Genomic DNA, 72089 nt, shown 5'->3' on the forward strand with positions numbered 1-72089 from the left:
ACAGAGGTGCCCTATTGCCTCTTTCTCTCCTTCCCATGCAGTATCACCCGCTACACCAACAGTAAACCCTCAGCCTCACCGAGCAAGAAGCACCATTCTCCCTGGTGAGCCCAGAGCCATGCATGTGATGACTGACATTAGCAAGCAGCATGTAAAGAGGCTGCATCCTGCCTACCTTTCCTTCAGCAGGGGCATTCCTCTGGATCTCTGACCCAGCTGCCGATTTTCATGAATTTCATAGGCACTTAATTCTCTTTGAGCCCTGATCCCTCTGTCAGTTTGATAGAAAGCAGGTTCAGAACATACTGGCTGACAGACAGCCAGATGGCATGATCACAGAAATTTCATTCTCTGAGGGAAATGAGGCTAGAAGCTCAAGGATGGGGGATGGATTTGTGGAATAAGGTTGAAAAGTTAAGATTCAATATTTTTTTCAGTTTTGATGGAGTCTTGGGAGTGCTGTTTGCAGAATCAGATCCCTTTTCCTCAAACCGAATAGGTACTGGCACCCTTGGATAATTGGTAATGGGTTGATGTTATTTTTTATTCCAGTGTGTGCCTACAAAGGATATCTCAGATTCTTTCATATTTCATGCATTTACCCCTCAGTGTTGGTGTTTACCAGGAAGTAAAGAGTGACAGTTAAATATGCTGGGTATTCCCTTCCTCCTTAAAGAAACAGTTTAAGTCTCCTCAAGGTGCCCAGAGTGCCATGAAGCACCAGAGGTTGAGATCCAGATGTCAAAACAGCATTTATCAGTTCTGGCAAGGCACAAATTGATCTGTATAAGATTTGACAATCCATTGTTCCTCTCCATTTAGGTTCCCATTTTGAATACTTTTCATCCATGTGCCTCACCTCTGTGTAGCTACAGAAGGAGGGGGGGAATTTATTTTATTATTATTGATCTACAGGGCAGAAATAAAAAAAAAATGTCGGTATCAGTTCAACAGACAAAAACAGGAAGGCTTTGATTTTATGTTTCAGCAGACAACTGTTTATTTTAATAATGCAGTGCATGTAATGTGAGATCCTAGGCACTGTCAGTCACAGGAACAATGACAGAAGAATCCAGAGCAACAAATAAAGAACGGCAATGAACTCTCTCAACAGAGCTGCAGTCACAGCGTTTACTTTTCTGTCATCCTGGGGTCTTGACGCTCGCCATGCCAACAATTAAAAGCAACTGAGGGTTTCCAGATTGAAGTTAATGAGAGGTACATAAATTACTCATAAACTGGAGTCAGAAAGGTTTAAGGACAAAGTTCTCTTCTCTGGCCGTTTATGACAGGTGTTGATCCAGGCTTCGCTTTGCTGTTTAAAATTAGCAGTCCAACAATACTGAGAAACTAAACATTGAACCTGTGACCTGCTGTGTGTCTCAGGGCTTTGCACTGCAGGCTGTCCTCTGCTGCCAGTTGAATAAATAAGCCCAAATTAGTTATAAACAAATGGTCTGTCTTCTGAAATGTCCAGGCTTTGGAATGCACAGTTTGAGCTGTGTCAGCCTTGTTCATCAAAGAAGTGATTATGCATACTCAGGTAGAAGTTGAAATGTGCTACATAATGCAGACACAAAACTGAAATATTCAAAATCAGAAGCCTCTTCAGAAGCTATTAGCCTGAAAGCTTAGGAATTGCCTTTAACAAAATGAAAGCAAGAACTTATCTGTGTCTGTATATGGAACAAGGCTGTACTGAAGCTTCACCTAGTACAGCATCTCATCTCCAACAGCCAGCAGAGAGCTACTGCATGGTCAAGCAGGCCAAGGTGCTGCATTCAGACTGCAGTGTCCACTAGACGTGTACACTGAGATTTCTTCTTTAACAGATTCCTGGCTCTCTTTTATCATCAGTTTGCCAGATAGTCTCTGTCACCAGTTTACAAATTTTGGTGGACCTTCCACTGCTCAGCTTTCACATGGGGTCATCCTTGCTGTCTGCTCCAGGAGGTAAGGAGCAGATTATCAACTACTGTCTCTAGTGAACTTCACAAGATGTTGTGGTGCAGTCCCTCCAGGCCCTCTGTGATTTCAACCACAGCCACTGTTGCACTTTTGCCTTTGTTCAAATGCAGTGAGTTGGGATGACTAGGGACTTACCTAAAACTCCTCCATGAATCATAGCCTGATCTGAGTGGTACCAGAATTGTTGTAGGGAGAAAATTCCAGGATTGCCTCACCTGAACTGTGGCTAGAATTCAAAGTTTTCTGCTTAACACCAATTATCTTGATGTCCTATAAACAAGGGTTCTAATTGAAGAGCTCCTTGAGCTCCCAATGACCACAGCGGGCTGTGATCCTTAATCTCTCCCTGATCTCTGATACCTCTTAGATTTCTTGAGATTCATTGCTGATAGATGTCAAAGAAAAGGAGCCCTTCTGGGGCAAACCCATCCTCTGATGAGAGCTCATTAAAGGGATGTTGAGTAATTCATTGGGAGAGAAGGTCCTCAAGTGTACAATTGAATTTATAAGCCTTCCTTCCAATTTCTGTGTATAGGTTTTCAAGCAAACATTGCTGTTCTCAAAAATTTAACTAAGTCACTATATTTAATTTCAGTAAATATCATTGAATCTATGTGTTAAATTGGCTAATGATTAAGTGCTGATTAAGTGCTGATTAAGTGCTACTAAGAGTCATACCATCTAACTTTGTGATTTATCATAAAAATCTTAATAAACACTAAATTGCTGCTAAAACTACAGCTGTGTAAAAATCAGTCTATGACACAAGAGTAGTCCCCACAAAGTCCCAGCCTTGCAGAGCTCCTTCTTGGGCTCTGCTTCTCTTGGCCATGACTATTTCAGCAGAATTCTATTATTCATCTGGTTTGCCCCCAAATCGTGTTACAGAAACATTTATTCCTACTTGTTCTCCCATCTTGTTTCCTTCACATGTATGGCCCCACTTGTCACCCATGCTACTGGAGGAGAATGAAGGATCTTTGTGAGTCACTATGTACCCCTAGCCAATCTCACAGCCCAGCAGGTATATAGGCCAGGAAATGATGCTCCAGCAGGTATGTAGGTCAGGAAATTGTTCTCAGATCAGCAGTATGTGTGAACCACAGGGTGCTTTGACCATTGGGCAGCAGCCAGGAACCTGATCATGCACACAGTTTGTGTCAGGCTGCAGGCCTTCTCCTGGTGCCTCCAGAAATTTGCATGAGTTTGTTTTTTGTAATGCCTTCCCCATCTGAGGTCTCAGTATGTCATGGGATTTCCTGATAAACTTCCCCCACCATCCCCAGTAGCAGAAAGAGGAAGCCTGGTGGTGGAGATCCTGGTGACAGTAGTTCTCTATCCATTTCCTTTTCCCTTCAAGTCTCCCAATACGACATCACTGAGCAGGTTCACCGACCTCTCAGATACCCCCACAGAGTCATGCCCCACGTCCCACTCTGGTTCCTTATACATATGTTTCTGACCACTTGACCTTGATCTTCCCATCTTTTCCCTCTGTTGTCCCTGTTTGGCTTTCCCCAGGTCTTTCACAGAGATCAGTGAAAGATCAGTGGAAGCAAATACTGACATTTCAGCAGAATGCTGGCCTAGACTGAACACATATAAGGCATCTCACCCCTGCTATGTGTAATGCCTCCACCAAGTTGCCTTCCAACTGTATGGCCCCTTTTCCAGCTCATTTATGAATAAGTTTAACAGCAGGAGCCCAGGAACAAAACTCTGTGGAACATCATTGGAGACCTCCCTCAGACATGACCACTGCCCACTTATCCTCTCTTTTAATAGATTATACACATGAAAACTTTTCCTCTTATCCCATGGTGTCTTAATTTCTTTCAGTGCTGCCTGTGATGGACCTTTTGTTGCTGCAATTGTATGTGGCTGACCATGTTGTGCACGTGATCCTTTCTATTTTCCATTCTTGGATACTCGTATTTTCTGCAGAAAGTCTCTTGATTCTAATAAAATCCTTTATCTTGCTGTTAGTCATGTTAGCTTTGCTTTTGGTCTTTCCCAAATCTTCTTCCTCAGATAAAGGCTTAGAGTAAATGTTTATTTATTTTTAGTCACCATGCAAACATTCTAGTCTTCAGGTATCCATTTTAGCTTCTTTTTAACAAGCTTGCCTGTTACTATGTAATTCTGTTGCAGTTGTTTGTTTGTATGTTTGTTTGTTTTTGCTTGTTTTCCTTAGGCAATCGAAGTATGGTCACTGTTACAAGGAGTCTCTTGAGCAGAGTCATTTGGAACCAGTTTCTGTATGTTGTTCAGGGCTGATACAAATGCTTTATCTTCACGCAGCAACACTGGTTTTCAATTTTTCTTTTTTGTTTGTTTGTTTTGTTCTCTCTTTCAGCTGCATCAATCCCTGATGTGATGTTTGCCTCTTACTCACTTGGAGAAATGGTACTGTTACATTTCTTGCCCTTCCAGGAACTCTGATCTCCCTCTGCATGTAATTGGTGCAGACATTTGATCTAACTTTGATAAAACACATTTATGAGGGCTGGAATGTCAGGCTATACAGATTCTGTGCTGCCTGCAAACACAACTAGTTAGCTACTTTGACACAACGCTTTCTCTAATATGTGGTACTCTTTCTCTACTGCTGTTGTCTCCTATGTTTCACAAAACTGTTGTTATTCGCTGCAGGTTAAAGCTTTCCTGACTTCCTGCACTGAGTATCTGCAATCCTGAATCATATTTTAGCACTTGCCAGATTCTCCCTACCTTCAATTTAAAAGTTTTCTTAACACCTTTTTAAGTGTCATTTCTGGTCTCATTTTAGTTTGCCTGAATCCAACTACATATGTTTTCCCATTTTCTAACAAGTTCAGCTCCCTTGTCTTCAACCATATCCTAATCAATCATTGACAATGTCTCTCCTTCAATTGCTCTGCTCATCATACTGGTGGCATTGCAGCTGAAGCTACTGTGGAGCCTGTGTAAGCCTCCAGCTGACTATCTGGATGTATGCATTTTGCCTCCAGAAACCCTTTCTTCTCTTCCCTATGTTGTTTCTCTGTCCAAAGTTCCCTCAAGCCTTCCCCAAGAGACTGCCCAGACATTCCATACCATCCAGCAAGCAGATAGTGCATCCAGGGGTCTAAACCACTATGCAGCCTTTTCTGGTATCACAAACCCACATGGATATATGCCTTATACAGCATGTGTTCTGTTACTGTATTTTTCAGAAAATTGGGATCTGAAGAGGAATCTCAGTGCAAAAGCACATGTGGTATCAAACTGTGGGATCATTTGTGCCCTCCATTGGGCAAGAATTCTATCCACAAAGCCTTCCTCCACCTCAGCAGCAAGAGGGCTATAAGTCTGTAGGTAGGACTGCTCAGTGGTGCTCCTAAAGGGATTGTCTGTACATACGTCTGTTACCCATAAAGGTTTTAGTCCAGATGTCATGGCCCCAAAGACTAGAAATTTGGGCTTATAGCACTGGATACGCATATTCATTACCTATGTACTGCATAAATAATAATTTATGGTGCTCAGTGGAGCAAACTGAGAACTCATTTTCTGCTCACTACTTAAATACCCATCTGGTGCCTTAGTTTGCCCATCTATCTCCTCATTTTAGGTATTGATATCACACTTTTTTGATCATCTGTGCCTGGAGCTATGGATAGTGCACATGAGACTGTTCCTAATCACAGTCTACCTCTTCTCTAGCAGAACAGCATTCACATCACCCAGTTCTGACCACTTCCCAGTGCCACTTGTTTGGACCAGCTGTGACGTACAGTGATTTCTTTGATTATTTCTTACACCTTTTCACTCACAGCCAAAGAGGAAAAGGTCAGAACCAAAACCACAGTATAAGAGATGTTGAAATAAAGGGCCATTCGTAAATACATAGTGTTACATTGCTTTGCACTCCGGTATGCTTTGGATCTTCCTTTTCATAGATCGGAAGGACATTTTACTGATGCCTCAGTTTAATTGCTTTCAACAGAGACATTCCACAGGAGACAGAAATTAGGACTTGAAAACACAAGACCTGTGTTTTCTTATGTAGGACCTTATGTACCTTATGTATCCTACCTTATGTAGGAACATAAGGGATTAAAATATGTTTAGTCTTTTTGTTACAATTTTTCTCCATGCTAATAGTTGATCTTTTATTCCCCTTTAGTTTTTACATCAATAATCTGCTCCCTGAGGCCTGAGAGCTCCACACTCACGGCAGACAAGAAGATGGAGAAGACAACAGCAGAACAGCAACATCCCACAAGGATGGTGAGCCACCAGACATGCAGTTGTCAGTGGAACAGCAATTTAATTGAAGGTGTGCTAGGATGTACCAGCCTGCCTGGGACTGAGGGACCAGGAAAATGAAGCAAGGGAGCATGCTCATCTGCATTACCATGAAGTTTCTGGAAACCCCTTAGCCCAAGACAAGGATACAGGGCTCTCCCAGACCTTGAGTCACATAGCCTCTCTCATTCCTTCAGCCTAAGTCCCTGCACAAGAGCAGATTTTATAATTTTGTTGTCAGCAAAATTATAAGTAACTGTGCTGATGCGTATAAGAGATGGAAAGGGGAAGCACTGTTTTGTGAGGGGGAGGCTAAGGAAAAAGGTGACGTGTGGTAGGAGGATGAGCAGTGAGAAATGGAGAAATGAAAAATAGAAAGTTTTTGTTAGAGCTGTGACAAATATGGGCTCAGCTAAGTGTAATGGAACAAGACAGCCGAGTGGGTAGAGACAATTTTGTGGTCTTCTGGCAGAGGAAGTAGTGACAAATATGTGAAGATAGTAAAATAACCTACGTCCTGACAGCCCCAGATCTAAAGCTGTGGGGGTTTATGCTCTGGGGGTTATGCTGAGGGCATTTTATGATGCTACTGGTCCAAGCTGCCTGCCCAGTGCCACAGATTACTGCTCCAACACTGTCTCATCAGAAATGGAGATGTGCCCACGCTGTAGGCACAAGATTGATATATTGACATAAGCTGGTGGCTGTAGCTCATTCAGTTCACTAGAAAGAGGACTTGTGTGACCAAGGACTCTTGTTTTTATCCCCCTCAGACTTAGTGCAGTTGATCAATAGCTGAGGTCCTGAATCTCTTGAGACATCATACCCTAAGCAAACAAGTGCCAAGGGTTGCCAAGAGAGCACTAGAAGAGTCTGAACACTATTTTAGCCAGTTTACTTGCATTTAGGCCTCCTTTTCTTTACTTGTCACAAGCTTATCTGTCACTCTAGCTGGCAGAAGGTACTGGAGAAGAAGCTAGTGGCCAAGAAGGGCAGAGCTGCCAGGAGTCAGAGGTTGGCCCTGCTGTGATATTGCTGGCACAGGAGCTGCCAGATTCAGGGGCTAAAACTGGGCCCAGGGCCATTGGCAGGTTTGGGGGGGCCCATGGGATTATGCAGAGACATTGTGGATGGTGATGCTCTCAGGAACACGACAATCCTTGTGTGTCCCTTCCAACTAAGGTTATTCTATGGTTCTATGGTTCTGTGGCATTGATCAAGGTTGGCATTTTTCATCATCTCTGCTCGCATTAAGGAATTATAGAGAAAAACCTGCTCCAGCAAACAGGTGAGTAGCAAAACAAAGCTGAATCCATACTCAGCAAAACTCATGATTGCTTCCTTGTTGAGTACAAATTCCCACTAAGAAGACAAAAAGATGCCAACACAGCATGACGCCAGCTTTGCATCTGGGGATTTGCTTTAGCTCTGACTACATCTACCTCAGCATGTGGTAGGATGAGCTGCTACTAAATGGCAAGTGCTCCCATGAGAGTCATGACTAATGGCTCCTGCTTAGCTAGATGATCAACCATTTAATAAAGGGTGAGCTTCTACACCTTTCCTTCCATGGGGAGCATTATTGCATTATTTTTCCTCTCCTTAGCCACTTATTTCTACAAAACTGATAGAAATTTAATGTTTTAAAAACTTCTCTTCCTTTCATAATGCTACCTGGAATTGCCCAATGGATTAAAAAGTAATTAGGAACAGTTAAATGGTTGTACAGATGTTGACAGAGAGAGATAAAAAGCATTAATGTATTAGGAAAGCACTCATAGCAACATAGTTTTTTAAATTGTGTAAACAACCAACATGTAATTACTAGTTTGAGGATTATACTGCATTTCTACACAAGTTTGCCTCTAACAGCTTGAGAGATAAAGGAGCTGAGAAAGAAGTGGCCTTGTTCCATTGCTTAGACTTCATGCTTTGATGGCTTCTCTGGGAAGGAGTGATTGCAGGGCCAGGGCTCAGCATGAGAACTTCCATAAATATTTTTCAGGGAAAAAAAAAGTTTTGGCTTCACACATTTGAATGCAGATATTTCAAAGCAGCAGCAATCATCTTCCTTCCCCTCAGTGTTTTTGAATTAACCCCCACTCAGCCTCCCCGCTTTCCTTATTAGCCTTTCCCTTCTTGTACCTCGAGACCTGAAGGAACAGAGGTTGCAACTTTTACTGATGCTGAACTTTTCATTAGCTAAAAAGTAGTAGTGCTTCTATGTGGTATCTGACTCTCAGAGAAGTTCAAGTTTTAGATACAAAGTTTTGTGAATAATTACTCCTTAGGATTGCTTAAAATACAGTAACAACTACATTTGATATTGATTCAAAATTTTACTTGTTTTTGAAAAGGAACAGATGCTGCTTGTGTGTGTGCTTTTCATGAGGCAGATTAAACACACTCTAGAGAGCACACACCTGAGCCAAAGGTTAAGCTTTCTCAGCACGCCAGCCAGCTACAAGCTGCTCTGTGGTTTTCAATTTTGGTAATGAAGGCTTATAAAGAGAATTGTAAAAAAAAAATGACATTTTATTTATTTCTATGTAAAGTTTTATAAAGTACTGAAATATATGTTTGGATTTTTTTTTTCTTTTTCTCTTTGGTGGCCTGCAAAGGAGAACATCTGGTTTTCTACCTACACTACTATTTAATTTGGAAAATTCCAAGTCTTCTAATAAATTGATCTGGCAGCTTTCACTGCAGGTTTACAAGTTCAGTGGTTTCTAGTACCAGTCATGCTTGCAGTTCTGCCCTTCTGAGAATCCTATTTCTCTCAAGACTTGAGCTTCTGTCCAATTAAAGTCTGAAATGGCTTTGCCATGTCTTCGGGTCACCATACTCTTATTGAGAAACACCTCATTTGATTAGTCTCATTGCCATTGGATTTTAAAATGATGGTGTTTGTGCCTGGGACAAGCACTCCATTTATTCCATGGAAGGCTGTGTTAATCCAGAGAGTTGTGCCAGTTACGTTGGGGTAAATCATCTCTTCAAAATGTTCCATGTGCACCCAAAGCAATGTAGTAAAAACAGGTTGGTGAAATAAAAACAGTGATCTGTCACCAGGTATGTCTTGGAGTAATTAATGAAAAGCTCACTGCGTTCCTTCCTCAGCCTCTGAATCCATCTATCACAATTTAGTCTGCGTATTTCAAAAGCAGAAGAGGAATCGATGTTGCATGAGTGCTTAAAATGTCAGAGCCACCCAAACAAGCACAGGATGTGTCATTTGTTGATGATTTTTACTTAGAGATTATTAAACTGTATCTTAAGCTAAAAATCTGATTTGCTCATCTTCAGGAAGGGCCTGGGCAGTTTTTCTGAGGGATAAAAGAAGATAAGATAGCACATTTTTTTCTGGAAGAGCTTTTCATTGTCTTTCATCCAAAGACAGAGCAACTGTTACCTGGTCAAGACCAGTGATTTTTTTTTTTTAAAGAAGGTTGGGGCACAACAATTCATGAGAATCCTGGCTGCCCATGTTCTCAGGAGAGGGCATTGCATTTGTCTCCTAGTTATCTGAAGTGGCCACAAAAAATGGCAGCTTCCCTAGGCAAAAAAAAAAAAAAGAGTTAAATGAGTTTTAAAATATCACAATAATTTCAGTACCAAGCTACATGTGTCGTGCAGACTGAGATATTTCCTACTTACAGTCAAAGCAGGATGTTTGGATTATAAATTCTTCTTGATGGCGGCTCTGAATGATGAATGCCAAAAACAAGAGGTCCTGAAGGGAAATCTGTTCTACCAGAATTCTAAATCCACTCTGAAAAGCATATTCAGCCTGAAGAAACTGGTGTTTTTCAGATGCCCTTGGTTTTCTTCTTTCATGTACAGTTTCTAAACACAGACCTGTAATATATTTCTGATGCATTTGGAAGATCCAATTTTCTCCTGAGATGACTTCGTAACTTCTTCAAACACCACTTCACCCTCTCTACCTACTTGTCCAGATATATTGCCTTTCTATTGCCTTTCTTCTCACTAATCAAGTAAGTTATCTCTGCAAAATGTCTGGTTGAGCAGTTGCAGATTTCAAAAGTTCGTGTTTGGGGCTCTTTATCTGATAAAACAAGGTGAGAGAGAAGGACCAGGCAGTCAGTGAAAAGGGCCCAAGTGTCTCTAATCTCCCTTTATTCTCTTATTTTCTGCCTTTCTGCACTTTAAAATGAATGTAACTGAGATTTTTTTATTTTTCATTTCTGACTTTGTTTTCTGAAGATCTCAGCAGTTATGGAATTCCCCAGGATGATTTTTGAGTTTCTCTCAGTTTTTATTAGCAAACAAATGATGTGAAAGAACAGTGAGAACAGTGCTGGGATATCAGTCTAAATTTTGTTCAGTTATTGTTTTCCAATTACTCTGGGTAGAAAATGTGAAAAAATATAGAAGCGGCCAAACTGATTTTGTTTCAATTTATTGCCCAGTGTGGAAGTGTAGCACCTACAGAAAAGAGAAGTTGAGAATTTGCACTGTTTTTTGAGACTTCACTGGCATTTTGTCTTCCACCAGCTTTTGTTTTCACATGAGTCAACCCAGTGGCCAGCCTTCCTGGTGCTGTCTGTATCACAGAATCACCAAGGTTGGAAAAGACCTCCAAGATCATCCAATGCAGCCATCCACATACCACCAATATTTCCCAACTAAACCACGTCCCTCAGTACAACACCTAAATGTTTCTTGAATACCTCCAAGGATGGTGACCCCACCACCTCCTTGGACAGCCCATTTCAGTGTCTGACCTCTCTTTTCAGAGAAGAAACTTCCTAATATTCAGTTTGAACCTCCACTGGCACAACTTGAGACCATTCCCTCATGTCCTGTTGCTAGTTACACAGGAGAAGAGGCTGACCCTCTCCTCTCTATAACCTTCTTTCAGGTAGTTGCAGAGAGCATCAGAGTGTCTGTGTGTAGTGCACCACAATCTCTGTGGGACCAAATGCAGCAATATGTGGAGCGTGTATTTCAAAGAAGGAAAAGGGAGATGGGGTGGTGGGCTGAAGGGGTGGAATTCTGGCAGGAGCACACAGGGTCCGAGCTCCCAGTAGACCATTACAGAACAGGGCAATGCCAGACATGTTCATGTTTCAGCTGCATTTGACCACTTTTGGCATGGCTCTAGGTTCAGCTTTACCCACTAGCAAAAACACTCAGCTGTCACAAGCCAGCCTTGGCACTATGCTGCACACACATAGTGTGTGCCACTCCTAGTGAGTTGGTTACCTTGAGAAGGACAGAGGTTTTGTTTCCACCAACAAAAAATGGTCAAAACCACCGATAGGGACAAGTGGTCCACCTGCAGACCTGAAGAAACCAAGGTTTTGGGCTGCCCTTCTCACTCCAGGAATTCACTTGCAGATAATTACCCTTTTAGAAACCCATCTCTGTTTTTTCTAATGGAAAAACTGATGCTAAGGGACAGGATGAGAACTGTTCGGATTACGTGGAACATTCATTTTTCTTTTAAGTGGAGGAAGAAAAAGAAGCCCTGCAGAATTTCTATTTGAGTGAACGGACTCTAGGTGGCAACAACACTCTGCGTACCCTTCCTAGAGGTTAGTCAAAGACTGTTCATGCTGCTTACGTAGAGACAGAAAGGACAGCATTCTCAGTAATGCTTCTAGAAGATTTTCCAGCTGATTGCATCATCTGCACATTGCTAGAAACATTTCCAGATTCTGTCAGTTTTCATTGTAATAGAGGACCTGGTTTTCAAAGCACGTTATGAAAATCACACTGCATGTTTCATTTTGCAGGCGTAATACTGCAGGTGTACAGAAGAAATTTAGCGAACTACTCTCTCTTTTGGTTATCCTGCTTGGATGGGCAATCTCAGGCAGTGTGCGGATAATCCTGATTTGTAATGATGTCTGTGAAAGTGCACAGATGGGTATACGCAACCGCACTTCTGTAGCACTCACCAGCCATGCTCTTGAAATGCCACTTCATCACCTTGTCAAAACAGCCACACACATACCTACAGAAATTCTTGCCACATCCTCTGTGTAAAGCACTGCATTATCTGCCAAGAGATTCGTGATGCCCCATTTCATCCCCTCCTCGCTTCATGCCCATCTTCCTGGGCTTTCCAGTAGATAAGCAAACACACACTAAATGTGTAAGCATGATAAACTGCAGTGTTTTGTTATTTTCTTCAAAAGTCAGCTCAATTCTTAACTCCACGAACCCTTAAAATATTTAAATCTGTTACTGGTGCACTCATGGGCACAGGGAGAAAGCAGAGAAGAGAAATATTCATTTTGATTACACTTCGAAGCAAAGAATTGTGAACGTAATCACACTGTATGCTGATAATGACCACAGGAAATCTTCCGAGCATGATAATATCATGTTTGTAGTAAGGCCAAAATGTCTGGTGGGATCTACAGGATATGATAAACTTCTTTGTCACAGTGACAAAGCTGTGATTAGAAGAGCTTTGTATAATTGACCCATTCACCGGCATGTTGTCAACTAATCTCCTCTGGGGCTATTCCCAGTATTTCATACCTCTAAGCTGCTTTCAGAAGAGCAACTTTAAATTCAAAAACACATCACCTGGAGGCATTTTCTTCCTTTCTTAACAAAGCATGGAATTTCCCTTTAAATGAGGACGAATCAGCTTTCCAGATTTACAGGATTCAAAGGCAGTATGTTATTACTCTCAATAAACGTGGTAGGTCGATATTTAAAATAAATACGTATAAATGAGTTGGGATTCACTCCTACTTCGTTTAAAAATCTTCACTTTAATGGAGATTCGTTTTGTTAAATCCATCCAGTGACTTCATAGTCTTTGGAAAATCAATCATCTGCATAAATACTTAGCAGGTGTAATGCATTTTGCATTTATAACAAATAAACACATAGCAGGGAGGTTGAAACTAGATGATCATTATGGTCCCTCACAACCCAGGCTGTTCTATAGTTCTATGATCCTATGATAAATGCTGCTTTCCTTGTAATAAGCAATAATAGAGATGTAATATAATTTTCTATTTCCTTTATTTTATTTTATTTTATTTTATTTTTTTGTCATTTGGGCAAATATCACACTGCTAATCTCATAGTACTTAGTATGAGAGCAATAGCTAGGAATATTTAAACCTATCTGAAATTAGAGTTCTTTAAAAAGGAGAAATAGAATTCCCTGACTCTTCAAATGCTGACCTGCTCTGTGTAATGCTTATTGGTATTAGCTTTTCTTTCTTTCAATCAGGCAGTAATTTTATTATACTTTTTCAGAAAGTGGGAATGTGATGGCAAAGGTGATGAAAACACAGGGAAAATCTGCTCATATCTGGGCACACTGTCCAAATGCATATCATAATACAGAGGTTTGTGGTTGGTTATTTTTTTATGAGTTTTCTTGTGTTAAAAATATCTATTTGTGTAAAAACAACCCTGCAAATTATCATGGGTATTTTCAGCTGTGATCTGAGGAATCCATACCTTGTAACAAGGACATGGGACAATTATTTGAAGGTACAGATACCACCCCAAGAGCTGAGACTTGTTAAGTGCTGAAGCATTGAGTCCAACAGCACTGAAGAGTTATTTTGGACAGGCCCTGAGATGCGTCTCATCTTGCTTGAGAAGGCTCTTGATGAGTTATCATTAGGTACAGCTATCACAGCACCCATCTCGCACTAATCTGCACTAAATGCAAAATGTGGCACTGCAGAACTTCATACTAGATGTAAATGTTATTTCCATGACAGAAGCTTTGTAACCCTTCTAATGCTGTCCCTCTTCCTAAATATTACTCTTATCTCTTAATTCTCTTTCAAGTATTGAGACTTATGTGTTTTTTTGCCATCAACTTGTCCTCTGATCCACAAGGATTTAACAAAAGTTAAATAAAACAAAAGCTGTCCCTGCTGCAAATATGGGGAAATGTGTTGTCTGCTGAGAGCCAAAAGGTTTCCAGATACTGCTGGGTAAGACGTGTGCTAGCAGCTTACCATGATTCTATCAAGTATTGACACAGGCAAAATCAATGTGATTTCATGCAGTGAGAATTGAAGTCCTGGGGACTGATAGCTGCTAAATCATGTATTCTTTAACTCTTCAATATAAAACTCTGTGGGGTCTGTATCACCACCATTTACCCTCCAGAAATCCCTTCATCCTAGCTTTCATCTATATCAATGAGCTTTTCCTACTGATAATTACAACATTCCCTTGAAGCTTTTGAATAGGTCAAGTAAGCGAAAGCCACCTCATCACACCTAAGCCAAAGGTGCCATAAAGTTGTAAAAAATAGCCTTGTTTTTGAACCAGACATTGAAACATGGAGACCATAAGTTATATGTTGAATGCCAAGTTATGTTCTAAGATGAGACATCGTGTTATAAACATAGTTTCTACCACATTGTTATCAGTATTTTTTTATTCTCAAATAGTCGGAAATCACTCAGTACAGATTAAGGCACATTATTTTCTAGATGAAGCTGACTCCTGTTTGCCACAGAACAGTTTGCCTCTGTTTTGGTACAGTATGAAATGTCCTTCTCTACAGTTCCAGGAGCTCCTGATAATCAACAAGTGAAACAATACGACATTCAAAACAAAACCAAGTATCTATGTGTCCCTCAAATGTAGAGTTTAGTTTTTTAACACACCGAAAGGAAGCCACTCCATTCTCTATTTATATTCAAGAGCTGTATCCCTTTCAAAAGGTGTTTTGTTCAGCAAAGCAATTTTCACATTTCCACGAGCCCTTGTTCTTCTACCAGTTACCAAAATTTTATTTGGTAGAGCACCTCTGTCATGGAAAACAGTAGCCCTTGGGAGGAATGGCACAAGCTCCAGAAAGAAATGTTGGTCTGTTTGTACAGCACTTGCTTTCAAATAGGTACTCAATATTTCTTTTGACTTTGCAAGTTTCCAGTGTGATTTACAACTCTAAATACCACCCTAGTTATCAGTAAAAGAAGAAATCCTCTTTCAGCCTAGTAGTGAATCTACAGGATATTGTCTTCACAAGCTGTAGAAAAGGAAGAACAGGAGAGTAAATACCAAAAAAACCTTTAGTAGACGTATATTGATTATGCAATTTAAAAAAAAAAAAAAGAAAAAAAAAGAAAAAAATAAAATCACTGGTTTTGCTTATCAAGTAAGTCTTGAAATGAAAAAGTGAAGCAAAAGAAGGCTCCAAAATAAATTCAGAGTGCTCTTTCATAGTGTTGCAAAAATGTATGCTTTCCTAACCAAAACCTAACTTTCTGAAGCTCTTCCACTGTCCTAAAATTCACTTCAAATAATGGAATTGCAGCCTGTCTTCAAAAATTTTGTCTTCACTTTCCACTTTTTCTCTCCAATTACCAGAAGGATTCTTTTTCACAAGGCAAGCAATATTTAACATGAGTTAAATGCATTATATTGCAAAACCAGCTAAAGAAAAGTAGTAATTAATGACAAATCACTGAGGCTTAGAGATCTTAGTTATGCAGGAATATTTACTCAAGATTATTCTGCCTGCAGCAGCTTTCTTACTGTAGGTATATATCACTACCTCCTTGATCTGCAGTCAACAAATGAACAAGAAAAGAATGAGTTCAAACTAAAACAGAAGTTGACAGGAAAAGCGAAAACGCCTTTGTTTGGTTTCTTGAATTTAATCTTTTAAACCCAAAAGGTGCAGTGTTTGGTTTTCTTCATTTTCCTTTTTCAAACCTTAAAATGCTGCAAAACAGGCTTAAGGCAGGTTGTAGGCACTGGGGTTCTTGTTACTCTTTCATAATGCAATTAACACTACCTTGCCAACTCCTCTGTATAACAAAATATGTTCTTCCTGTCCTAGCTACTATAACTAAAGAAAACTGAGATGCTAGCTCATAATGTGAAATCTGCAAATTTCCTGCCACTGGTATGGAATCACAACCCAGGGAAAACTGAGCTCCCATTAGACAGGTATTTTTTCCACTCTTTTATTGGGGGGTGGGAGGGCATAATGTCTCATAATGAACATTTTTATGGAAACTCATTCTAGTTGAGTAAAAATCTGAACAAAACTTTCCTTAGAGTTGATGGCAAATGACTACTGAAATGTGATTGCCAGAGTTTTCTGCAGTTGTTTTAGTAAGACATCATCTTTCATGATGTGGATGGGAAATGCAAAGGGAAACAGCCATTGCTGGTACCAAATTACCACACAGGCTCCAGATGTGAGCCACTAATTGGTTTTTAGTCTGTTGTTTTGTTGTTTTTTAGGGTTTTGGTGTTTTTTTTTTAATGTGAGTCAAGAAAAGATGGGCACATTTTGAACCTATAGTGCAGTATAGGTTGCTCAATGTACTTGAACAATTTCAGACTGGTTTATTACACAAACAGCATGGAAAAAAATGTAACTCCTGTGTACTGAGAAGGTGGGCTCAGTGTGAGGACTTATTTGGGTGATGTAGCTTATAAATACAAGGGCAGTAGTAATGCTCTGCAGCACTGACATCATTAATTCACCATCAAATTTAAGCATCATTCAAGTTAATCTATGTCTGCATGAAGTGTAAGTAGTTTTCAGCTGTCTGAAACTCTTGGGATATGTGTGGATTTCTCACACCATCATCTTTCCCTGCTTTGTTTTGCTAGAAAGTTGGTGTGTTTTTATACTGAACTCTCGTATGAAAAATGTCTGTCTAACATGGGTTCGTCTAATTTATTCTGGTAAAAAGAATCTCCTAACCTAGCCTCCAGTAAGGCTTAGGGGTTCTGTTGGATTAGTGACTGCAAAATCTAAGATGAAGATTTTTGAAGGTGACTCATTGACTGGGGATAGTAACAAAGTAAAATAATAGGAAAACACTCTGTTTTCAACTTAGCTTCTGTTGGTTTTCAGCTATTAAGTTTGCATCTATTTGAGGGAACATTAATGATCAGATATTCAATCCACTCCAGCTCTGGTGGAGTTAAGTAAGAACTGGTCACAAGTTCTGGCACACTACCATACTTGAATGATTCTCAGACTGGAATCAGCTGGTGCTTGGCAGCACTGCTTAGAGCCTGGACCAAATACAGGGCCATATCTGTCAGCTGGATGGGTCTTTAGATATCTGAGTTCCCAGAAGCCAGATGTGCAAATGAGTTCAAAATGCAGGCTTTGCCTTTTCCCAGTAGGGCAGCCCTTTGGTGATCTGTGGGAAGATAAACTTCCAGTGCTGTTCAACTGGAGAGGGAGGATACACACGTAGATACATATGTGTGCCTGTGGCTGAGGGCAATGCTAATCCTTCCTGGATGAGAAAGTGAATCTACATATCAGCCGAAAGCCAATATCTCATATTGCTGCATATCCCCCCACAAAAGATCACAAGTCAGAAGAACTCTCAGGAAATTCAGTAATTTGCCCAAGAGGAGTTTCTCTTAATGTTCTTTTCCCCGACCCTCCTTCACTGCCTGCTTAACTCCAGGCTTCTGCATTGAAATGGGAAGGTTTCTATCACTTTGCGCATTTTATGTAATCAAATTCTTTCTTTAAATTCTATCTCAAGTAAGTAAATACTTCCACTTCAATATCTAATATTTCCTTTCACCACTTTAAAGTTTGTATCATTTTAATGATACGGTGGGTGAATACTTGTGCTTAAATTATATATATATTTTAAAAGAGCGACTAGTAATGCAGGTTTTATCTTCTCCCTGCCATTCATTATTTTTTATAAAGCTCTATCATGTCTTCTTTTATTCATGCCATCCATAAACAGGTTTAATCTTTTCAGTTTCTCCATTTAGAAAATTCTCAGCCTCTAATAATTCCTCTCTCAGATAGTTTCAGTTTGCTGTATCTGTTTTGAAATCCAGTTCCCAGAACTGAACAAAGTACTCAAGATAACTTGAAGCAGTTGTCTGAACTGTGGGAATTATAACATTTCCAGTCTGATCTTTCTTTACATTTTGCTCACTTTCTAAACACTGCTTCCATTGAGCTTTCCACAGTAACACCAGGATTTTCCGAGCAGTTGCACTCAATTCAGATCCCAGTAGGTTGTGAGAATATTCCATCCAGATTTAAGTTTTCCTAGCATGAATCTCTGTTGTGTTTATTGATCTCCTTAGGACAAGTCTCTAATTGCTATCTCTGAGGCTCTTTTACAGCAAGCAAAAACAAATAACGGTGTGCGTTCTGTACGCTGTCACATCCTTTTACCCCTTTCCAGATCAGTGAGATTTTTAACATACTCTGCTAACTCACATGTTTCCTAGAGATGCCAGGTTGTCACAGGAGGCCTGCGTGTGCATACCCTTGGGATATATCTGTGCCGTCCCCCACAGCGAGTGCAAACACTGCCAAGCATGTCTGTAACTTACAGCACTGCATTTCAACTCATCTATTGCCTCTCTCTCAGCAGGTGACTTGGCTGCCTTGTTTACAGTAGCTGGGGTCTCTCAGCATGGCAATACACAGTGAAGGGCAGACATGAGCCCAGTCACGTTGAAAGTCAACCAGATAGTAGCAATATTTGCTTTCCAGCAGTTTTGAATGCTCAGCAGTACCTTCTCTCCCACCACAAGTTGACTTTATAAACATCTGATAATTATTGTGTTAAGGAATCAGCTGCAAGTGTGAACACATTTACACATACTGTTTCCTCAAGGCAGAGTTTCCTCAATACAATCAAAAACCGTACGGTAGCTCCATGAAAGGGAAATTTTTCCTTAACAAGCTGAAGCCCAGGGGCTCATCTCCTATCTTAGCATACTCACATTTTATTACTTCCTTCAGTTACCACCCCAACTCATTTTCCAGGTACATAAGTCCCTAGTTTCCAGAAGGACAGCTAGCCCCTAGACACAAGATACAGGATTTACACTGCCTCCTGACAGAAATACTATTGCAATTACTACATTGATTAAAATGTATATTATACACAACTAAAAGGCTGCAATTAAACTAGGCCCCACTCTGCTAGCCACCACACAAATGCGTAACAAATTTCAGGCCCTCAGGAAAAATATTTAATTCTAATGTAAACTCCTTGGGGCAGAAATTATCTTCATTTTTGTTCTGTGGGAATGCAGTGCCTGGCTCTGGTGGACCCCCCAGGCTGCACCACAGTGCTAATAATAATACTGGTAATGATAATTAATATTAGTATCAAATGCTGTTCTTCCAATTTTATCACCTTACCTCTCCCCTTCTATTTATTTATTTGTTCGTTTTTGAGAGTGTCCTAAGTATGTATTTCATTTTGACTGAAGAATCCTTTCTTTAATGGTCTAGAGGTGTGCTAAGGATACTCCGCTCTGCTTACAGGGAACAAACAGAGCCATGGAATAAAATGTTTGGTGGGATGAGTGGCGTTCTGAGTAAGGACAAGTGGCAAGAGAGAAGGGACACCATCAAAAGCTGTTCTTCTGCTCCATGTGAATGTTAATACTTGTTCAGTGCTCCATGATGAACTCCCTCGGTACACTGTGTTACTGGAAAAAATCCTCCTCAGTGAGAAAGAGGCGCATGTCACTGCTGACTCAGAAGCTGGCAATGGTCATATCAGCACGCTCTTTAATTTTTTCAAATGTCCTTTTTTTTTTTTTCTTTTTTTTTTTCTCACCCTCTCCCAAGGAAGTGCACATTCCCTAACTAGTTTTGCTAGAAGGCATTCCAGTTGTTGATTTGAAAGTATCGTTCTTAACCCAGACTGGGAGAAATGGGGATAAAATGTCACAACAGAAGCAGGATAGCTTAGTGTTAACGTGTTACAAAATGTGATGCTGATTACTTTGTGGGAATATAATAGTGATTAATTACTGAAATGCAAGAATTTACTAATTTTTATGCTTCATTACCCCCACGATGTCTATAGAAATACCATTAATCAGTTTCAATATCAAACTGGACTATTTGCAGTTAGTGTCCTACTTTTAAATGTATTTGAACAGTTAGGTTTTAAATGACATTAAGCCAAGTAAAACTAGATATATTTCAAGTAGAGTTTAAAAAAAAGAAAAAAACAAACAACAAAACAAGAACTAGAATGGCAAACTGGCAAAGGATCTGTCCTCAAGATACAGATTATATCCATCTATAAAAACATCTGATCTGTTTCAGCAAAATATCATCATGACCTAGATAAGAAAAGTAATCTATATCTGCACAATACTAAGACACAGCTGATTGTGCCTGTCTGCAAACCTTTTAAATATCACCCAGCTGTCTCAATTGCACCTTCTGGAAATATTATTATTTACCTTCAGCCTAGAGTGGGAAATACATTTAGAAGTGTGCATGTAAAGTTGCATCGATGATTAAAAGCCCCCAAAACATGCAAAATAATAACAATACTCGAGTGCTTTATTTCAGTGAGACTAGAGATCAAATAAGTCTATTGATAATTTTTCAGGGCTTACACCTGGGAGAAAGTGCTATCAAAATCTTTTGTAAGAAAAATGAGGCGTCCTACGAATGACATTGTTTCTTGCTGTTGAAACAATGATCATTTCCTGCAGCAACATTAGTGTCTCTAAACACTTCTCAAAACACGTTAACTAACACGCTTACTTTTCCAAAAGGTTTTAGAACTCCATTTGCTTTCCAGCTTCCAGACTTTTTGAAGAACAAAATCAAATAACAACACTGTTCCTCCATGTGATTGAAAAGATGAAAATATGATTTTATATATAGGAAATAGGAGAAGAATGTCTCTGCTGCTACAGAAGCTGGCACATGGCAGATCATTCACTTCCCTAATACTACTCCTTCCACCTCAGAACAAGTGAATTTGCTAAGGTAAAATATTCCATTTAACTGTGCTAGGCTCTGGCTGGATGCACACTTTTTTAACTCTACAATTACTATTTAGCATGCAAATAAGACAGATAAATATGCGGTGACCCTCTTTCATATCCAACCTTCCATCTCCCTCCCTTGTGCCATCATTGTGTTTGGCTGTGATAGGATCTGCCAGCAGTTCTGCTGTGAGCTGCACTGCTTTGTGATGAGTTCCTGGGGGGCAGCCTTTCTTGTCTTTGGCAAACTCTTCCTAAAGAGTATTTTCTGCAGAGTGCCAGCAGCTCTTGGCACAGATTCATCAGCTCACAGTGACTTGCAGTGCTGATACTTAATAGTCATCCCCTGTAGCTTAGCAGAAGCAGGAGCTGAGATGGATAACGCAGCATCTAAGCTGCGTCTTGCTTGTTGGGTTTCTTCTGTTTGGCAAACTCTAAAGACCAATTTTATATAAACCAGGGAAAAGAAGACACTTGTCTCGCACTTTGCGTGGTGTTGTATCTACTATTGTTGAGGGAATAAGAATGTTTAAGGGAGTTTCAACAAACTGATACCACCAAGCCCTTCGTGGATGAAGAAAGAAAGAAGACTGGAAGAGGAACTGACTCAGCTTTTGCCTGCCATGCAAAGCAGGAAAAAGGACGAGCAGGTGAGTGTCTGTGACATGCAGTTGGCCGTTGCTGTGGGAAAGCATTCCATCCTCAGGGTAACTCAAGGGAGACTCTGCTACTCAAAGCGTCATGGCCTGATGGCACTTCCCATCCACTTGGCTGTGGGAGAAACGTAAGATCTCTGCCAGAAGGGCAGCCACAGATTCTGCCAAGCTTGTCTTTTCCAAGCACTGATGGCCAGGTAGGTGAACATTATCCACTTTAACCTGCTTCACTGTTGTCCTCTCCCTCCATTCTTTGATCCATCATCACCCTTTTTACCACCTGCATATCCCTTCCTGCCAGCTGCCTGCACAGCACTCAGAATAACAGACTCTGTTCTTCCTTTGTTGCTGAACAGGGGGAAATGGTTTCAAACCAAAAGAGGGGAGATATGGACCTGATATAAGAAAAAGTTTTTGCAGTAAAGGTGGTGAGGCACTGGAATAGGTTGCCCAGAGATGCGATGGATGCTCGGTCCCCGGAGATATTCAAGGTCAAGCTGAAGCAGGCTCTGAGCAACCTGATCTAGCTGTAGGTGTCCCTGTTCATCACGGAGGAGTTGAACTAGATGGCCTTTAAATGTCCCTTCCAACTCAAACGGTTTTATGACTCCTTGCCCCTTAGGCCCCGCTGCCATCAGATGAAACGAGTGAACAAAACCCTCTCTGCACTTCAGAGAGCTCATTTTAAGGGTCCCAGCAGCAAGTTCCAGCCCGAGAGCAGCTCCTCACCGACGGCCTCGAAGCTAATTCACATTTACAAGATGAAACGTAAAGAAGTTCGAGAGGCTCCAGACCGAACGGGGCAGGAGCCCAGGTTAACCGCCGCCATTTCGCCGAGCGGGCACCCGCCACCCGGTGTCCTCGCCGCCCTGGGGCGGCCGAAAGGCTGTGGAAAGCATCCAGCTTTCGGGCGGCAGGGGAGCGGAGCACGCTGAGGTGAGGGCGGCGCCGGGGGCCGGCTGCAGCGCGGCGGGGGAGGCCGGGATCCTCCTGAATGAACGGCTCCTTCCCCGCCTCGCCTCGCCTCGCCTCGCCTCGCCTCGCCTCGCCTCGCCCCGCACCCCCGCCCGCCACTCGCCGCCGCCGCTCCGAGGCGCAGCCAGTTTCTATAGCGACGGCACCGATCCTCCGAGTAGTAACAAAGCCGGCTGCCCGCGGCCGCGCCGGGCCGGCGGGAGAAGCTGCTCCCTCTCCCCAGGGCACCGGCCGGTTGCGCCCTGTCAGGTACGGGGCGGCCGGGAGCCGCCGCGCGGCGGGGCTGGGCTGGGCGGCGGGGAGAAGGGATCCGGGGAGCGCGAGGCTGGCAGAGCCGAGCGAGGTGCCGCTCCTGCTTGCCGGCTCGCTGTGCGGGCTCGCAGGGAAGCGGTATGGCGGACCGGGCTCTGCAACCGGTGGGCTACCGCTACCCGCCCGCCCGCCTGCCGGGGCCGCCCGGCGCTGCTGTACGCTCCTATTGAAATACGCCGTGCCCCGTCTGGGAGTCGTGGGGTTACAAAGTTTAATTCGCTCAGCTCGGTAAAGTAACGCTGAGCGGGGTGATAGTTGTTGTTTGAAGGGGAGTCGACGCTAGAGCATTGGTACTGAGGAATAATCGGGAAATTGCTGCTTGTTTTTAGGAGTAAGTGTGCCGAAGGGCTGTAGGTGAGATGGGTTCGTCGCTTTCAGATCCGGATCCAGACTGAGGCGAGATGCTAGGGGTGATAAAACGCCTTCCCTTGGGAAAGCAGGGGTAGAGAGAGTTCCTCGCCTCAACGCGAGGCCCTCCGCCAGCAGGCAGGCGGCGAGCAGTGCTGGCGGTGCCCAGACGGGTGCCGTGGCCACGGACACCTCAGCAAAGTTGCAAGTCCAGAGCAACTTCCAGTGATACCAGCATGGCTGACCTTGTGTGGGAAGGTCCTGAGGAGCAGTCCTTGGTCGTGGCGGAGTGAGCGAGGAGATGAGGTTCTGGGTGTACCAAGGGAATAGCCTGCAGAGCCCTGCAACGGGGATCCTGTGAGGTGTGAACGAGCGAAAATGAGGAGCGGTGTGTGAGCGTGGCTGTTGGGTTACTGGCGGGCGGACAGGAGCGGAGATGATTAGTAGCATGTAACTTAAATGGCAGAGACGCTGGGATTTAAAACGCGGCACATAGAGTGATATCGGGCAATTGGAACCCCAGAGCTCAGTATTGACCTGAGGAGGTTGGAGAGAAGCCTGAAGAAAGCGGGTGTTCCATGAGAGTTACCCATAGCGTTTCAGTGAACGAGGTGCAAATATGTCATTGGCTGGAAAGGGGAGACGTGCAGCTCTTAAGCAATTGTGAGCGCAGGTAGCATGCAAAATTGAGGTGTTTTCTTCTTGCAAGAAATGTGTCACCGAATTTAAGTTTTAAATGAGGGTTACTCAAGGTTAGATGTTTCAACTCCATCTGTTTGCTGTGGGATCTCCTGATTACATTTCATATTGAGAATTCAGATCTCTTTGGAAAAGGAAAATTACTTATTTAGAATTTCTTATTTACATGGGTTGCAACGATTTGCCTAGTGTGTATTGGTTTTTGTCCTTTGTTCCTTGCAGAGAAGTGTCACAAGAGTTATTTTGTTCCAAAAAAGTTATAACCTTCTGAACGACCTCTGTTTTTCATGCAACACTGAAAAGCTAGCACTCAAGCTTATTAAATGTGTAAAAATGGAGACCTCCTATTAATTTAGCATGATGGAAAACAACATCTCAAGACCTTACCTATGGCCATCTGAAATTGAATGCACGTAGCAGAAAATAAAAGGTCAGCTGTGTGTGTGAACCTAGGGACCTATATTCTCTTAGCTGCATGGCAGAGAATGAGAGAAACACCAGAACTCAATACAATTCTGCCTTGAAAGCTAAAGGAATAGGCAGAATGTTTATGGTTATGCAGCTGGTGACATTTCAGTCCTGAAATTGTTTCATGTAGAACAACTGCAAGCTGTACTTGATGAAGTTTATCAGTGGAAGGAAAAAAAATAGTTGGAGCTGAGGCAATGCCAGGCAGGTAGAAGGCAGCTCGCTGTGGATAATATGTCTTGTAGCATAAAGTGACATGTATAAGGGCTTCTAGTGGGCCGAGCAATTCAAGTACTTAGATCACTGTCTCTCACACTCTGTTATTTCACACCTTCCTGATGCCCCTACATCCAAAGCAGGCTTACATGAAGCCTATTATCAAACTGTCATGAAAACATCCTCTAAAGCTGTGTGCTCTCTGCAGTGATACAAGGCAACTGCAGGAGTCAGCACTCATGACTATTTCTCCTGCCTCCATCAGTCCCAGCTGAACATGTCTTTGTCTATATGCTAGGTTTGATGTCTCTGTGCTGAATGATTTGCTGGAGATGTCTGTGTGCTTGCTGCAGCCAGCAGCTATTTCAGGTATACAGAGACACCACCTGCTACCTCGAGGCTGCAGTTTCAGTCCGTTAGCAAGGTTGCTAAGGAGTTCCAGACATCCTCAGAGAGCAAAGCTCAGGAAATTCTCCTGTGGCCTTTGCAAGCATCGTGTGCTGAAACGCTTATATCCAGTATAAACTACTGTTCTGACAGTAATGTAATACAGGCAGATGTGTACTTTAGGATAGTGTAACGTATGATAGTTGTGACTTTCCAGTAGAAAGAAAACGCTTGCAAGTTTCGTAGTGCTGTAGTAAGCTACAAAGAGATCAGGCCTCCTGGAAATGTACCCGAGGTTTCAAATTCATTTGAAAGAAACAAAGAAGTACAAGATTTTTTTTCCTGGTCAAAGATCTGCAACTTTTAACCTACTACAACTCTGCAATTTTTTACACCCCAATTTTTTGTGGTTTCACTCAGCTTGGTTTTCTTGCAGATATGACACATCACAGCAGTCTCAGCACAATAAATGCTGCAATTAAGCTTAACTTTCCTTTTTCTATTTGATCTTTTTTCACTACGGACAGATGAAGCCAATTTTTCAGGTTGGGTGGGGCTTAAAGCTGGATTAATTTGCTATGAATGAGTAGATTTTCATGTGAGGGTTTAACTTTGGTGAATTACCAGAGGGAAGTAAATCTTGATTAACTCCCTGGCCAAGACCCACGTCAGTGCTCAGTGAAAGTTTCAATTGAACAGCAGCAGTGTAAGTCTTGTCCAGGTAGCGTGAAACCTGTGATATTCCAACAACTGCAAAATGCTGAGCAGAGCATTATAGGTTTTTCTAATGTCTTTTGCAATTTCTGGGAAATTAAGCTGGAGTGTGGCAAAGTCATGGCTCTCTGAAAGTCTCAGGTTCATAACTGTACTGTAGGTATGTGTTGTTAAGATCACAGGGTCTATAAAGATTGCTGTCGCCGGTGCTGCTATGTTCAGAAGCAGGAACTGGAAGGGGAACGCTTGGATCTCCCAGCTTCCTGCCTTTATTGGCAGCTCCTTGGGTTGTTAGGAGAAATGGCAGAAAGAAAGGGGTGAGGCAATCTGGGCTTAAGGACAGCTGTGGGGAGATGTGAAACAAAGGCTGTTGTGAGGAGCAAGGTAAGGTTTGATGTGCAGCTGGCGATGAAGGCATAGCTGTGGACTCGAGGAATACGGTGGGAGAAAGTTCACTGGAACTGCTCTGAGTCAGGCTGAGATGGAACTGGATCTAGGACATGCTAATGGAGCTCTGGCCAGGAATATCCATGGGTATGAGGATGTGTGCTCCATTTCCTCCCTGTACATGGCCAAATTAGGGGGTAAAGGCTTATGGTTTCTGTCTTTTTTGTTTATGTCACTATTTGTAAGGCTTCAAGGAACATCTGTAGCAAAATGTTGGTCAGGAAACCCCAAACATTCTATGTTAGCACAAGGACAGTGATGCTCCAGACAGAGGAACTCATCTTGGCAGGCAGTTCACAGCAGAGACAAAAGTCCCATTGCAGATGATAAATGGATAGCCAATCTGTAAATCACAGCAGCAGATGTGCTACTGTGAACAGAAAGGAAACATTCCATCCTTGCTGACTCACAAGCAGTGACCTGATCAGAGTCTGCTTGAAAAAGCATCTGACCTTGGAGCTTCTGTTGTGTAGAACAGTTGCACATAGAAGTACGGATAAATGCTGCAGCAACTACATTGCAGGTATTTATATATACAATATGTGTATTTATATGTACATTATGTATATTTATATATACATTGCAGGATAAAGGAAAGGTTTACCAGGAACCTGCAGAAGCCATTTGGTTTCTGACATGTTATGGCAGATCTGGAATATCTGCACAAGGTTTTTCTGTAGCAGAGATAAACCCACTCAAACCTAGAGCTGATTCTGGCCATTCATTCTTACAGCAGTTTCTAAAGTAACTCTGAAAGCAGCACGAAAAGGCTTGTCAGTGCTTCTACCAGTGGTGAAAATACTTAGCTTGGTTAATTAGAAGTTTATGAACAACTTAAGAAATTTTGGGTAATGTTTGAAACACCCTTTGTCCAGGTGAAATGTTGTGTAACACACGTTATGAGGGCTTTTATCTTCCTGTATCTCTTTCAGTTCACTGAATTACATTCATACGCTGTTAAAGTGACAGCCAAATGAAAGTCAATGCTGAAAGAAGCAAAGCTGTGTTTGGTGCTACGTCTAAATGGCGTACAATGAGTCATGGGGCCATGGATTAAGCTAGGAATAAAAACATTCGCCAAATAACCACCAGGTATCCTGCACACTCAGTGAGGCTTCTTGTAGAAGAAAGTACTTCATGATTGTATGACTGTAATGTACTGCGTGTACTCAATAGAAAGCTGATGTTTTGTAACTCACTAGGACTTGCTTTCAGTACATTACAGCTATTTTACTGTGTCCTCTAAATCAAAGAATGCTTTTGTACCTGATGCTATATTCCTTTAATCAAGTTTCTCTCATTGGCTCATAAGCTAAACAGATTGAGCTCTTTAACACCTCCACGGGAAGGAATTCTTTTCATCTCCTGAATAATTTTGAGCGATCTCACTGTTTCTGTCCAAATCATTCTGCGTCCTTTTAAGTGTGTGAACATCAGAACTGCACAAAATACCGTAGGGTGACCCTCACAGAACTATGAATGGTACTGTATCTAGGGGAAAATAGCAATTTTTTCCCTCCTCGATCATCCCACGTTGCTAAGTCCATGTTGCTAAGCTCTCATATCCAGTCGTTTGTCCTCTGTGATTTCTGTATACTTGCGGATTATTTGATAATTCCAGACTTTGTATCAGGTTGTACTCGGGTGCAGCAGTGAGCAAAGTTATTATAAAGTTAGATGGAAACTCTCTGTGTTGCTCAATATTCCGATGTAACTCTCTTTCCATTTCCTTTCATGGCAGACACGAAGTTGTCCCATCCTTCCTGTAGGTGTCTAAGTCCTTGACATTTGTGCTGTTAATGGTGACGTCTTGAACAGTATTTTTAAGTAAATGGAAAGGAAATAGGTCTGACTAGTAAGAACATATCTGAAAAGACATAAAGAGAAAGCACCTTCCAGCTGCACAGCTTAAGTTCTTCATTGGCCATCAGACACTATTTCACACTTGAGAAGATAAGCAAAGGTGCCTGCTCACTTAAAGATCAGCTAATGATGAAAAATTTGATTTTTGGCCATCTCTGCCTTTTAAAAATGAGGAACAAACATCTATCCAGTAAGACAAAAACTGCTCCCGTGGGTTTCTCTTAGCCTGAAATATTAACACCTTCATCATGAGCTACCGTGTCTCCCAAAGGACAGAGAGAACAGAGAATATGAATCATCTGTTTTCATTATCAGTCATTCAGGCAACGTGGTGATGGATGGATAAACAGATAGAGGCCAGGTCTGTGAGCCAGCAGCTGGCAGGTAAGTCCTGGGAAGCTCACTAAAACGTGTCCTCAAGAATCTCTATCTAATATGCTATATTTTGCCAATACATTTCTGTCCTAGAATACAGAGCACATTCTTCAGACAGTAAGATCATACTTAAGCATACGTAATTCCATCATTTCAGTGAAACTTGAGCACGTGCATATTTGTACGTGTGCTCAAGAATCTGAAGAAGAATGTTTTCCTGGGTGAGGAGACAGGGAAGGAGCTCTTCCAAGACTTAGAAAAAATGAAACAAGGTGGGAAATTAAAGGCATAGAGGTGATGTAAAAGCAAAACAGTGATATTGGTTATCGATGGATCCCACAAAATTCCCAGATGAATGGGTTTCCAATGAATCTTTTTGTCGTCTGTCTTTTAAAAATAAATGAAACTCTTGTGTGACTGCTTTGCGTGTCTCTGCCACCCTGACAGGCAAGTTAAAGCATTTCAATAATGTGAAACTATTCATAAAAAGAATTGTCAGCAGTGCAAGCCTGGAAATTTGTTCTTCAGCTTTAATAATGTTAATATGATTATGCTTGACTCACTGTGTGTGTATGTGAAATTCTGTAGGGCTCTTGAGAGGGCAGTGTAACCTGTCTGTAGTTCTAGTCTAAACATGTACATACCTTTATACATGCTACCCTCTTAAGAGAGCTTTAGTATTTTAAATTGTTCAAGTACACATACGTTTATATTTGTCAGATAGAGCAATGGTGTCAGTTGAGATCACAGACAGACTTGTTGAAGTTGCATATGTACAGTGCTGTAAATTTCTGTACAAATGGCTCATCCCTGTCATCTGTTGTTTCTCTGCCTTTAGCAACAGGCAAACAACCTTATGCAATATGATCAGTGATGAGCAGCTTTGGACATGGTGCTGTGCAGAGCTTTGAAACAGAACAGTCTACCTGCTTACCGTAAAATAGTGCCTTGTAACAGGCAGTAATCCAATCATGCTGTGTATTTCCCACCTCCTCCTTCACTGCTTTGCTGAACCTGTCTTTCAGTGGCAGTTTCGTGTATTTAAGCTTATTTTTTATCACACCTCCTTTCATTTATGGTTATCCAAATACTAACCAAAACACTGACAAAAAGCAAAAAGACACCAAAGAATGCTAGGACAAATAGTGACTCCCCAGAAACAAAAAAGGATATAGTGATCATTCTGTGATTGCCTGTATTGTTAAGTAAGGTGAACATCACCCCATTGCTTGTGCCCCAGAGCTCTTTTGATTGCCTTTGAACAGTTTGCCCAGGGGACCTGGAGGATTAGAGCTGGGAGGAAAGCTTCAATGAACCATTGCTTTGATGTTTGTATATGCATAAAATTAAAAATGGAATGTGTGTGTACAGCCCTTGCTGTGCAGAATTTAGTCTAAAACAGAACAAATAGGTCAAAAATTCCAGAGAATAACATTACATTGGGCATCACTGTTTGGTTGAAAATGATTTGAATGGTTTTCTCTATTTTGTGTTCTTGATGTTCTTGATAGTGTTTTTGTTTTGTTTGCTTGCTTGTTTGTGGTTGTTTGTTTTGTAGGAAAGATGGAAGAAATGGGTCTGTGAGGAAAGGGATTGCTGGACCTGTGCATGAATGAGAATGAATTGCCCTCCTGTGTCTATTAAAATATCTGGCTTTGGACTACACACTGCAATCTTTGTAACAAATTTAGTAGAAAATACACTGAAGGAGTGTGGAGCTCTCACATAATAGGCGAAGCCTGGAAGGCTGAAGGAAAAATTCAAAGTGAATCCACAGATTGCAAGATCATACTGTTCTGAGAGAAGAAACGTGTCTTAGGAGAGCAATGTCATCAGCATTCATAGCACTGAGTGGTGGCACTGTTCCTGTAAAGCCTGCTCCAGAAATGACATCATTTGCCCACAGTGACATACAAGGCCACTGAGACAGGTCTGCAAATACCGAGCAGCTGCCCTGCACAAACCCAGTGGTGTCTCTTGCAAAAGAAAGGCTCCAGTCAGACATGTGAATGGTTATTCACCCATCTAGGGACTCCGTAGGGAACTGTGTTGGTAGGAAATGGGCGGAAACTTGGGGCCTGTTCAACTGAACCCTTTGGTTTCTGCACTGGCAGAGCTCGCTTCCTGCCTGCTGCCCCAGATTTCTGCAGAGCTGCCTGTTTTGGCCCAGCTTTTCTTTCACAGGGATGAAGAATAGTACCAGAGATGGTCTGTAGGGTGCTGGAAGTTTGAGGGGAAGGGAACTGCAGTGACGTAGTGCTGCTCTGCAGTGCCAGGTGCCCTAGGAAGACTGGGTTGAAAGTTGTGACCGTTGCATTCCTGCGGCTGGTGTTTAGGCTCTGGGATGTGACTGGCAGATTTGAGCCACTCAGGCCAGCGTTAGAGTTTCTTTTAGTTAATCTTTCAGCCTAAAAGGGCAGTTGCTGAGGGATAGAGCACAGAGGAATCTTTGATCCCCTGCCTAGACCGTGTGAGTTAGCTTAGTGGTGGCTGTCTCCTTGTGCAATCTTTATTGTTCACGTTGTTCATCACTCTGACAGGCCAGAAAGAGCAAACATCATAATTAACATGAGACACTGTGATAATGGCGTTGTGTTCCAGCTTTAAATTGTTTACACCAAGCTTCTCTTTTAAGTAATTCCCTGATAATTCAGTTAAAACTTTTCTTTCCTTCAGTCTTGAATCAGCATTTAAGTAGAGGCATCTGTTTAAATGTCCTCTGCCTGAAGTGTGTGTGTGGGGGGGTGTCTGTGTTTGTGTGTGTGTTGAGCTTTCAGTCAGTGCTCCTTTAAAGCACTGGTTGTAGCGCACAGCTATGATTGAGTATTTTCCACAAAATGTCAGATCAAATCCTCTAGCTAAATATTGTTGTGTGTGTATACTTCTTGAAGATGGAAGCACTTATTTGTCAAGGTAATGTTTAAAGAAATATATTGAGCTACTTTTCTTTGGCATTTTCGAAAATGCTGTGTACTATACCACTTGAACAACAGTCATTAGCAACAGTGTTCTACCGGATGTGATTTTTCTTTAGGAGGGGATGGTGCTCATTTTTAATGAGAAAATAGCCATCTCAGCTTTTATCCTGAAGTTTTATATACCTCTGTTTTCCTCAATATACAATAATGTATTCAGAAGCATGGAAGTGTAGTTTGTGAGACAGCATGTTCCCTCCATAAGCCTTCCTGGGAAATGCACTGTATGTTAGACCTGCTTTTGGAATATCAGAACCATCACAGGCGCCACATATTACAAAGAAAATGCTCTGCAAATGTGAACATTCATGTAAGAAATACACTTATCTTCATTTGATAGTGCAGTTCATACATGATTCAAACAACAGTAATCAATGGTCAGTCCTGTTTGTATGCTTCTTTTAATATTCTCTCATAGTGCTGTGAATACGTAACAAATAAAGCCAACAGATGAAGACAGGCATACGAAAATTTCATTGAGGTGCCTTTGCTAAAAGTGAGGATGCTCCCTTAATGACCAGCCTCATCTTAGAGGTAGAAAGGAGACATCCCTACTCAGGGATGATGAGACCCCAAGCAGTGACCCAGCTGGCAACTCCATAGAGGCATGGGATAAAATGTCATCTGCTGAATGGACTCAGCATGTGTTTGACAAATCTAATAGCAGCAGCCAATGGTTTCAAGCAGGTACACTTGGTTAGGGATTTGGAAGATGGAGGAGTAATAAAACAGCTTTATTTCTGCAGAGCAGTGCTGTGATCGGTACCAGCCGTAGGATCTCGATGCCTAACTTCTCGTATGCTCTGTTCACCATACTGTCTTGCAGCTTGCGTGGCTGTTAAGACTTTTCTCATCATCTTGTTTGCTTTGTGTGAGGAAGACCAGCCGTGTAGGTGTGAGTGGTTGCCTTGTATCTGCCCTGAGATCACTGAAAGAGCCAAGGAGGATAGGAGTTCCTCTCTGTGAGTCAGGCTTTGAAATGCGTCCAGCGGGGTTGTGGATGAGGTTGTGGACTTTATCACCAGAGTCTTTCCAAATTAAAGTGGGCAGGTACACCTTCAGAACTGATTCCTGTAAAGAACTGCCGTGGGAACCTTGATTGTTATGAATGGAGTGTGGAAGTACTGGAGGAACAGCAGAAGCTGTGAGAATAGCTGTTGATGGCTCCCAGATTAGCAGGTCATCAGGATACACATCGAGTGGGTGCGGTTTTTCCAGACACCCACATCAAAGGGAGGTCAGTGGGTGAATCCTGATGAATGCAGAGATGTGTCTGCACATGGTTGCAAGGAGTTAGGAGGAGGCCTGGACAGCTGGCATGCCTGCTTCGACATGTAATTGCAAGGATTGCATCTCCATTGCTGAAAGCTGGGCAGACTGTCTATAGTTATGAACGTCTTGGTGCTTGTGGATTAGTGGGCTGGAGTGAGACAGATGAGCATTTTCCTGTTGTGCACCATCTCCCATGGAGCTCTGCTAAAATGTCCCTACACAGTGTTGCAATCCTGTTTTCTAGATTTTCCAGGAAGATAGGTTTTCCAAGAAGAGATGACCTCCAGAGCTTTATTCCAGCATAACTCGTTCTGTTATTTTGTGACTAAACTGCAGGAATTAGTGGAGTGTGTTGCATGGCCTTCACTGCACAGGAGATAACATTAGTGTAGCTTTATGGCCCTTTTTAAAATTTCTTTTCTACTACCTGCATCCACTGGTAACTCTTAAACGTTTTTGGTTTTCTTTTTTAAATATGGATTTATGTCACCCAGATGTAAGAAAATTCCAGAAGCATTTTCAGAGCATAGCGTGTACAATTTCATATCCCCACAAGGGTTTGCTCTAACTAGCTGTTAAATGCACAGGTTTCCCAGGGAAGCAGTCACAGCACAGGGCTTGCCAAAGTTCAAGGCAGTGCTCTCAGTCATGGTCTGATTGTTGGGTGGTTCTATGTGAAGCCAGGAGTTGGACTAGATGGCCCTTATGGATCCAGTCCAACTTGGGACATTCTATAATTCTATGATAATAATCGGAGACTTGAAAGAATTCTCTTCAGTGAGTCTTTTTGATCAGAGATCTGTAAACCTCTGAAGGTTAGGGAGCTGGGTCTGAAAAGTCATCTGTCATCGCCCATCACAAACAACAAAGATGATGTAGCATCTTCAACAAATACGTATTAGTGCCCAGACTGAACTACCCCCAGTTTGCAGGCTTTATCTCATCGTGCTTTCTTGTTGTGAGCAGCTGACTATGAGGCCGGGGCTCCTGTTGATCTCTGCAGTAATGCTGCCGTCTGCAGAGTAAAGGCATAAAGGTTACCCTGAATCATGGGTGTTTCTGTCAGCACTGTTGCAGACCAGGTGTTGCGCTTGTTAGTTTGCATGTTGGTTGAGAAAATACAGTTTCACTACCAGCACTAAAAGACCTGCTGTGAAACCCATCATCCCCTCCTTGCCCTGTCTTTATCCTTAATAGAATTTCCTGAAGGGAAGCAAGCAGTTTGTCATGTTGGTCTGACAACTCAGGGAGTAGATGCTGTAAGTGCATCTCTCCCCTGCATCACTACTCCCTTTCCTCCTCTATCTCTCTTGGTTTGTTCTTTTTTATTTTTTATAGCTACCATTATGTGATTGATCTTGGTAGTGAGAGAATTGGGTTCATAACAAAGTATAAACAGCTTTCTCCTAAATTTTATTCTGGTTGCTTTTGTAATATGTCATTAGCTTTTTTTTTTTTTCTTTCTTTCTTGCTTTTTTTTTTTCTTTAAGAGATATTTCCTGTATTACAATGAGTGCTAAGTTTTATTCCTACATCCTTTCCTGCTCTTTCATTCTGTTGATGTTTAATGACATTCATTCTCATCAGCATGGCAGGCAACAGAAACCACATCATTTCTCCATTTGTTTTCACCTTCAGGTTAGTACCAAATTTTTCTGTTACTTATTTCTATATAACACACTTACTTTTGTATGTTTGTTTAACACGACATTTTCATCATCTCCCACCTCTGCTGCCTATAACTTCATATCTTCTTTCTTACAGTTCTTTAACTGGTGGCACAGAACCTATAACCTTCTCTCTACTAGCTGGCTTGGCACATTTGCTGCTTCCACATATCTAAACCAGTCTTTCTATCTTGTTTGGCCATCTTCCTACTAACCCCTGTCATTCTGCATCTTTAAAACTCCCCACAAATTCACCTTGAGCATCAACTCAAACTTTATTACGTTCAAGCCTCCTTTCTATGTGTGGGCTTCCTTCTCCTCAGTGTGTCAATTTAGAAACTTCTTGTGGTACATTTTCAATTACATTACCTCCCTCTGTCCACTGTATGCATAAAACTTTCAGATTCATCATGCCACTACTGTCTCCTTTCTCCGATTTAACATTCCCTTCTCTAAAGAGTCTAAGAATCTGAGATACTGATCTTGCAAACTGTTTTGTGCAGTGTTACACTAGCACCATGTCAGTAATTCAATGGAAATGAGTTTTCTTTTATGAGTTAAAACTTAACAAGGGGAAATGGCTGAGGACTGCTATTGCTGTGAGTAGGATCTCTCAACAGTGTAATGCTCCAGTGTTCCTGTTACTGTAGTAGCCTCTAGCTAGAATACCAAATACATCTGAGACTGTAATGTTTCATTTGGACATGATACCATGTCTGCTGTGAGCGTATCAAATACTGACATAATGTTTGATCAGTAAGTCCTTCAGACTTGATATCCTGCCAGTGGGCAGCCACAATTTGTGTATTCATAAACACCGGCACTGAGATCTTGTCTGCTCCTTTTTTTGCACACCCCAGTGTATTAAATGAGGTTTATCTAGGGAACAGTGGCCCGTGGTTTTTATGAATTACTAGATGACATCACAGTTCTTTACTGATGATGTTCCCTGCTGGGATTTAGATATGACAAACCACAGTTGATTACAAGATTTAATAATGCAACAATTTAAAAAAGATATATTTGCATGCAGAGAACTCTCAGAATACATGAGCCTCATTTAGAGCAAGAAAGCAGCTCTCTCCTCAGCAATCAATCTGTTAAGATGCGTATGTGGAAGATTTTTGTTGTTTAGAGATGAAACTGTGTTTGCATTCTCAACTAACATATGATCTAGAAACTTCTGTTTGAATTGGAAGGGACCCTTTAAAGCTCTTTTAGTTCCAGCTCCCCTGCAATGAGCAGGTACACCTACAGCTAGATCAGGCTGCTCAGAGCCCAGTCCACCCTTCCAGTGGAGAGCTCCTCTAGAGGTAACCTCGTCAAAGGAAAGTTAGTCCTGTGAAGCTCTGACTACAACAGATTGGTTATTTGCCTTGATCTGATCTATAAAGCTGTGCTCATTGCTGTGTGATGTGTGACTGACTTCTTACAGCAGACTTTTGGTCTGGTGAATCCACTCAGCATAACGTTCCCTCTCTGAGCAACTGCTTTTCCTTCAGTCCTCCTTAGTGTTTTCATCCATCTGGATAACAGCATTCTGAGAAGAAATAGGTGCCTATTTGGAGAAAAAAAAACCATGATAGTTAAAATTTCTCAAACCTCCAACTGCAAGCCTTGTTGCTTCAAATTTTCAAGACATTAATTATCGTGACAAAGCTTTAGAAGGCCTTTGAATAAAGGAACACACCCCGACACAATGTGAGCAGCAGCATTTGTATAAAGTTTTGAGAAATTGCAGATGAAAGTTTCTGTTTTCTGTGGTTATGGATCCTGTGAGTTGCCCAGTTCAGACTGAGACATGTCTAAATTTGGATGTTTGGAGACTGGAAAGTAAAACTGTTTTTTTAGGACGTTGCCTCTTACTTTTCAAAACACTGTCTTCAGTCCCTTAATGTCCAGGGGAGTAGTGATGCAGGGGAGAGATGCACTTACAGCATCTACTCCCTGAGTTGTCAGACCAACATGACAAACAGCTTGCTTCCCTTCAGGAAATTCTATTAAGGATAAAGACAGGGCAAGGAGGGGATGATGGGTTTCACAGCAGCTTTTAGTGCTGGTAGTGAAACTGTATTTTCTCAGCCAACATGCAAACTAACAAGCGCAACACCTGGTCTGCAACTGTGCTGACAGAAACACCCATGATTCAGGGTAACCTTTATGCCTTTACTCTGCAGACAGCAGCATTACTGCAGAGATCAACAGGAGCCCCGGCCTCATAGTCGGCTGCTCACAACAAGAAAGCACAATGAGATAAAGCCTGCAAACTGGGGGTAGTTCAGTCTGGGCACTAAATACGTATTTGTTGAAGATGCTACGTCATCTTTGTTGTTTGTGATGGGCGATGACAGATGACTTTTCAGACCCAGCTCCCTAACCTTCAGAGGTTTACAGGTTTCTTAATCTCCCAGTGATTGTAGATAGGCAAGATACACAAGCATTAGCATATTAACATCTTCCAGTGACCTGGGTAATGGTACCTATGTTAACGCACCAAGTTAACTTGGTTTGTCCAGAATTGTGTTGTTACACCTCGGTTGCTTCTGGTACCAGATCTGGCTCAGTTATGTCAACTCTGTGCTGCTTTTTGAAGTGTTGGTGTACATGCTGCTGCAAAATACATCCACCAGGGTTAATGAGAAGCATCTTTGAGAGTATCGAGAGTATTGAAAGCATCTTTTGCTTTCTGAGTGTACGCTTTGTTTCTGCTCTCCAGAAACAAAGAACAAATAGGAGCTCAGAAGTTCTTTTGGAGTAATCATTTGACTCTGGGGAAGAGACCAGAAGTGGATTTCACTCAATTTCACTGTGCTCTGTCAAGAAGCCTAGGTGAAAGAAAAAGGTATTTTAACTTACTGCAGACTGTGGTCCGTGTTTGCAGAGATTTGAGAAAGTCATAGGGTCCCAGTGAGTGTTGTACAGCTTCCTGCAGTGATTATTAGTGCAGTGCTTGCAACCTTAGTGAACCATGGTCTAGAGGTAAAACCAACAGCAGTATGCTATGTTGGTGCTTTGAATATGAAGCTTTCCATGGAAAAAATAATAGCATAAATAAAAAACAATGCTTCTTACCTTCTAAATAGACACTATACTTTGTTATTGTTTTGGTTTTTTTAAAATAAATATTCAGTTCTTTGCAAGAATGTCTAGTTCTTTCCTGTAATGTCTAGTAAATAAGATCACTTAGTAATTCATCTTTCTGTTATCCTTTCTTGGAAAATAGACTTCTGTAATGGAGCATCTGGAAGCCTCTTGTTCACTGGGTTATGTAAAAAAAAGAACAGAAGAGCTTCATTATTACAATTGCTTTAGCAAAAGATTGTAATTTAAGACAACTGGTGCTTTAAGATGCTCTTGGTACTGTTTCTGTTCTACCAAAATTTCTTGCCATCTACTGAGAAATGTTTTTCGTATCCTGCTTTATTCCGTAAGCTTCAGCCAAGCTGCTCATTTGTGCTGTAGTACTGCATAAACCAATATCCTTGGGAACGCTGACTAAAAAGTTGCTTTGGTGATGCAGATGGGATGATGGGATTTTTATTATGTTAAATGAAATCCAGAGTTTGTCTCCTATTTTCTAGTTTTACCTTAAACTAAGAATCCCATTCATCATGTCCAGTTAAGAAAATACCAAGATCTGGTCTTAGTCGTTAATTTACCCTAAACCAGGTTAAGAGCCAAATGTAGCGACTGTGGACTTTCTTATTTTTGCTTTTTAAACCTTTAGAACTCCTTTTATTTCCTTCCTGTTTGGTTTAGTAGACAGGGTATCTTTCTGAATATGTCTTGATTACTTCCAAAATTTCTGAAGCAATATTTTTCATTCCTGGATTTTGTATTTGAACAGTGCTTAATGGGCACTGTTGAAACATTTTGATTAAATGACAGTTGGACTTTTCATCTGTTATGGTTACGAATGATACCTAAGTGTTGTAGTTCTGCTCAAAGCAAAGGTAACTTCCTATCTGCCACTGAGCTAGCCAGGTCAACTGCTGGTGACCATGGTGCCTTCAGAAATATGCAGAGGGTATCATGTATTTGATGGAGGGGTGGTTGGACTAAGTGATCTTGTAGGTCCTTTCCAACCTCGTGATTCTATGATTCTGTGATTCTGTATTTCAGCTTATGCTCAGCAAATTCCTTCATACTTTCGGATCAGTGTAGGATGGGATGATGTATGGGTAGTAAGTAGGGGCATTTTTAATTTTTCCCATTTGAAAATACTTGATCCAAAGTCTTAGTTCTGGAGAAGGCTACTTCTGCATAGCTAATGCTCAAGGAGACATCGAGACTATGAATGGGAGGATTCTTCTTGAGAAAGCAGTTATGCCAAACAGAGTTTAGTCTGTGTTTTATTACAGCATGTGGAGTTGCAGCCCATGAGGACTCTGCTTTTTGCTTGTAATATTCTATCCTGTCACACCAAAACTCTTCCACTGATGGTTTAGGACAGGTTTTAAAAAAAAAAAAAAAAAAGATAAAAAATATTTAACTGCTAAATAACATGTTAAAAGCAGAGCAATGCACATAAATCTCCCTGAAGTTTAAATCTTGTATGGCATGAATCTGAGCTAAGCAAATCTTGGTAGCAGAATACTCCACAGTGATCCTGAAACTGGTTATGTAGCACTTACGGATCTCTGTTGGTCTCAGATCATCCATAGTAATTACAAAGATGTTTTCAGACTAATTCTTAAAGCTGCCTTTCTTTAAGAGGAATTTTCTATTTCTTATTAGCAAAAAAGTGAAAGATGTGCCTATCATTTGGTACAAATTAATTCAACTTTTTTAATACATGGATTTATTTTTCTCATGTAAATCCAACAGCAATATAAACAATAACATCAAACAATCACCAAAACCTGCTAACAGTAAATTTTCTTCTGCAGTTTCTTAGGACCATGGGGATCATAGATTGTAATTTGCTTACTGTGAGTATAAAAGTGTAACAGCATTTTTCCTCTTTATTGGTTGAGGGAATTTTCATTACTAAAGAGAAATATTTCTTAAAACTAGATGGAAAAAAGGCTGGTTGGTGCAGGTTAATAATATGAAGTGTTTGAAAAAGCAGTGCAGATTAAAAGGTATCTAGTACACTTAAAATACTGCTTTCCTTGTACAGACCAAATGGCCCCTTTCCTGCTGATATTTTGTAAGAGGGTTTTACATACTATAGTCAAAGTCACTTAATAGACACATCATTCAGTTGGGTTCATTCCATTCGTGTAAATGTGGATGAAGACGTACAACTTAGCTTTACCATGCGTCCATCAGATCTACTAATATGCTATTTTTCATAAATATTTGTGTAGTTGGTCTTAAAAATATCTTAATAAGATTTTAAAACAGCCTTTTTCTTAGTTGTATCACTGTGATTCAATTCATATTGTGGAGCTGTTGGAGAGGGTCCAGAGTAGAGCCATAAAGATGATGAGAGGGCTGGAGCACCTCCCCTGCAAAGACAGGATGAGGGAGCTGGGTTTGTTCAGCATGGAGAAAAGAAGGCTGCTCAGAGACTTCATTGCAGCCTTTCAGCATTCAAAAGAGGATTATAAAAAGGAGGGGGATCAACTTTTTACGAGGGTAGACAGTGATAGGACAAGGAGGCATTGTTTTAAGCTCAAGGAGGGAAGATTGAATGTCAGTGGGAAGTTCTTCACAGAGAGAGTGGTGAGATGCTGGAACAGGCTGCCCAGAGGGGCTATAGATGCTCTGTCTCTGGAGATGTTCAAGACCAGGTTGGATGGGGCCCTGGTCTAGTACCAGATCTGGAGATTGGTGGCCTTGCCTGTGGCAGGGGAGTTGGAACGTGATGATTCTTGGGGTCCGTTCCAACCCGAGCCATTCTATGATTGTATCTATAATAACATCAAGTGAAAAGGGAGTACGTGCCAACTGTTGCTATATTAAGTACTAAAATTACACTTCAGTATATGCAAGTTAAAATATTGTTTCCCGAGACTTCTCCCTTTTCAACACAGTGGGACTCTGCAGCGTCAGCCAGATTAGATTTTGATTGCCAGCTTTTCAAAAAGGCTATGCTGGTGGAAGACCAAGCCTGGGGAAGTTGTTGAGAGGTGGAAATCTCCACTGGTATGGGTTATTTTGACGTGTGTTTCTCCAACATTCTGTGATTGATTGTGACTGCAGTTGTTTTAACTGTTTCTTACTGTTTTCCTTTCATCAGAGCATAATGCTCAATTTCTGAGCAGTAACTGAAGCAGAAGAATATATTAACAATTATATGCAACTGATCTCTAAACTTCTCTGTCTGTATTGTCCTGTATCATCAATCCCACGCCATTTTCATTTTCTCTTGGTAATAACCCATCTAGGTAAAATACACAGCATTGTAAAATGCTTATTTATAGTCATATCCTCAGAAATGGCTGAAGCAGAATGAACCTGGATAAACACACCTCTGTGTTGAACAGGTTGTTCTCAATAGCAACAGAAAAAGAAGGAAATACAGCTTTATTCCGCTCTGCAGTTACTTTCAGCTCCATGAGGACAAAGCCAACAACACTTTCTATTTAAAACTCATTTTGAAGATTAATTTGAACTTTCGAGGTGCGTTTAAATGCTTTCGCTTTGTGAAGAGGAATTTCTCACAGAATGATGTAATCAAGAGCAATTTTCTGAGATTTTTTCTCACCTGGTCCCTCTCAAATTACACACCATAGAAAATACGTCTAAAGAAAAATAGTTCTATCATATTTTGAGGATCTGTTGTTTTGTGCATCTCACTTAGCATCCTCTGGGACAGCAGTAATTTGTCCCAGAGACAAAAAAAAAAGGAGAAAAAATGTCTTTTGCATGTATCTGACATTCAGCTGTATCTTAGCAAGCAAAACAGGGAGCTAAACTTTCAGAAAGTCTGAAACCTAATACAAAATTATACTGGCTTTTAATAGTGCCTAATTTAAAGATAAATTAGAGACATGTCTGTCAATCACAGAATTAAACATTCATGCTTATAATAAGAAATACTGGCAAGCTTCTTATTTGTTCATCATTTTGTACCTTTTCCAGTTGTATTCTAGAATCAGTGTCCTACAGTCCTTTCAATTCTCAGAGGAGCTCCTAAGGAACACAAAAGCCAAGGCAAAGAAACAGTACTTCACCCTGTTTGAGGAGGCTGCTTCAAATGCCTCCTGCTACCAAATGAGAGAATGTCCAACACTTCTGTAAATTAATGATTTTAAGGTCAGGAGTTCTGTCATGAAATATATTCTTACTGGAGTAGTTGGTTTCTTGGTTTCAGAGTCATAAAGGAAAAAACCACTGGCAGTAGGAAAGCAGTACAAGAAGAAATGCTGGAGCAGCCTAAGCCAGCAGGTTGGGAGCCAGTTAAAAGCAAGTTGCTCTGTTCAACAAGTGTGTTTCAGGAGTTAAACTTGTTACCATTTTAGATACTGTTCTTTCTGCTTATTGATATAGTGTAATTAGCAGCCCGTTTAATTAAGACAGCTATTAAAAGAGCAGATCCTTTGTCCTTTATTAGTTTATTCTTGAAACAACCATAAAGCAACCCGCAGCTGTATGTCACATTGAGAAGTCATTCGATGTATTGCTGTATAAATTGCTTGTGAATTATATATGAGAAAAAAATCATTCTCAAGAAATATTAGAAGAGGTCTTGTGTCTACAAGCCTAACTAATGAAACATTTTTTTTCCTACATCATATCCAGTTTTAAGATTCATATTATTGCCATAGTAGCCTCTAGCTAGACTGAAAGTCATTCAGGATAATGTGGTTTCAGGAGGGCATTCACTGTTTATTCACAGCATTTTCCACTACTATCTGGCACATAATGCAAGTTATTAGAAGAACAAAAAAGTATTGTGTCTTACATTGTTAAGAGGAAATTGGGTCTGGTGACATAGAGTGTGCACATGTAAAGGATGTAGAAAGTGCCCTAGGAGCAAATATCACTGTGTTGAGTAAAGGGAACTCTGTTAGCTGCAAATCTCTCTTACTTATCAGAAGGTGGGGGGGGGGGGGGGGGGGGGGAGGGGAAAGAAAACAAAACTTAACTGTTGATTTTATTATTATCAGTATTATTTAAGATGACGCGTATATGTCAGAGATCCATGAACTCTCTGATGCCATGAATTGTTTTCTTTTTAGTATTTTTGTGTTATTATAATATGGTAGTGGATTGAGAGAGCTTGGGCAAGGACTGTGAATGTTATAACAATACCTTCTCATTAAAATATATATATTTATATATAGTATTAGTTACTTGTGAAGCTGCCAGTAATGCAGAACCAGCTGTTGTGGATGTTGCAGTGTTTCTATTCTATTCACAGCATTCAAGGGGAGATCCTTTAGAAATTAGCTCATTACTTATCCCTTCAAAAACTGTGTTTTTATGAAAAGGCATTTTATACAGATGACCATAAACCAAGCATGGCTCAATATGCCACATTCTGTACCTCTTTGCAAAGTTACACATCGACGAGAGTTGACAGGGAGATGCTCATTGTTAAAAGCCATCCAGTGTTAGCAGAAATGTGGCATGAAGCAGGTTGAATGTGTGATAGCTGGTGGCACTTTGAACGCACTCTATTCAAATGTCAGATTAGTATAATAAAGCGATTTGATGGGTTTTTGGGTTGGGGTTTGTTTTGTTTTGCATTGTGCTTAGCACAGGCTGGACAAATCTAGTGCAATGGTCATTTCCTGCTGAGTCAGAATGCAGCAAAGCTGTTGGAATGTGAATGCAGTGCAGTGGTCATGGGAAATGGTTGTTTTCTGGTCTATGCTGAAGAAGTGGCTGCAGTTTGGGAAAGCTAGAATGACCACAAAGAACTTCTAAGAGAAGTTGGAAGGAAAGTATTTTGATATGTTTCTAAAACCCTACTTTCAAAGCACGTTTTTTTTCCCTAGCTACTTTGCTGTATTTTTTTTCCTGAGTGAATTGCTAACATTTGTGAATATGTGGATGCTAGATGAGATAATGCTTCAGAGCATTTCAGCATGTAACATTGGAAGAGGCTTCAAATCACCAACAGATCTGTTAAGATATCTCTGCATTACCTAGCAGAAGTTATTTCAATAAATGGGATTTACCCAATATATTTCTCTAACCAGAAATCTTAGCATGTGAATATTTCCATCCAAACCAGAGGAGTTGGACTCCTTTTTCTCTTTCAACAGAATTGACTGTAAGGTCTCCTGGCTGTATTGCTGCTCTACTGATTTTGTTTCTCTCCCTTCCACCAGTTGTTTCCTGTGTGGAGGAGAATAGGCATTTCCTGTGCTCCCTACAAGTGAATCTTTGCAAGAACTTCTTTTTCTTGGAAAGTAAGTTTCTCTGTATTAATTTCTCTCTCTGTACTTTTCTCTTTTTCCTTCTCCTATTCCATAAATGCACTTGGGTTGCATTTAGAAGAAACTCTTTGAAAGCCTTTGAAAATATCATGCTGGGTAGGTCCCTGGGTGATGATATCTTAAATAAGTTAATTACTGACCTCCTGTGTTCATGTGCCAGTATTTCACATATAACCCAAAATTCCACTCACCGAACAAGCGTTAGAGTAATAAATGTTGGCTTCATAATCTGGACTAGGATCAGCTTTCATTGGAGAAGAGAAGGAAAAGTTTCCCATCTACTTTGCCCTGCATACTGAGCTCTGACGTTGAGATCTCAGTCTACATCTAATTGTTTCTGGAGCCTTGGAAGCACGCTTTGCCTGTGGAGTGTTTGATAAACAGAGCTTCTCATACAGACCACATGAGGTGAGTTATGGATACCAAACACAAAATCCTGGAATAATTTGGATTGGAAGCCATCTCAGAGGCTTAATCCCCTCACTCAAAGAAGGGTCAAGTTCCAAGAGAGAGCAGCCTGTATGGGGTTGTATCCAGTCATGCCTCCCTATCTGCAAGGCTGAAGACTTCATTCTCACCTCCCTCAGCAATTGGTGTATCAAGTATGAGTTTTCTAATTACTGTTATTTGACCTAATATACCTAATTGGAATTCCTCATTGAAATCAAGTTTTATTTAAAAATTTGAATTTTCCATTAGAAATTACATTTTTTGTTTTCAAAGGAAAGACTAACTGTAAAGCAGAAGTGAGCACTAATCACACCAGAACACATAAGGAGAAATAGGAGAAATGCAGCATCTGAACTTAGCCAAAGAAAAATGATACCAAGCAATAACGTTTGAAAACATTAATATATTTTGAAGAGGCCATGAGAAGAACATGCTGAAAGTAGCTCTATCTTGCAGTAAAAGAAGCATGAAAATAGTTTGTAGAATAGCTCATGAATTAAACTGCAAAGAGGATCGAGCATGGTGGATGTGTTCTGGAAATGAAGTTAATGTTCCCAATTTACTATCTGGGACTTGCAATGGAATTGTTAGTTCTTTTATTAAAGCTGAATTTGGCTACCTAAAAACACTAGAATCAGGAGACTTTCAGTTTGAAAACTGATTCAGGCTGAAGTGATACATGTATGGATGTAATTGGTTGAGAAGTGGGTTGTTTTTTGTGAAAACAAGCAATATTCATTAGAAAAATAAACATTAAAATATGAAGAGTTTTCTAGTTGGTGGTTTTCAGAGGACATTTATGGTTTTCTATGGGAAGCAGGCAGATGTTCCGGAAGTTTTTTGGTTGATCAGAAATCTACTTTTAAATCATGGGATGATATGTGGCAGTCTTAGTTGTGAGGCACTGATGTGCTTTCTCCCCATTCTCCAAGCTACTTCCAATGATTTACCAGCTGTTCTGGCTAATTGAGGGGGTCTCCGTTGGCTGGAGGATGGCAAATGTGACACTCATCTACAGGAAACACAGGAAGGGGGACTTGTGGAATGGCAGGTCAGGTTAGTCTGACATCGATGCCAGGGAAAGTCACGGAGCAGGCCATCACGAGCACATCACACAGCACATACAGGATAACCAAGTGACCAGTCAAGTCAGCATGGCTTCAGGAAAGGCAGATCCTACTTAATTAACCTGATTTCCTATGTGACCCACATAGGGTTGAAGCTGAAGAACCCGCTTTTCCACAAGCTCTGATCAGCACTGTGTTCAGCAGCTATATGAAGGAACAGGAAAATGAGTAATTCCACAGGCACAATTAAGAAATCCTGATATTTTCCAAATTTGTTGCATGTCCCCACTTGCCATTTTTGAGTAACCCCACTCCTCTTCAGTGTCCCCTCCTCCCTCCTCTTTGTTTCCTAAGAGTACCACCGCCTTCCTCCTATAATGCTCTCTCTGGTTGAACATCAGGCAGCACGTGGCTTGTTCAGAGCAGATCTGACTGCCTGCTGATTGACCATTGCCCTGCAGCAAGAGTGATAGTTGTTATAAATCTCTCTCCCCCTCCTCTGTCCCAACAGCCAGTCTTCACACTTTTTTTAGAAACTCAATTATCTTCACTACTGCTGCACCTCTGTCAATTTGTTTGAAATTGGAAAGCAGGTTCAGAAGTTACCAGAAAGACAGAAGGACCACAGGTTAGGTCTCATTGCCTTAGGAAACTAAGCTTTAAACAAGGATTCACAGGTTAATCAGTCAGTCACTGCTTAGCTTGCATCTTCTACTGAGAATTTCATAGGTGGGGGGGAATTGCAGTGACTCACAAAGTAGTTTTATCAGCATAACTGTTGTAGAGGTCTCATATGCCACATGAAAAAAGAAAATACTATGGAGGCATATTTGCAAAGGAAGCTAAGGCTGTAAAAAGTCGGACTTCCTTGTTTCACCTGCGACAGCTTTTCCCCTTCTTTGTTTTCCACTGAAATTCCACATTATCTTTTTCAGATGGGAGCCTGGCTTGGAGGAGATGCAGTACAGAGGCCCTAGCAGAAGCTCAAAATGGATGACTTCTACTGATGCTTCTTGACAATTTCATCTCCTCTTTTCCTGTTTGAGATGGCTGATACGATCATCAGGAAAAATTTCTAAACTAAGCCTGAGTGACGACGTCTCTTTCCCCTAACTCCTCTTTTCACAAATCTGCAAACCATCAGACAAAATGAGCAGTCCACTACAAGAGGAGTCTGCAGAGCCCCAGAGCTCAGATGAGCTTGAGTGCAAGATCTGCTACAATCGCTACAACCTGCGACAGAGAAAACCAAAAGTGCTGGAGTGTTGTCACCGAGTATGTGCCAAATGCCTCTGCAAGATCATAGACTTTGGCGATTCTCCTCAAGGAGTCATAGTTTGCCCATTTTGCAGGTTTGAAACATGCCTGCCAGACGATGAGGTTAGTAGTCTTCCCGATGACAATAACATCCTTCTGAATTTAGCTTGTGGGGGAAAGGGAAAGAAGTGCCTACCAGACAACCCAACGGAACTGCTGCTGACTCCCAAAAGGTTGGCGTCTCTGGTTAGCCCTTCTCACACCTCTTCGAATTGCCTGGTTATAACAATCATGGAAGTACAAAGAGAGAGTCCCCAGACTCTGAACTCGACACCCGTGGTGGAATTTTACAGGCCTACGAGTTTTGACTCTGTTGCAACTGTGTCCCACAACTGGACAGTGTGGAACTGCACATCCTTGCTCTTCCAGACCTCAATTCGGGTGCTAGTTTGGTTGCTGGGGTTGCTGTACTTCAGTTCTTTGCCTTTAGGGATTTACTTACTGGTATCTAAGAAAGTCACCCTTGGGGTTGTCTTCGTAAGCCTTGTTCCCTCGAGCCTTGTTATTCTCATGGTTTATGGCTTTTGCCAGTGTGTTTGCCATGAATTTCTAGACTGCGTGTCTTCTTGACAACAAATGCAGTGAAATAAGGTACACTGCCACATGTGTAGCATAGTTGATTTAGCCTGTCTTTATCTTCTTATTTATTTTTATCATTGACCATCCCACTGAGTGAAAGCAGTGACCCATGTTATGCGGTTCTTTTTACAATTTGATTATTTATTGTTTTCTCTTTATTTTCCTTTTAGCTAAGTAATGACATAAAATTTCCATGTTTTAAAGGGCTGGGTTGTAGAAAGGGGTAATGGAAAATTGCCAAACTTGGTGTCTGCTGCTGCTGTTCAAATAAGTAGCCCCTTGCTTTTTGTTGGCTAGATCGTGCAATATGAGGGTGCAGGATCTGCCTTAGGAGAAGTTAGTATAACAGGCACCTTCCAGTTCAATGTGTAGCATCTCTTAATGCAGAGAATCTCGTGCTCTGGGATATCTGTTATTTCTGGTAGCAAATGAAATGATTTAGTTAATAAGAATAAGACAAGTTAACGTTTGCTCTTTCCAGTTCTTGTTACAGCAAAAATATTTGTGGGGTGCCCAGTGGTCACAGATTTTTGGTGTTCTACAGCATGAGGAACCTTTTCCTCATGCTAACAACACATCTCCAAAACACTTTCCCCATGCACTTTGCTTGTCCAATAGTTGCAGCTTCATCTCCTGCAATGGATTACTTCCATTAGCCACGTTTGTTCTCATCTAGGTGCACTAAATAAGTATGTGTAACTCTTAGCTTCCTTTGAGAGTTCAGAGATCTGCAAACTACTCTGGTTGTGTCCCATAATGTTTACCTTCACTCCAAGCATTTCCACCACCACACCGCATTTCCAACCTTTTAGTTCCTGCAACAAAAGCACGCCTACATTTAGGCAGCTACACTGGAAAATCTTGCCTATGTGACTTTAGCTGTAATCATAGATCTTTTTGCCTGATTGTGAGGATGTGGACTTTCACTGCCTAACACACGTTTCAGAAAAATTCTGAAATGATTAATATGTGAGGGGGGGGTTCTGCTTTTTAGGGTGCTTTTTTGTGTTTTTGTTTGTTTGTTTGTTTTCCAATTCCACAGGATAAGCACTGTGATAAGTTACTATTGCTCTGGGAAGGATTCTGTTTTATGCGTAGTCCTTCAAAATATTTAACACTCTGAACTCCCTCTGTCACCATTGTGAGTTGATGGCACCCCAGCTGTGGCAATTAGTGCAACTTGACTCTGTTGAATTCAGAGGAATTAGTGGCGATTTACTATTCCATAAATACAATCAGGCCCTACGAGGTTTGCTTCTACGCTGTGTGGTTGAGGCTAAATTTTCAACTACTGGAAGAGCACAAAAATAAGAAATGTTTAATATTTGTGTTTATGACTAAGTCTGGTCCACGCCGCAGCTGCAGCCTGGTTTTCCTGTGCACAGCAGAGTGAAAAATGAGAAGCAGCAGATGATCAGTGGAAGCACAGCTTTCGGATCAGGCACGAACTGGAGCGACCTCAAGGCGCAGTAAGGGGAAGATGGGTTGGTTGCAGGAAGGCTGACTGGATGGCCTAACAATGTGTTCTTAACAAAATGACTTCGGTAAGAGTAGAAGATGTTGAGGGGGAAAAGGAGAGCTTAAGTGGTGGCTGTGTCTATCAAGAGGGTCTGAAGTCAAATCAGTCCAATTTTTGTAGCTGGCACAGATAACACCTATGGTTTCATTGCTATTTGAAATCGTAGGAGAAATGTGAAATGTGAAGGTCCCGCTTTTCTTGACACTCAAGTTTATAATAGTGCATATATGTGTGTGTATGTATATATGGACACATATGTAAGAAGAAAACCTATAGCAAAATTATAGTTTTCAAGTGTGTGGAGTTGCAGAGCTTTGTATTGAATGATTAAAGGAAATGTTTCCAACTTCTCTGTCATCACTGGATAACGATTAGAACTAAAACATTTTCAGAATTCCTAGAAATGACTATTCCTAAGTAATTGTTTTGATGTTTGTGGTAAAGCATATAGAGTTAGAAGAGCTGTGTTCCCCAATCCCCGTATACTGCAAGGTTTGACTCATCTATGAATTCATAAATTTCCAATCTCCAACAATAATCATGTCAAAAAAGCAAGAAAGATAGAAATCTATGTGGTTTAATGGTACTTCATAACTTTGGGAGAAGATGTATTTGTGTGTTAGGGATTTATGTGATTTAGGGTATGTTCAATTTGTCTGAATATGATATCTTTAATAAAGGGCTGGCTAATACAGGATGTAGGTTTTGCAAATGTGTGATGTATCTGTGTTCCTTCTGCACAACATGTCTGCAGTGCTACTGTTGTCTCTTCCATTTTATTATTTCCCAGTTCATTATGATCATTTTAGCTTCAGCATCAGGTATTTTGTACTCTGTTTTACAACAGAGCCTCATCTTGGCAGGATTGCAAGGTACCAGTTACATATCACAGCACGAACAAATACACTTGTTGTGTTACACTTCACTATTTTTTAAGAGTGCCACACAGTTAAATTCACACTGTTATTTTAGACTCTGCTGCAATACTGATCCACTCAAAAATACCAGTGCAGAAAAACACTGATTGTATAGCTGCTCTGCTGCTTAGCCAGAGCACATCATTACAGCTTTGTTCTCATAAAATTCCTGTATGACTTAAAATGTGGCAACTGAGGATTGCCAGGGGTTCTGAATCTCAGTTTTTTGTAGAAGAAACAGGAGAAGATATTTACTGTGTGACTGAGGCTGGAAGAATTTCAGGTAGTATTCCGCCATTGTTTTTATTCTTCACAACCTTGAAGATTGAGAACTGAAAACTCATGGCTCTCACATCCTCTGCAGTGGAATAATTCTGCTGGCCTGTGTAAATGGGGCTGGAATCAAGTCCTGCACACCCTCCTGCCAGTGTTTCCCTCCCTTTCTATGGCTTCTTTCCTTATCTCCTGTGGTCATAAAATACTACATTCATGCCAAGAGAATTCTATGGGTAAGATTTTGTTCCTGCTTTGCCCAAACGTGTGAGTCAACAAGGTACAAAGTGTTATAAATTCATTACCACAGGATTATTTTACCCCAAATGATGGTTTTTGTTTTTCAATTCCTGCTTATCTTGTGAGTACAGAGCGTATCCTCATCAGTACTGCTAGTTTGCAGTACAACGTGGGGCTGTTCCCTGAGGGCTGAATCATGCAGTAGCATGGGGCACGATGTTGGAAGGATGCTGAGGTGGACCTTCCTCTGAGCAGGATCTCATGCAGAATGGAGCATTTCTGCAAGCATGGCCCAAGCCCAGAGCCCGTGGGTTACATGAGGAGCAGGCTCCAAGGGAGGCAATGGGCCTTCAGGGCTGTGATGTATTGGGCAGCGAGCTGTGGGGCCAGCTGTGGAGCTCAGGGACAGCTGTGGAGATTGAGGGGCACTGAACAGAATGTTGGACCTTCAGGCAGAGCCATGCAAAGCAGAAAGTGAGCTGTTCCTGGAGCAAAGCTGCAGTGTTCAAGAGAGATGGGAGCAGAGCTGCCAGTAAAGTTTTTCAGACTGATCCTTCTGATTTTTCAAGCTTGTTTGGTAATTAAAAGTCACCTGGCAATGCTACTACAGCTGAGTATTTTCACTTTCTACACGCCAAGTTATTGGCCTTCATAGTTTAAAAAAAAAACAAACAAAAAAAGAGATCCTTAGATTTGGACACAGTTCCTCTATGACATAAACTATTTAAAGCTTTGGTCTGGTAAATGAGATTGACTAAGTCCCATTTGGATTTGCTTCAGCTGCACAGCGAGCTTTGTCCTGCTATATCGACTGTATGCCTGCAAACCTGCATATGGCAATATGGAATGCAATTAAGTAGGTGAAATCTTGTTAACACTGTTCTAATGTCAAAGCAGGCCAATCGCATGGCTACGTCCTGCCTTGTCCTGGCTCATCCCAAACCTGTGAGGGGCTGCCTCAATCCTGAGGAGCACCGAGACCTGACTGCCCTGTGTCACCTCTGTGGCTGCTCACTCCAGCTATGGATCTTGCTTTCTGGTAAAGCAGGTGTGGGTCATCATTTCATCTTCCTGTAGGGAAGATGCACAGCATTCCACTCTCAAACAAACTCATTGTAACTACCTTAAGTTTCCTCAGATTTGGTTGTAGCACTTCTTTGTGTTTTTTTTTTTTAACAAAACCAAGACTGTGCAATTTATTTAAATGGAGCAGTGCCTTCAAGCAGAAAAAAATGGGGAAGAAGAACTGAAAATCATGGAACCATTTTAAGACCTACAAAGTGATGGAAAGAGACTGTTCTGAGTGTCAACGTTTTCTTTCATGCTGGCAGATTAGATGTTATCCTTTAAGTGACATCAGTAAACATTCAGTGCAGGAGAGTCCTCAGGGAGTTTATATGTTGGCACGAAACCTCCGTTCCAATGGTTTTCTGTACATCATTCTGCCTCCTGCATCAGCTCTCCTAGTTGGAGCCTCACAGTTTCAGAAGCTCTGGTTGAGAAAATAGATCCCCCATGTGGGGATGCTAAATTACCTTTCCAGAGATGTGTGTGGCAGTTACAAAGCTTTCAGTGCTAGACCTTAAACAAAGAGAAGTCATCTCACAGTTTGAATTGGTAGCATAAATTTCAGTTTAAATCAAATTTCATTGTGTTTGGCAATGCTACAGCTAAAATCATTTTATTGTGTTTCTGCCTCCTGCTTGTGTTACGTGAATGTGGTTTGCATTTAAAAAAATGTATTAAATCATAAAAACCAGAGATGGTTGGAAAAAATCCAAAGAAAGCATTCTGTCTGTTTCCTCTGTCCCTGTAGAGATGAATGCTTTGTCTGCCCTGGGTTTAAATACCTCAGGTGATGAGGCCTCCACCTCTTCTCTTCAGACTTTTCAGCCATTTAATAGACATCTTTGTTAGGAAATGTTTTCTTTGTATTGAGCTTGATTTTTTTTTTCCTTCTGCATAATGCAGTTCCTTTATTCTGCTCCCACTGTTTTCAGCTTTCATGAAATCTGTGAATGTATCGTATCACATTATGAAGACAGACTGAGAGCTGGGGCTCTTGAGCCTGCAGGAGAGAAGGCTCTGAGCGGACCCTAGAGCAGCATTCCAGTACCTGAAGGGCCTGCAGGAGGGCTGGGAAGGGACTTGTTATAAGGGCGGGTAGCAACAGGATAAAGGGAAATGGTTTTAAACTGGAAGAGGGTAGATTTAGACTAGATATTAGGAAGAAATTCTTTACTGTGAGGGTGGTGAGACCTTGGAACAAGTTGCCTGGCAAGGTATAGATGCCCCTCCCTGGAAGCATTGAAGGCCAGGCTGGATGGAGCTGTGAGCAACCTGGTCTAGAGGGAGATGTCCATGCACATAGCAGGGAGTTGCAACTGGATGATCTTAAAGGTCCCTTCCAGCCCAAACTGTTCGATGATTCTATGTTTGATTCTATGATAAGCTCTTCCATACCATAGTTGAACAATTCATATTCCTTGTTGTTCTAGACAAGCAACCAGTTGCTGAACAGTGATGCTTTGCTGGGACAGCATGCCATGTATCAGAAAACATATTTCCTGGCAACTCCTGGCTGACACTTCTTTCTAGAATAGGGAGTGAAAAATGTCAAGCAAAACTGAAGAAATGCATCTTCCCAGGGGCATCCATGGCAATATTACTGACATTTCCTCAGGTGTTGAGGCAAGCAGCCTGCTTCCTTAGATAGAGATTTTCTGTACAAAAGCAGATGATTTTAATGAAAACAGTTGCTTTTAAAAAGCATCTTAGAAGCTTTTTTCAAAAGGAAACCTCTGTGTGAGAGCCCTGCTATGTCAAAACTCTTATCTTCTTGAGAGACAAGACCGTATTGATTGCCACTCACTGCAGAGCAGTTTTTGCTGACAGCTTAGCTTAGATGAAAAATTGAATTGGGTGTTAAGGAGAACAGTTTGAAAAGATGCTTTTGCAACTGTGTCTCTGGAATCAGATCTGTGCATGAAAATGTGACTCATATCTTGACAACAGAAACATTGCGTTGCCAATTGAATTACAACGTCCTAGATAATCCTCAGCCCATCTGAAATGATAAGGAGTAGCGTGGCCAAGGAAACTCAAGGTGGGCAGGTGTAAAAGAAGTGGTACTGAGCTTTGAAAGCTGCTCTGATCCTGGATCAGGTGGACGGGCTGCTGATTCAAGAAAGGTCTCTGACAGTGACTGGTGGTGGATGCAAGCAAAAAAACAAATGGGCAGCCCACAAGGACAGTGAGCTTACAGCGTATTTCCTCACTTATGGCAGCCTTCAACCTGGAGACCTCTTGGGATGGGGCTTATATCTGTGTCTGTGGTTTTGATTCTTGCCTTTGGATTTCCATTTTGACATTCACAAAATCCTACAGCACTAAGTTCCATAATTTAATTACACACTTTATCAAAAAGGTCTACTTTGTCTCAAATGTTTCTAAGATAACAGTGATGTATCCTCAACTTTTCTTGTTGTGAATAGCAGTTCCAAGGTGTGAATCTTGGTCAGAATCACAGAACTGTAGGGACTGGAAGGGACCTCCAGAGACCATCGAGTCCAATCCCTCTGCCAAAGCAGGTTCCCTGCAGCAGATCACGCAGGTGGGTAGGTGTCCAGATGGGTCTTGAATATCTCCAGAGAAGGAGATTCCACAGCTTCTCTGTGCAGCCTGTTCCAGTGCTCCGTCACCATGAGAGTAAAGAAGTTCTTCCTTGTGTTTGTATTGTTCACTTCCTCTGCACTACCTGATCTCTATAAATATGAATGTTATGATTTTATCCATTATGCTTCTCCTTCGCTGCCTCTTGTCCAAACTGGAGGTGCTACCCAGTTTGACCTCTTCTCCTACAAAAGTCTTTCCATACTTGATACAGCCATTGCATTGGCCTGAACCTTTTCTACTGCTTTCTTTTTTGTTTCAAGGTGGAGAGAAGCCCTCAGAAATAAGTTCTAAAGGCAGTTAATGTCATTTGTTAGCAAGTCAAGAAAAAGTGTGAGACGTCTGTACCACGTTCTAGTCAGTCTGTTTGCACCAGTGAATGCAGGAGCTGGTAGGCTCCAGGATAACACTTCATTTAAATTTGACATAGACTGTACAGATTGACTCAATTAAACATGTGGCTTGATACTGCTGGACTGAGTGGTTGCTGATGGATGAGCACTGTGAGATGCCTTTTCCTCTCTGCTATGATGTACACCCACCTCACTCCTTTGCTGCTGCCATCCCAAGCTACCTTCTAGAGCTTTCCATTGCAAAAATGCCTCTTCTTTTTTTTTTTTTTTAATCTTAATCTTTATGTCCAAAAGGCTTTTGGCCTGTTCTCTTATGTTCAGAGGAGATGTTGACAGGTGGAAACAATAAAGAAAATACTGATTAGAGAGTAAGCCCTTAGTGTTCATCCTTTCTATTGCCAGTTAGGGCCAAAGTTAGTGCCTTCAGTTCCAAGGGCTCGAAGGACTGGCTTAGCAGACTCCAGTGAAATATCACCAGAGGAAGTTTTTCACCCAGAGGGTGGTGAGGCACTGGCACAGGTTGCCCAAGGACGTTGTGGATGCCCCATCCCTGGAGGCATTCAAGGCCAGGATGGATGTGGCTCTGGGCAGCCTGGGCTGCTGGTTGGCGACCTGCACACAGCAGGAGGTTGGAACTGGATGAGCATTGTGGTCCTTTGCAACCCAGGCCATTCTATGATCAACACACTGCAATGTGTAACTTGTGATCCAACTCCCGAAAACTAAGAAAAGGAAAGATTTTAAAGTACTTTGCTTTACCATGTACTTTGGCTCCTAAAACCCACTGTTGTAAATCACTGATCAGCTTGAGGTTTATCAAATGTAGTGCATAACATGCATTTTATGGGCAGACTTTGACTGCTGTAAAGCTGCCTTCTGCACTTGTGTTTTTTAGTTTTATGAAGAGAAGCCAGTGTAGGGATGTCTTTTTGTTCATTTTCAGGAGTAAAACAATGAACTACAATGTAATCTTTCAGACACAGAAAGGATAACTTGGTAGTAAATGACAAAGCTATAACTTGCCATCTAAAATAATGAAGCGCTAATGTAAAAGCAATTGTTTCACTCAATAAAAAAATAATTTTTCAGAAAAGATTTGTCATGACAAGCGTATTTCTTAACGCCTTGATTTGGACATCCTTCAGATTTAATTCCTGCTATTCACTGGATCAGTTTAAAAAATAGATTAAGGGTATCACACAGCCGTGATATGCAGTCCTAGTAGCGAGTACAATAAGGAGATTTATTGGTATTAGCCAGAACACGGCCCCTGGTGTAATTTTCATTTTGAATGGATGAGACTTCAGTACAATGATGGCTCAATACTGTGCTCATGCAGGGACTTTCTTGTTTTTTGAAGAAGAACTGCTGTGCTTTTCTTCCTTTTTCTTTATTCTTATCCCTTCTGGCTGTGGGCTAAGGCAGCTCTTAGCTGAGAACAAACCATCCTTGGGCAAAGATGCAGGCATAATGTCTTCTCTTTCCAGTGCTGAAATAGAGACTAACCCAAATCTCCCATCTAAATTTAAAACCATTCCCCTTGTCCTATCACAATCCACCCTTGCAAATAGCCATTTCACCTACAGTTTATACGCTCCCTTCAAGCACTGGAAGGCCACAATGAGGTCTCCCTGAAGCCTTTCTTCTCCAAGCTAACCAAGCCCAGTTCCCTCAACCTTCCTTCATAGGAGAGCTGCTCCAGCCCTCTGCTCATCTCAGTGCCTCCTCTGGACCCGCTCCAAGAGCTCCACGTCCTTCCTGTGCTGGGGGCCCCAGGCCTGGATGCAGCACTGCAGGTGGGGCCTCACAAGAGCCGAGCAGAGGGGGACGATCACCTCCCTCTGTCTGCTGGCCGTTCCTCCTTTAATGCAGCCCAGAACACAGCTGGCCTTCCGGGCTGCAAGCGCACACTGCTGGCTCATGGCCAGCTTCTCATCCACCAGGACCCCAAGTCCTTCTCTGCAGGGCTGCTCTCCTGGGGTTCTTCTCCCTCTTTGTATAAATACCTGGGATTTCCCCAACCCAAGTGCAGTACCTTGTACTTGGCTTTGTTGAACCTCATTAGGTTTACGTGGGCCCACTTCTCCAGCCTGTCCAGGTCCCTCTGGATGGCTTCCCTTCCTCCCAGTGTATCGGCTGCACCGCTCAGCTTGGTGTCACCTGCAAACTTGCTGAGGGTGCACTCGATGCCATCATCTCTGTCACTGATGAAGATGTTGAAGAGCACCGGTCCCAGGGCTGACCCTTGAGGGACACTGCTTGTGACCGGCCTCCACCTGACACAGAACCATTGATCACAACCCTTTGGCTGTGAGCAGCCAGCCACTTCTTAACCCATGGAACAGTCCATCCTTCAAATCCACACCTCTCCAATTTAGAGGGAAAGATATAGTGGGGGACCGCATCAAAGGCCCTGCAGAAGTCCAGGAAGATGACATCCATCAGCTTTCCCCCATCAACCGATGCTGTCACTCCGTCAGACTGGCAGGCTATGGTTCCCCAGAATTTGTTCTGAATGTGAACGTACTGCTCCCCACATCATTTTGTCTCTGAATTGTTGAAAACGTCAGTGTTCTGTATGGAACATGGAAGGACACCAAGTTGAAGGAAAAAGCATAAATGGAAAAATCTACTAGAAAAACGACACTGCAGGGGTTGCACACTTCTGAAAAATCATCAAAGATTTATTTAATATCCAATTGTTTCAACAGTAAAAAAATATATAAATTGTATCCACAAGGGTTTTTTTTCAACTGCTGCCAAGCATAAATCATGGGATTTACTTTAGTACCTAGTTTACTTTAGTGCCTTTATCTGAAAGAGAAGGATTGTCTATTGCTTTCTATTGTATTAAGAAATCAGCCAAAACAAGAACGTAAGAAGTACCTTTTAAGAGTTATTTGAAGCAACACTGCTGAGTCTCAAACATTTAGGACATATTGAGGACAGGTTTGTCTAGTTTGAAAAAAATACTTTCATAAGTAAGTCAATATATTTGCTTCTTTTAAGCTTCTAACGTGAGTGAAGCTCTTCTGGATCTGTGGATCTATGAATTTTCTTGCATAGGGAATATAGCTCAGTCTTCACAGTGGAAGATTGCTGTTTCCTCCTGACCCCAGCATGGACATCCCAAGCAGCAAGACAGAATGATAGTGCAAAAAACATTCAGAGATACATTAGCTGTAAGAAAGTCACAGTGAACTCCTCTATTTCCACCATTAAATTCTAGAAGGAATTAAATAAAATAAAATGGAGATAACAGCCCATCAAAGCAATATTATTAGTAGAGTCAAAATCCTCTCGAGTTCACATTTTATCTTCTGTATGTAGCAAGTAGTAAAATGGAAATACTTCAAGCATATCATTTTTTCTTTCAACTTTACACAGTCTTTTCAACATAAGTAAGTGTGTTTGTTAAGAGACTTTCAGGACTATTTTTTCTTCCACTGCTTTCCCTGCAAGTCTCTGCCTTTCAATTCCTCTGGCTGACAAAAGCTTCAGTAGCTCCACGTGCCAGAAGCTCCTGCTGTCAGCCCCGCTGCAGTGCCTGCAAGCCAGATCAGCCAGCAGAGACACATGCAGAAGCAATGCCATCCTACAGCACAAACTCTCACAAAGTAGCACGTAGAGAGCAAAACCCAGAGCCAGCGTACCACAAATACAGGTATGGGTGCCAAAAATCTTTGGTGCCCGTTGCTGCAGGGTTCCAGAATGGAGGAACGCTCCCTGGACCAGTGCTGGGGAGCACAATTGCCTCGGGTATGGAAGGCCATCTTTTTTAACACAATTAATGAAATGGTCCGTAAAAGGCAGGAAATTCACAATCTCATGGACCCCAAATCAGCCCTGAAGCTTCATATCTCCATATAGGATACTTGACTACCTGTGAGCAAGAGTTGTCTTTTGTATATTGTATCCATCCTGGAGAATGTTTTACATGATAACATTCCTGTTCACTAGATAGTCGGGAAACTTCTCCTTATGGAGAGGTGAATTTCAGCAGTGGGTTATGACTGACCCTTTTGGTTCTGGACATGGTGAGTAACCTGATCAGATTCCCACTGGCACCAGATGCTTCTAAGCCATTGAAACAGCAAGGGGGCCAAAAACACAGCAGTGAAACCTTGCTAGCAGTGATGTTTGTACACGATGTGAACGTTTCCTCTGACAGTGATTGTGACATTGAGCTATTAATTATAGTCACATGTAATCCTGAGCAAATGTTTTGGTATAATCTAGCTCTTCTAACTGATTTTTTTCTTTTTTATTTTCTAAACTCTGAAGTTGCATACGCTTCTCATTAGTATTAGTCAGTGCTGACATTGAAATTAGCAAATAAATTTAGCATGATACACTGATGTCCAAATAGAATGCTTCTTAATGAGTCTTTGGGGGTTTTTAAATGGGTTTTTTTTAATCACGCTCTTTTTACTCTTAATGCTGCAGCAACAAGATGAAGCATCTTCACCTTCAAATCATAGTATCACAGAATTGTTCAAGTTGGAAAAGATCTCTGAGCTCATCTTGTCCAACCATCAACCCATCTCCCATGCCCACTAAAACGGCATCCCTCACATCTGCACATTTCATGAAAACCTCCAGGGATGGTGACTCCAGCGTCTCCCTGAGCAGCCTAATATTGTCATTTGAAGTATTAAAGCCAATTGTTGTGTGAGTTAAAAACAACAACAACAACATTCTTGAGGTAAACAGAATTCTAAATTCAATTCTTACTGCAATTCTTTCTGGTAAAAACAATCCAGATGTGAACGCATACTCAGGTATGCTGCTTCCTTCTGCAGGTATTCACTGCCACCATGCAACTGTGGAGCTTTCTGCTGTGTTTCTGCAGCAGCACAATGCAATCTTCCCCATCCAAGGAGTAAAGCATTTAAGCAAGCTGTCCTAACATTGTGTATGGCAAGACAGATCAATTCACCTGACCACAGCTCATTTGCTTTTTACAATTCATCATCAAATGTTGTATGGAACGTGTAAAAGCAAAATGTTTTTGGCAAGAGATGGAGATGATCTTGAAGCCCTTTGTTAATGCGGACAAAGGTAACAGAAATGGGGGTAAATGGTTGATACACTGCTGCTCAGAATGAAGACATTTTAAGGTAGCAGCAGACACTCCCACAGCACTTAGAGTTGCCTAATTCAGCTCAGATAGAAATCAACTGAATGTGACTGAAATTTCTGTGAACATTTCTGCTGTAAGCACTTTAGAATGAAAATGACAGAGAATCAGGAGCTGAACAATAGGCAGCCACCTCAGCTGTCCTGCTCCTGAAAGCCTGCGGATTGCAGATTATTACAGTGCTTCAATGATAGGGATATTTTTGATAAACCATTCTTTTACCTCTCTAAGGAGCTACGGATCAAAAAGCAGGTGATGTTGTACAGGAGCTAAAAGCCAGGTTAGTCTGCCTCTGTCACTTTATTTCCAAGTCTCTGCTTTTTCAAAATGGGTTCTAGTCATTTCCTGAAATGCTCCTGCCTCTGCCTTAATACTTCTGAATTCAATGCATTTTTTCAGATTCTTTTTCAGTTCTTTCGAAAGCAGACTAAGAGGAACAGTGCAAGATGCAGTAGTGACTCTCTCTATCTAAAATATGTAACATCATTCTTCCAGCAAGAGTGTACTTTCCATCCTAACATGGACGAGAGTATAATAAATAGGCAGACAGAGCTCCTCAAGCTGGGAGTGAAGAAGAAAGGCAGTTTCCACTGCATTTCTCTGCTTATCTGTGGCTCCTCCGGAGTGAGGAGGAGCACACTGATGTTATAGCAGCAGATCCTGAGCCCATCTCAGTGCAATGCTTGTCGCAGTTCCCACAGATGTTTCTGGGAAATGATGTTTGTTGAATGACAAAATGCAGGATTCAAAGGTACAGGTAGTACTGAGATAAAGCACGATCTGTCTGAAGTACATGCATGCATCACTGGGAATTACCAACTGCAAGATTTCTATGTGGATGCTATAAAGGAGCTGTTATGTCAGTTTCTCTGCACCTTCCAGGAAGAGAACTCACCATCATGGTCTGAATGTTTCCCAGATACTGATCTATCACGGGATGGATTCACTTGGAGGCAATTTAATCTTGTAGTTCACATTCACAGCTCTGCCTTCATTTGTGTTAAAGCTATGGATTATTAAAAAGAACCTTACAGAAATAAAGCATCTGGCCAAGAAACCCAAACCAGCAGAAACTTCTGCAGTAACTGTGGTGGGACTTCCAGGAGCACAGAGCACTACAGAATGTGGTGGTGCCTGGTGAAGGAACCTTCCTCACGTGAGGAGAAGTGCCCTTGCTCAAGGAGCGCTGGAGAAACCACTGGTGGGTCTCACAGCCCTGCTCAAGAAGGTGGCATGTGCTCACATAAACACCCTTCTGAAGCTGAATGATGCTACGGGTGGGCATGAGCTTGAACAGTGGTTATCTCTGTAGAGATAAGGAAATTGTGGTTCTCAAAATGAGATGAGGAAATGTTTCTTATAAATACCATAGGAGAAATCTGTGCAATTATCTTCATGGCACAGATGTTACTCAATTGAATTCAAATTAGGGAGTTAAAACTCCTGTGTCTGCTAGGATTCATCTACATTGGAAGTATAATCTTCACATTTCAAGCATTATCTCCAAATGTAGATAATCAAAGTACTGCATGATTTATCTTGTAGATGTATCAAAAGAGCTCAGTCTGAGGCTTGAACACGCACGCTGCTTTAAGCCACCTAATGCAACGTGATCATTCTGTTCTTTCTGATCACTTCTTCTTTATTTTCTTCTGAAACTTTTTTTTGGTCTTGAGTAATATACATACATTCTTTAGAGGGACTGTTCAAATTCCACATCCCCCTTGATTTCACAGAATCATAGTATCACCAACCTAAGACCATCCAGTCCGACTGTCCACCTACCACCATACTTCCCAACTAAACCATGTCCCTTAGTACATCCAAATGTTTCTTAAATACAGAAGTCTTTATGTAAACAGCTTATGCACTCAGCTCTGTTCTATTTGGGATGAGATGTGGCAGCGTTCATGTTCTCGTTGGCTGTTCCAATGGCATTTGAGAAGCCCAGGGCCAAGCCTTCAGCCCTCCCCTTCTTTTCTGCTCACAACTTGCCCAGCTCTGGCTTGAGCACACATTGTTCACAAGCAGAAAGCCACTTACAGTCCTGCTAGCTTGAGAACTCCACTTCTTGTCAAAAGATTTTGCCTCAGAGCAATACTATGTACAAAAGAGCCTTATGACTACATCCATGTTGCAAAGTGCTTCTTCTGAGACATCTGCAGAAAGGACTTTTTAAGGATTTTAACTTAAATATGAACTGTGGAAAAGGAGTCGTGCTTTCCCCTTAAGTAATTGGCTCTCTATAAAAATTGCTGCTTCATTTTCTAATAGTCATAATGGACAAATAGCTTTTCATTATCAGAGCTTCCCAGAGCATCTGAGAAGAAGAGAAAACAAGTGGGTACCAGATGTTCATGCATCATCTGATGCATTATTGCTAGGTACTTAGATACTGTGGTAGACAACTGTAGTACAAAAATCTATGCAGAATGGAAACAAGCAACCTACAAGCATTTGATCTGGAATTGAAATAGGATTAAATTGTCCAGCCGTGCAACACTGGCATTCTATTTTCCTGTATGTAACCTGCTAGGCTTTGCATTATTCTCCTGAACACTTCATTGGGCCAAATTCATTCTTAGTGTAACTCCACTGATTTTAACAGACTTGTACAAGAGCTTAGTTTGGTCAATTGCATTACAGACGTTTTATGCATGCAGCATCATTCCTAGGAGATTGCTTGTGGATAAAAACGTTATCTGTGTTTCAAGACATGGTCCATCTTCCAGTCGAGGCCCAAGAGAGGAATAATGTCAATAAGTTAAGAATTGGCAATCACTCAGGGAAAAGATGTCAAGCACATCTTTTAGTAGTAATTTTTTCCCATAGTTTGCTATGAAACATTTTGTGGTGTTGGAGGGAAAGCTGTTTAATGGGTGGCTGTTTTTTGTGTTGGTTTTTTTTCTTTTTTTTTTTTTTTTGTTTATCCTATATTTAATTCATTTCTGTCTTCCTGATTAAAAAGCCTCAGTCAGCTAGAGAGACTAATTAGGCTATCCTGTAACAAGGATTACTTAACTATAATTATTATTTATTTGAATCAGTGGAAGAATTACTGAGGCTTATGTTAAAGACAATAGAAGCTAATGGAGGAAGAAGCAGCCGAGGCCAGCAGTGATTCCAACCACATACTGGCAGCCACCCAGACAGCACAAAAGAAACCCTTTAACTGACACCCTGAAATAGGGGCCTACTGATATTTCCTCCCGACTCATTCGTTTTGATCATATTTTTAAATGCAATCTCTTTTTAAACAAATGTCCTTGGAGAACACACACGTAGGGCACCAGCACTAGTATTAGCTGGAATATATTTATTTGCCTACTGTTTTCCCTGGATTTAGAATATGGGTTGTTTTTTTTTTGCTCACTCTCTGCTTGATTGTTGCAAATATCCATGGCTTCTCCCCTGCAGATTTAACCCTTCCAGGCTGCATCTCTTCTATTAAAAACAATCAGTTTCATTATTTCATTAATGAAACGATTGATTCCATTATACTATTTAATATTATAATTAATTAATAGTTGATTCAATTAATCATTTCATTAAAAAATTTAACACTCCCCAAACAAAGCTGTGTTCACCCAAAATGCCATTCTGCCTCGGAGCCTCATTCCCCTCAACTCACCTCCTCCACTTATGCTCCAGCTGAGGAACTTGTCTGGGCTGGTGCAACCTACAGGCAAATAGTGGTAAAATGCAGGGATTTAATCTAGTCTGACCCAGAGTCAGTAGAATCACAGAATCATTTTGGTCAGAAAAGAGCCTTAAGACCGCCAAGTCCAGCCACCTTCTAACACTACCAACAGCCGTCACTAAACCATGTCCCTAAGTGCCACATCCACATGTCTCTTAAATACTTCCAGGAATGGGAACTCCACCACTTCCCTGGGCAGCCCTGTGCCAATGCCTTACCACCTTTTTCATGAAGAAATTCTTCACGATGTCCAAACTAAACCTCCCCTGGTGCAACCTGTGCCTGTTGCTCCATGTCCTGTCACTTATCACCTGAGAAGAGACAAACACCCGCCTTGTTACAACTTCCTTTCAAGTAGCTGTAGAGAGTGATGAGATCTTCACTCAGCCTCCTTTCCTCAAGGCTAAACAATTCCTGTACCCTCAGCTGCTTCTCACATGTCCTGTCTTTCAGCAGTTACTTCACCAGCTTCTCTGCTCTTCTCAAGCGTAAACCTCTGAGATGCTGTTGCAGAACTTCAGAATCAACAGCTCTGATATTTTCTGAGCTGGATGAAATCCTTTGATTCAGTATAACAAAAGAAGGGTATGATTCTGGTCTGTTCAGAAGCATTTCCATTTTCTTTTCTAGAAACTGAATCCAGTACCACACAGGACTTGAGCTGCTGGTAGTATGGAAACAACAGGTTTCTCAATCCCTGCTCCCCAGGCTCCCAGCTACCGGGTCTGCATCAATGTTCTCCTGTTAAACTTGTTTCCACAGGCTCAGGGAGGTCAGGAAAGCAGGACACAGGGAGGACAGAGTGTTATTTCCAACAGGAATGTGCATCTGTAAGAGCCGACAGTAGGTGTGAGCATCTCATCATTTGTGCTTTGCCCAGGAATAATTAATGCATAAAATCACCTTGTGGTATGTATTTTTTTCTTCTCAAAACAGAAGAGATGGGCTTGATGAGCTTGTTTTTTTTTTTCCTTTGCAGACCCAAGTCCTACATGTTCCTCCTGCATACTGATTGGCAGGGCACATTTGCAGCCTGGAAGGGTACAGCAAAAACTTTTAAGTTCAGTCTAGGGTGTGGATTCCTCAGCAGAGGTTTGGCTTATGGGACCCTGAAATGTCCTGCACTGCCTCCTTGAAAGGAGGCACTTGGGATGGGGAGGCACCCATGAATTAAATCCTTTCCTCTTAATGAAAGCAGAGCTGTCATTCTGGGATTAGTGAAACCTTGGGGCTCCAACAATACAGCTGATGTGCATCACTGCCAAGATGAGATTTTAGAGAAACATCCTTCTTCACCCTCACAAATAAGTGTCCACAAAGTTCTTTTACTGGAACTATGCAGTGCCTTCAGTACTAGCCTAGCAATTGATAATTATTTCCTTGCTCTCATCAGTGTGTCACCTTCAGCCCAGGCCTGCTGATACAGGTAACAACAGCTGATAAGACTTTATGTCCAGATGGGTGATATCTATATTGAAAACACAATTTTGAACTGTTACTATCATATATCTGACTTTTGTGTGTGTGTGTACGTGCTCTAAAACGCCGCAACAAAGATTCAGTTTTGCTACATAATCTTGTTTTCTAAGTCCTTCATGCAGATTTATGCAGATGTTCAGTTTGCAGCTATGCAAAATTTCAGATGCTTGTAGACATACAAAACATGCTTATAAATGTTTACATAAGCAAAATCCCTTAGCAATGCTGACTGAAGAACCTAAGCTGAGTGTCCCTGCTTCATCTCTGCATAGTCGGCTGATTGGCATTTGGTTTTCAACTCACCTCTTCAAAGTACAGTAAGTGTACAGCTCTGTTCTTAAGCATTTATGGATGTACACACAGTAGCTGAAAAGGAAGTATAGATCCCGTCTGTCCTTGAGCCTGTGTAAAAAGAAAGTGCTGATACACACTGCTGTGCTCTGAAGAATGCTCCTGAGTCCTACTGCCATACATTGCTCCAATTCAAGCACCGCTGTTATAAAAGCCCCTTGGAAGGAAGACTTTCTTTTTATCTTTGTGTAGTACTTAGCATTGTAATGGCCTGGTCTGTGACTGGGACCCTGAGGTGGAATGGGAATAGAAATAACATTGTAATAAAGGCACTTGGAAAATTCTGCTCAGCTGGCTTTCTCTTGCTGGCATTTGGCTTTGCTGTTAATGAGGTCATGTGAAAGGAGCATTTAGTTATTTATTCATTATTTATGCATATGTACAAAAGGGTTTGGGAAGTGCAATCTCAGCACCTTTTACACAGCTACAAATTATAAAAATAACATTCCACCCAAGTGCAGAGCAGCCACTCAAAATAAGTAGTTAAAAATACATTTGGCAAATGAAAAGCTGGAATCACATTGCTATACCAGTGGGACTCTGCTCCATCACAGTCCTGCCTAGGGAAAAATGAGGGGCTTTGCACAGAACCCATGAAGACCACAGAGATTGATGCTTTTAGACTGCAAGAAGCTGATAAATTTCAGAACCTGAAGGCCAACGATAAACTCTATGCAAGAATTTGGAATGTCAGGTGACTTCCTTGGCATAGCAAAGAGACGTGTCTGTGAGACTTGGTATCCTGCTAACTTGGGTTCCCATCAATCAATAAATTACATCTTTTCTTTCAGCTATTTCTGTCTCTGAAATTATATCAAACTAAAAGGACCACGCTCAAACTGGATACAAAATATTTAGACCATTTTCCCATCAACAGCTCTGGATGAAAGTAAAGGTGCAGAAAAACTATTGGTTATTACTAGCGTAGGGTCTCTCCTAGGAGAGAAATGATACTATTGCATCTCAAAGTGTTTTATTTATTTTATTTTAGTTATAAGAAAAATCTAAATATGCTATGGAACTAGTTGTGCTGAAAGTCTCAAAATCATCTTCTCGGGTGATGTTTGTTTGTGAACATTGTGCTCTGAAAAGATGTGATGGCTCAGACATTTCAGATGACTTATTCTGCCAGGCATTGCAAACTGAGCGATGTTCCTTAGGAGCAGCGCTTAATAAAGTTTATTTTAGTCTAAAGTGCCTTTTGACCTTGTTTTTCCTCATGATTTTGTTTTGTTTTGTTTTTAAACCATCCACATCTGTCTTTCTTAGTGGTATGATTCACCAGACATTGTGAGCTACATAAGCTACATAGAAATTCAGCCTGGATTTGGAGGAGATGCTCAGAATGACAACCCAGGCAGAGCCATCGCTGATGCTGGAGATTCCAGTGCAACCCCTCCAGGTCACAGTGAGCAGCTGAGGATATCAGCAGCAATGGTATGGGAGGTACTGCAACGGCAGCTGGAAGAAATTCACAGGTCCACAATTCCATCATTCAGAACCTGCTCTGGTACCAAATCAGCGCTCAGAAGTGGCATTAAGTCCCATGTAAATGATAAGAAGGGTAGCCTAGAATTGAAGAAAATCAACTGATGCCTACAGGATTTGTAGCCTGAGTTTGCCTTTCCTTCAGGAGGAAAGCACGTATATAAAAATGAATTTCAAACTTTTTTAGCCACACACAATCACCTTAAGTCAACAGATAGTGAGCTTCTGCTTGGCTTACTGACCCCCAGGGATGCATCCTTATTGACAAAAATACATCAAAAAAGCACTCACTGAGTGACTCTTATTTAGGAGCACTACCTCTGTAATATGGGGATAGTAATGATAATATTACCCTTTCTCACTGTGGTGCCACAAATAGCTTTCACTAATGTCTAGCAGCTCATGTAGAGTACACAATACTTTCTATGAGAAGACTTAAATCGGAAGTCTTCAATGTGTATGAACTAATAAAAATCTCTTTTACAGAAGCCAGGGCATTTTTCTTCCTCTTACGGTCAAGTAACAACTGAAACAATTTCATTTTCTCTAATTCTGTATGTGATTTCAGCTGGGCACACTGGCAGCATTTCGCACTGATGAGGTGCTCATTTCAGCACCTTAAACAAATACATTAATGTGACTGTACAGACTGCTGCCAGATTTGTAAAAATCGATGAGCTTGAGCTTTTCAGAACCAACATGGATATTGTGTGTGGTTACTGCTGGTTCCAGACAAGGAATTATCTGTTCATAAGCAATTAGCTTTCTGCCATTATTAGAATCATGTAATGGCATTTCTGCCATTTGTTATGATGTTTTCTTAAATGCGACAAAAATTGACACCTAAAGAACTTTTGGTCTTTTGGCTTCTCTTCATTTATGTCTGGAAAGCTGTAGGTGAAGTTGACATACTCAATGGGGCTTTGAGCAACAAGCGCTACTGAAAGGTGCCCCTGCCCATGGAAGAGGGGTTGGAATTGGATCATCTTTGAAGTCTCTTCCAATCAAATCACCTTACAGATTCTATGATTCAGTGAGCCAGTGATTTACGTTAATGATTTTCCAAATAAACGGGCATTGTTTGCATTTTGTTTTTATGCCTATGAAGTTAACTGCACCTCTGTCCTCCTGCATGTTCCTCTCAGTGCAATCCAGCAGGAAAAAGTCTTTATGTCCACTGCAGAAGAGGAAATTCCCTATTTTCAGATCAGGCTACAGTGCTCAGTAGAGCAACCATGCTCAGACCATACATTCAGTCAATGTCTGGCATTTGCATCATCATCCTTGGGAGTATATGATCAGGTCTTTTATTTAAGGAATTATTAGAAGAAACAAAACACTGATAACATTTTTTTTTAAAGTAGCTTCTGCTTGTGTCTCTTTTGCCTTAGCAACACCGCTTTGAAGGACTGTCTTCCCTGAGCCCTTGCTAGGTCTGTGTGATCTCTTCACAGGTAATTACTGCTTCTAGAGAGTACACCACAGACTTCATGAGGGATTGTCAGAGTTTGAGGAACCTTGGTTATTCCCAGACAAATAATGCCTTCAGGATCTGAAGTTAGACTGCATGTCCTCAAGGCCATTGAACTGGCCGTGCCTTTATGGCTCTTAGTGTTAGTCAGCTACACATAAGTTGAAGATTTCTGAATTGGAACAATGCAGTTGTGCTGAAAATATCTCCAGAAGTAGCTTAGCTAACTTACAGTACCTATGGATTGTTATTATAAACCTTTAACTCTCAGGTTACAGAGTTTGCATTATTCCACAAAAGGAAAATGGATTGTTCAGTTAAGACAAGAGGCTACATTTAATAATATCCTGAAAGAATCCTTTAACCATCAAACACAGAGCTTTGGTCCAGAGCCAGCCTCTAGCCTAGATGTCCTGAAGCATCTGCAGCTGGTAAAGGATGCGAGTAGGCAGCTCAGAGCTATGTTAAGGTAAGTGATTTCCTAAACTGTAACTACTAACAAACTTATTGGTTGCTGCTAGGAGGAAAAAGAGAGGAAATATGATTGAATTATATTCCCTCATGTCCACTTTTGTAAACAAGTCTGTAACTTGAGTTTTTCTTCTCATCCGTCTTGGAGTTCCCTCCTCTCACTACAACCTTATAAATCTATGAACTCTGATTATCACTGCCAGAGAACAACAGTGCTATCCACAGTGTCAGATTTCTCTACAATTCAGATTCTGCTGGCAGCCATTTGGGGCTCCAGCATCTTTGTCATGAAGTGTATTTTCAGGTTTTCTTGAAGTGTTACTTTCAGTTTTTAGCTTTTTCAATCCTGGGGGGCGGTGTGTGTGGATAAGAAACAAAGAGGAGTTGTCATTAATATTGCATTAAACCAACAACATGAGATCAAATCCAACAAAATAAGACTGCAAAGGTAAAACAGTCTGGGCTATTTTCACAATAAATCCATGCTAGGAAGCAAATAAACGATGTCAGTAAGGTTTACATTACTGTAAGCACGCTACAGTTTTACCCTGCTCCCCAGAGCTGAGTTTCTGGTTGAGACTGAGATGCAAATGCTGTGCATAACAATAGAATCAGCATGCACTGAAATATCTTTCTCCCTGTCTCAGGAAGAAAACACAAGTGTCAAAGCCTAGAGTTTTGTCAGTTATTAGGATAGAAAAGGGAGTATCTGTGATCCTAATTCGCACTCTGTGAGTTCAGACAGAAGGAGACCAGGGAGAAGGAGACCCTGGAGACCTGCAGGGTCGGAGGTCAGAAGACCTGACGATTGCAGCCTATGTCCTCTGCAGGACTCACCCAGGCCAATACTCAGCGTGGCCATCTGAGGCAGGCTGAGGCACTAATGTGCCACAGGGCAACCAAGATCTCTTCTCAAAGCCTGCCTTGTCCAGCTCAACTGCTTCCTCCTTAGCAGGAAGACACCTAGATGAAAAAGGAAAGATACAGGACTGAAATGGCTGCGGGAACTTTTAAGAAAGCCTAGAGGTTTGATGAACATATTGGAAATTATACATGCAGGTGCAACAATCAGCATGACATTCTCATGTGAATGTCTGGCTAATATTGTTTTCAATCTCATATATTTGGGGGACTGAAAAGCAGAAATGTTTAGTTACGATTGGTAGTTTGCCCCAACACAGCTCTCCAGAATGATAAAAATGGTTCAAACTGTAGACTAGTGCAGTTGGACCTCCTATTTCTGGATGTTTATCATATAGAAATGTTTACACTCTTATATGCATTCTTTATCTTCATGATTCCATCATTCATCTGCATAATGAGTGTAGATTCTCACAGAGGCAATGCTAAACTCAGCAGCCCTGATTTCAGTGCAAGGACCTTGTTAGATCCCTTGCTATCATCTTAGTGATGACATGGATTGATTGGGTGCAGATAACACTGATTGCATGTGCTAGGTTTGATTCTGACATGCTGTGCTGTAATGATGACAGAAAGCCATGCCTACAAGCAGAAGTCAGAACTGAAGGTAAAGTTCTCTAATGTCAGAATTAAAGTTTATAATGCTTTTTATTTAGCTGAGCAGAAATAAACTGGCACGGTATCCAACCACATTAACCTGCTTTTGCTTCAGAAGATCCCCTCCTCCCTTAAAATTGCTCTTATCTCACATTTTTCTATTCCATATTCCTGTCCTAAGCATTTTAACAACATTGTGTACCATTCTAAATAATTGCTGTTACTAGTTTCACAAATACTTTTGCTAAAAACAGATGGGCAGTTATTACCATGTTTATGGTGTTGTTACATCTTAACTTTGCACTTCATTCCAAGTAGCCCAAACACTCCAATCTTGGAACATGCTGTACCGTATTGATGTTTTTCTCTTCAACTAATACATAAGAACATGAAAATCTTGTTGGATAAGACAATAATTTCTACATCTGAAATTACAGCTCCACTCATTTGTGTGGAACAAATGTTTTAGACTTACATAATCTGTTCTTGCACTGCAGCTTTAGCCGAAGGGGAGGCTGCATATTTTCCCTTGGGTAAGGTCTTCAAAACTGCTCTGGAAAATAGCAACCTTATCTTTCCTGGAAGTGTGAGGGAATGGGAGCATTAGGAGGGAGATTTTGCAAGCCATTTCAAGAATCCAACAAGAGTCCAGAACAGATAATACTTAAAAGACATCTAGCTCAGCATTGATTGTGGATTGAATCCTGTAGTCAAACACATCTATCACAGAACTAGATGGAAGCATTGTCTTGGCACAAGGTTTGAGAAATTAGCTGCCTAAATTTGTTATCTCAAGGATGTTACAGATTCCTTTCCCTCTTCTGGGGTTTGGTTGTCGTTTGGTTTTTTGTTGTTGGTGGTGGTGGTAGTTGGTTTGGTTTTTAGCACAAAAAACACAAAACAAAACAAATGCTACAGGTTATTGTGTTCACTATATACATCAGTATATTTTGTTACTGCGAGAGTGAAGATTTGGAAATTTGTTCTCCACCACCTTGTGGTCTGTATTGCATTTCTATCTGTTTAAATGAAGGCAGCTGGCTCTTGAATCAGATGCTCACATTTGACTCTACTAGAAAGTGTCCAAAAGGCTGGTTGCTTTTTTCTCCAACTATAGCAGTAGAGAGAGATGACAAAACACACATTTCTTTGCTGATATCTGACACTTATTTTGCAGAGACATACAAAGCAGAGGTGAACCAAGCTGTTGGACTTTAAGGTATAAAGCATGGCAAAATGTTCCATCCTAAATAATCCTGGGGCCTGGGCCGATGAGTACCAGGCCCCAGGATTATTTAGGATGGAACATTTTGCCAGGTTAAATTGCTCCAAAGACCACGGTTTCCATCCACAACCCTCTTGACAGAGCCTCAAAATCATCTCTGAATTCATTCACCTCTTCTCTGATTGTGTGTACACACTGAAGGAAGGCAGAGCTCCTCTGCTTCTTTCACCATCACGATTTAAGTGAGCCTTGTCCAGAGAAATGAAGAACATCATAGCAAAAGTGACTGAGAACTGACACAGGGCCTCTATTTTAATAATTGTGTTTGGATTTTTTTGTCCTGCACATGAAGCTCCCTCAGACATGCCCCTTATCACAAAGGAAGGCTCTGCATAATTAATTCTCTACATAATAGTCCCACTCCATAATTAATTTATTCATTCATTTGCTATATAACTGTTTCTCTACTTAACTGATTCACTTCTGTAATAGTCCTCTGCATAATTGATTCGTATTGCTGTTGATTCCCACCATTTTTATTTAATACCAGAAATGATTCACTATAACCGCTTCATTGCTTAACTCATTATCTGCACAATTGCTAGATATTATAATTGATTCACTGCTCAACTGTCTCACAGGATAATGAACAGCAACTAATAGCCATCCACTTTTCACCTCCATTTCTATTCCCTGCAATTACCCAAAGCTGCCTTGATAACTATTTTACCCTCTCAGCTTACTGCTATCCCCAGTCTTGCTCCAGAGCACTATCACAGGCTGCCCAGAGAGGTAGTGGAGTCTCCTTCTCTGGAATTACTCAAGACTCACCTAGATGCTTTCCTGTGTGACCTGCTGTAGGGAACCTGCTTTAGTTGTGGTGTTGGGCTCAATGATTCCCAGAGTTTCCTTCCTATGCCCACTGTTCTGTGATTCTGCTATCACCACACCTTGTTCTTATGCCTCCAGTCCCCTTCAGCATCCCTCCCTTTCCTCCCCCAGCTCCCACTCCAGTTCTAAACCTTCATGTTCATCCTTTCTGTCCCCCTTTCACTAGTCTACTCCTCCCCTTTCAAGCTCCTTGGAATTTATCATTTTCCAAATCGTCCATGATTGTAAGCCAGACCTCCCACAAGCAATGAAGAACCCATGAGGAAAGTCTTGCCTAACATGTCCTGCT

At 41.3% G+C, this 72089-nt stretch overlaps 1 protein-coding gene across 2 annotated transcripts; it reads left to right on the forward strand.

Moving 5' to 3' along the window:
• Positions 1-22774: 22774 nt before the first annotated feature.
• On the forward strand, positions 22775-49301 carry RNF182 (ring finger protein 182). Of its 2 annotated transcripts, XM_042840017.1 has the most exons (3): positions 22775-22847; positions 43572-43652; positions 46132-49301. In XM_042840017.1, exon 3 carries the CDS (start codon positions 46346-46348, stop codon positions 47081-47083), a length of 738 nt encoding a protein of 245 aa, XP_042695951.1. In that variant the 5' UTR covers positions 22775-22847; positions 43572-43652; positions 46132-46345; the 3' UTR covers positions 47084-49301. The 2 variants fall into 2 exon arrangements, with proteins under 2 accessions (XP_042695951.1, XP_042695953.1); XM_042840019.1 differs by lacking the exon at positions 43572-43652 and having other exon boundaries at positions 22824-22847.
• The last annotated feature ends 22788 nt before the right edge of the window (positions 49302-72089 follow it).

This window comes from Centrocercus urophasianus, unplaced genomic scaffold (genome assembly GCF_019232065.1).
Source record: "Centrocercus urophasianus isolate 14NV4802_14NV808 unplaced genomic scaffold, USGS_Curo_1.0 seq_11, whole genome shotgun sequence".
Lineage (NCBI taxonomy): Eukaryota > Metazoa > Chordata > Aves > Galliformes > Phasianidae > Centrocercus > Centrocercus urophasianus.

Bases quoted from the DNA above. Each gene is read 5' to 3' on its own strand.
- RNF182 (XM_042840017.1), top strand. From the start codon at position 46,346: ATGAGCAGTCCACTACAAGAGGAGTCTGCAGAGCCCCAGAGCTCAGAT.